We start from the raw sequence: 72,089 nt of genomic DNA, 5'->3' as shown, positions 1-72,089 counted from the left end.
TGTATAGGCTAAGTCACGTTTTATCATGAAATACGCTCTGATTTATTCCAAAGTGACTCAGGCATATATAATGCATTTAATGTTAAATAATCTAAATGTTGACTTTCAAAAGTAGGCGCGCCAAGAAGGCTAGTCTCTGTATTTTGGTTCATTTTTGGTGAGCGCCAGAAAGATCTAAAGAGACCGAGACGCGCTAAAGCAGCGCATCATGTTGTTTTATTTATTTTTCAATGGCATGATATTTTGTAGTCATTTTGAATGTACACAAATAAAAATATACATTTTACTGTTTCGGATGATGTCATATTATCTGTATGACTATAAATAACAGAGTATTAAGTTATTTCCCAGCAGTGGAACAAATCCAAGTGATGGCGCTCGCGCATCGCGCTCTCACACAGCATATAGTATCAGTTCTGGCGTTGCTTCATATCGCAGACTGTTCATTATCAAAATGAAACACAGTCAACCAAACATATAAAAAGTTATTCTGCATAATTTAATTGGTCTGTTGTACAATATGAAGGGCAAGCTGTGCCGCACACAGTCCTACTTGTTATTCCAAACATTTCCCTTGCTGTGCATGGCAATGTTTTATCTTTTGAAGATTTTGGTACAAAATTAAATTTTCAGTGCAATCGTAAACATTATGATATGGTTATACAAAGCATCCCTTCTGCCTTCCTTTTGATGGCAAAAAATGCACTACCTAATTTGCTCAACCCTCCTCTTCTCCCTTCATTGATGATTGCTGGTCACCAGTTCTGTAGTTGGACTTTGCAAAACAAATTAAGTGTTCCGTGATCTCTTTTACTCTGACTTTATACCCAATGCAATACAGCCGAAATGCGGCTTCTCTTATTTTCACTCATTCTTCTCTGAAGAAACTGCGCACAGATTTTTTAAAGTTACCTTTATCACCAAAAGCTAAAGAGCTTCACTTCAAAGTCATGAATGACATTTATCCTTCAAGAGAACTCCTCTCACGTAGATTTAACTTTGATCTGACCAACTGTATATTCTGTGATGAGGAAATAGAGACCACGGATCATTTGTTTTTCTTTTGCCCTTATAGTAACACTTTTTGGTGTGACATGTATGATTGGCTGGAGCCTTATCTCCAGGCTCTCTCCAGTTTCACCAGAGATAATATCACATTTGGAATTATATTGAAGGACAAAAACTATGAACTGCTTTTAAACACTTTAATTATCTCAGGTAAATTTTTCATCCACAAATGTAAATGGATAAAAACACAGCCTCTTTTTTCTGTCTTCAAAAGAGAATTTGCATTGCAAGTCCTTGTTGTTCATGAAGAAGAAAACAGCAAAAAAACTTCTTAATCTTATTGATGCCTTAAACTTAATTGAAGCCCCTTAACTGTTGTTTTATTTTATTTTATTTTGTCATTTTGTTTATTGCTTTTTGTATTTATTTTTTACTTTCGTTTAATTTCCTCTTCCTAAGTTGTATATTATTTTAGCAATGATATTTTTGTGTATTCTGACTAAGCTGAGTGTATTCTGTATTCTGTATTCGCGCCGCCGCCACTTCAGGGGATGAGGCAGAGGAGCTGGACGAGGACGCCGCCGCTGAAAGCTCCCCTCTGTTCGAGCCGCGCAAACGGCGCCACTCACAAGGGATATGTCAGAAAGCGGGCGGCCACGGGATAGCTTCCTTTACGTTACAAGAAAGCTACCCCGCGCCCCGTTCGCACGCGTCACTCTGGTAACATCAATATTGCAGTAAACGAGCCTGTTATAAATACATGCACGCCTGCAAACAAACGCCGTCACGACGAGCAATGTTCAGCACCCTGCATGCCTCACTCACCGGCAAAAGGAGAAAGAAAGAGTGTTCTGAGTCCCGCTGAGACCGGACCAACCTCCAATTCTCGCACATTTCTCAGTCCCCTCTAAGTTCAGGTTACTGGAAATACGAATATTGCAGTGAACGAGCCTGTTTTAATACACGCACGCCTGCAAAACGAACGCCGACACAAAACGTGACGCTCTTTATCCTCACGCTTACCGAAAGTTTATGTGTTCTCCCCCTGTGGCACAGTGGCAGAACCCTAGGCTTTCGCGCCAGAGACCCGTTTTCGAATCCAGGCCTTGGCAGCAGATAAAAATTATGCTGTTCGCTCCAAGCTCGCGGCCAGCTTTCTTACTTCAGAAAGCGAACCCGCCTCTAAAATGCCTCACTCACCGGCAAAAGGAGTAAGAGAGAGTGTTTTGAGGCCGGACCAACCTCCAATTCTCACACATTTCTCAGCCCCCTCTAAGTTCAGGTGGCTGGAAATACTAATATTGCAGTAAACGAGCCTGTTTTAATACACGCACGCCTGCAAACGATCGCCGACACAAAACGTGACGCTCTTTTATATGCTCACGCTTACTGAAAGCTTATGTGTTCTCCCCCTGTGGCACAGTGGCAGAACACTAGGCTTTCGCGCCAGAGACCCGTATTCGAATCCGGGCTCTAACAGCATATAAAAATTATGCTGTTCATTTCGAGCTCGCGGCCAGCTTTCTAACTTCAGAAAGCGAACCCGCCTCTAAAATGCCTCACTCACTGGAGGAAGAGAGAGTGTTTTGAGGCCGGACCAACCTCCAATTCTCACACATTTCTCAACCCCCTCTAAGTTCAGGTGGCTGGAAATACTAATATTGCAGTAAACGGGCCTGTTTTAACCTATGGTTTTAACACACGCACGTGGTAGAACACTAGGCTTTCGCGCCAGAGACCCGTGTTCGAATCCGGGCACTGACAGCAAATACAAATTATGTTTTTGTGAGCATATGAGCCGTCAAAGCGTTTCGCTCCGTCAGTCCCCTGAAAAGGCGACTGCAGATGTGTATTTTGCAGCCAACGAGTGCGTTGTACAACCCGCTCTCCTGCACCCAAACACCGTCTTCACGGCACCCCAGAGAAATCTCATAGGAGTACAATTCTGATGATCCGGCTCATGCTGCATGTGTTTCAAGTGTAGAAAATGTGCCCACGTTTCTGTGCTCACCCCTACACACAAGCACTATAAACTCCGTGTCTCTATCAGAGCCCACTCTCATAAAGCGGACAAAAGCCGCTCGAGTATTGAATGTAGGTCACGTGTCCACAGCCCCGTGCCCACACCTACCCATTGCCCGCTCTGTTACACGGCCCCTCACTACCGGTCACTCGCTGTGTGTACCCGCCCCTAGCGCTCACACATACTGACAAACACTGCACCCCCGGCGCCGCTTTCGCGCGCCGTCCCTCGCACAATATGTTCCCCGTCCAAAGCCACGGGGACAATGTGTGTAAAGAGCCGCCGTATTCAAGCACCAAGAGCGCCCGCGCCTCCGAATCAGGTTCCCGAGCCCGTGCATCACGGCTATCGGAACCCGGAGGTCATTCTGCCCTTAGCTGTACTAATATTGTAGTAAACGAGCCTGTTTTAACACATGCACGCCTGCAAAACGAACGCTGACACACAACAGGATGCTCTTTTATATGCTCGCGCTTACTGGATGCTTATGTGTTCTCCCCCTGTGGCACAGTGGCAGAACACTAGGGTTTTGCGCCAGAGACCCGTGTTCGAATCCGGGCTCTGACAGCAAATAAAAATAATGTTTTTATGAGAATATGAGCCGTCAAAGCATTTCGCTCTGTCAGTCCCCTAAAAAGGCGACTGCAGATGTGTATTTTGCACATCGCATGCCCTGAGAGGTCAGGGTATGCGAATTTTGAACTATCTGGACGATTGGCTGATTCTAGCACAGTCAGAGGAAGAACTGATCTCTCACAGAACTGTGCTTCTCAGCCACCTGGAAAGCTTGGGTCTCACGGTCAACTGGACCAAGAGCTCATTACTGCCCAGTCAGTCAACCCCTTTTCTGGGCTTGGAACTGGACTCTGTGGCAATGACGGCCCGGCTGTCGATATAGCGTGCGCGCCGTATCTAGTGCCTGGCCGCGTCTTTCCAGCTGGGCAGCGCCGCGCCCCTGAAAACGTTTCAGAGGATGCTGGGTTATATGGCGTCAGCTGCAGCAGTGCTTCAGCTGGGTCTATTACATATGCGCCCCCTACAACGCTGGTTGAACGCCCGTATGCCTCGCCGAGCCTGGGTGGCCGGCGGCATACGAATCAGAGTGACTCAGAGCTCCGTTTCAGCGCTGAGACCCTGGTTAGCGGCCGATTGGTACCAGCAGGGAGTGATAATGGGAGCCGTTTCACGCCGCAAAGTTATCTCGACGGATGCATCCAACTTAGGTTGGGGCGCTCTGTTCGAGGGCAAACCGGTCTTTGGCCTGTGGTCGGACCAGGAAAAATGCCTCCATATAAACTGTTTGGAGATGATAGCGGTCGAAAACGCGCTCAAGCTTTTTCCTCCCACATATACGGGATCCCCACGTACTAGTCCGTTCGGACAACATGTCTGTGGTGTCCTATGTGAACCGACAGGGCGGTGTCAGAATCCAGAATCTCTGCAATCTGACGAAGCGCCTTCTAGTGTGGGCTCACCACTCGTTGCGCTTGCTGAGAGCCGCGCACGTGCCTGGCCACCTGAATGTCGGTCCAGACAGACTGTCCAGGTACAACATTCCCCTGGGAGAATGGTCCCTGCACCCTCAGACAGTCCAGCTGCTGTGGCACCTGTTCGGCAGGGCGGAAGTCGACCTATTTGCGTCAAAGGACAACGCTCATTGCCCGAGGTTTTTCTCAAAAAGCGAGGATGCGTTGGCCCAAACCTGGCCCAGCCGCCCGCTGTATGCTTTCCCTCCGATCTCTCTGTTACCACAGGTAATAAAGAGGGTCAGGGAAAACACGCCACTCAGTGCTCCTCATAGCCCCGCGATGGGAGAACCAAATATGGTACCCAGAGCTAGTGAGGCTGTCGCACTCACCCCCCTGGCCGTTCCCGGTCAAGAGAGATCTCCTCTCTCAAGCCGGTGGATCGATTTGGCATGCCCAGAGTGCTGGTCTCTGCACACGTGGGTAATCAACGGATACCCGTTGAGCTGCCAGAAGGGGTCATAAACACAGTGTTCACTAAATGGAGCGCCATTAGGAGCCTGGATCCACGCACACGCGGGGTTTCGCGGGTGCTCTCCTTCCTACAAGAGCTGTTGGACAAGGGCAGGTCCCCCTCCACGCTCAAAGTATATGTTGCAGCTATCACAGCGTTCGCTGAGACGACGCGCAGCCATGCAATAGGAAGAAATGAGCTCATCATCCGCTTCCTCAGGGGAGCCAGGAGGATGAACCCCCCGCGGCCCCCCCTCGGTTCCTATCTGGGATCTTTCTTTGGTCTTGGAGGCCCTGAAAGCTTTTCCCTTTGAACCATTAGAATCGTGGATTTGAAATACCTTTCGCTTAAAACCGTTTTTCTGATAGCTCTGGCATCAGTAAAACGCGTGGGGGATTTACACGCGCTGTCTGTCAGCCCCGCGTGTCTCGAGTTCGGACCTTTTGACTCTAAAGTCATCCTCAAACCGAGACACGATTACGTCCCAAAAGCGACGCACTCCCTTTAGGGCGCAGATCATCTGCCTGTCGGCTTTTGGACGTGAGGGGAAAATGACCAAACGGCAGTATGTGACGAATAGGGGTGAGACCGTGTTGATCTGGAACCCTTTCAAAGAAGGGGGTGGAAATAGCAGAAGAAGTCCTACAGTTTGTATATGCCTCTTATTCAGTCAAATAGACTGTACAACAAGATAGACTGTAATAGTAAGAAACGTCCGCTCTGCATCCACCAGCACTGAGACCTTAGCTGGGGTCAGTTAAACCTTTTGGGAAATCCTGGTAAATATTATTACTTTATTATTTTAATGATTTATAATAAATAAATAAAATAAGAACCGTAGAACTAAAAGGACTATTATGAAGTGGGTGTTTGATATTGTAAACATAAAATGTAATAATTTTATGTCATCTATAATGCCAGTTGTGTTTATGGTTTTTACTGACTGATAAATACATGATTTAAGAAAACGAAATATATTATTGTAAATGAATAAAGATTCATTTAATTGTATTATGTGAAAAGGTATTATACTATAGTAACAAACAAATCTGGGGTTAGAAAAGATTATACCTTAGATTTAATTAAGGAGACGTTTAGGGTGAGAACTTCTGATAAGATGATTTAATTATTGGGTTAATTTTTGAGGATTTAAAATGTGTGTGGTGCCACCAAATACTGATGTAACAAAGTGTGAACCTTATTATAATGGGGATGTAAAGATAATTTATAGTAAGAACTTACTGAAAATAATGTTGTTGTTTTTGCTTTTGAAATATTTTTAAATCTTTATGAATTAAAGAATTCATTGGCTTCAGTGGACTTTGAATGTATATAATATATTAAGGAAATTAAAATATATGCTATGCTAATTGAAGAAGAAACTCTTGTGACCGTAGGGCATGTTAAAAGATGAACTTGTACATTTAATTTAAAATATAAAATGTTTAAAGATGGACATTATTAACTTAAGAGATTGTTTGCAAACTTTACAATGGGAACCATATGTTATAACAAGGAACAAATTGATTTATTGACTTATATAATTTATGTTTGAATATATAGTGTTCTCAGATATTAAGGGAAACATTAGAAGAATTACTCTGGATACAAAGGTTTAATTACTGGATTGTTCTGATTATAGTAAATGTATGAAATGTAACCATAATTAACCAGATAAATAATTGTAGGATGTGATATGTTTATGCAACAATTACTAAAAAAGGGTATTGTTATATTTGATGGTACAATAATGATATCTGAGAATCTGTTAATGCTTAAGAAATGATTACTGGATTTAGTGTAAGATATTTGAATGAGAAAATGAGTTGCATGACAATATTTGACCCAGAGGTTTGGAACGGGACGTTTCAAGCAATAATAAAAAAAGAAACCTTGTGCACTGTTTGAACATTGAATACATTTCAAGACTGGTACAAACCAAGGGGGATGTTTAAACTAGTAGTTTGGGCAAGAAAACCCATCATACCCCAGAGATATTAACTTTGTGCCCTAAAGACCCTAGGAGATGTCAGCGGCTCACGTTTCCACGTTTCACCTGGAAGCTGGGCTAGGGGAGGAGCCGCGCCTCTAAGGGGGGACCGGGTGCTTGAAGTACTGGATTTTTGTTGAGATCCAAATTGGCCTAATACATGATAAACAAGCAGAGCACAAAGTTTTATCCCTTAATAAATAAATCATTTTAATACAATTACAAAAGAATTATAATTGATTATTTCTGTTATGGGAACCAGAAAACAAAACTGGGTGAAATACTGCATGAACTGTAACAAACCAATCTATTTAAGAATGATGGACAAATGTCCATGTTATTGGTAAAGTTTGATGAAGTGAACAAAGTCTGTGCTACAATTATAAGAATGAAGGATAAAGAGTCAGGATAATTGCATGAAGGGGGTGTTGTATAATATCAAGAAAATGCAATTACCTGCCTCCTTATTTATTATAGATGCCTTTTTGTTACACATATTTAGCCAATGTATTGGATATAATGCGTTGCATTCAATGTTGTTATTTAATTTGTTTGTAAAAGATGGCTTATATTGTTTTGGCATAGATGTACAGTAAATGGTTATGTGTGAATATGTGACTGTGCTAACCCATGTTAAGAGAAGCAGAAAAGTGCGATTATGTGTGTGCGCTAGAGGACTCCTACAACTTTAAATGAACTCAGCCATTGTAGTTGAGTTTACTGGAGTTCAAGGACATGAAGAGGTGGACCGCTTGCACCTGACTGGAGAAGGATCTGGGAAACTTTGGAGGAGTGTCAACCTAACGCTTGTTGTAAACAAGGAGTATAAAAGACTGATGAACTGACTGCCTCTTGGGATACTGATACGCCAGAGCCCCCGACGCCTAGAAGCCCAGAGCAGAAGAGAAGAAGCCCAGAGCTTACTACACCTTTGTTTCAAAACATGACTATTGTATTTTATACTTAAACGATTAAGTTGTATTGGCCTTTTATATTTTCGTTTATTATAAAAAGAAAAGTAACCAATTAAAAGAAATGTAATTGATTACAAAATCTGCCTACTGAGATTTATGATGCTGGAAGACTTTTAATGAGAACATACCACAGAGGAGTCTTCTGACCAAATTGTAAGTACCTTTTGAATGCTTACGGTTTAGGTCAGATTTGACTTTCTTTACCTTACCTGAGAATAATAAATAAATAGGTAAAAGGTGTTAAGAGTAAAGTACACACCGTAAAACAATAGGTAAAAGGTGTTAAGAGTAAAGTACACACCGTAAAACAATAACAATGTTTGTTACTTCTGAAAATAGTTTTTATAGTTAATGCAATTGTGATAGCTGTGTAAACAATTACAAAAATTGCCTTTCCAGTGATGTGTGAATTATTAGGTTCAGATTGGCCTACTAGTTTGGGGTCAACTGAAATCATGAGCAATTGAGAATATGACAAACTTACAATCTGTTTAGGACAATTAAAGTGTTCAGATCACTTTGTTAATTGTTCTGAGAGCAGTGATCTGAGTTTGTGTCAAATCGATTAAGAAAAACTTTAACACATTTTCCTCAGTGATGAAGTGAGAAGCTCATGTGTAGTTTGTCAGATGTGGGCGTGTCTATTGTATGATGTGGGCGTGTCTATTGTATGGGGTGGGCGTGTCTATTGTACGGGGTGGGCGGGTCTTTCAGTGGCTCCTCCCTCTCAGAGATCTTAAGCTTGTTCGACTTGAACCGGCGCTGCACAGACCGATCGGTTTATGACATCAAAGTACCGCTAGAGCAATTCAAAAACATAAGGAGCCGTCTGCTCTCTATTCGCTCTCGCGGTATTTAGATGTCATTCACCGATCGGTCTGGGCAGCGCCGGTTCAAGTCAAACAAGCCTCTTGACTGTCTTAAAGTTTCTCTCTCTGATCATCTCAGCATTATTCTACAGCACTGCTCATCTTTACACGTCACACGGACCAAATTTCAAGATGATCATGATATTCTGTGCTTTTACTCTTCTGACCTGTACGTTTTCCTCATTTCTGATGTCAGATTGATTCTGTTGTCATTTAGCGCTTAAAAAAATTGCGATTATCTTCGAAACCGTAAGTCCGATCGAGACAAAAACACAGCAGAACATTTGAAAACATAGGTCAATAGCTAAACAATAACGCCCAAATGTCAAAATTATGATAGGAACTGAAAAAAAAATTAAATAATAATAATTCCAATCATTGTCACCCATGGATAATATTTATGCTCTCATAAATAGAAGTGTCTAAACTTCAATAAAAAAAATATATATTTACAACAAATTTGACAGACATGTATGGGCACCTTTTGAGGACACCTAATAAAAGTGGTGGAGATCAGGCAAGATGTGGTGCTATAACTGTCAAAAAAAAAAAAAAAAAAAAAACGTATCTAAGTAAATTGCCTGTATTGGCTGTAAATGGTATTTTCCATCAATGATCTTGGTTTATTAGTTTATTTGGATCCCCATTAGCCCCTACCTAGGCAGTGGATACTCTTCCTGGGGTCCCAACAAGTAAAAAAATACAAAAATACATTTAATCAACAACAATAAAAAGTCAAGTCAATGAAACATACTAACCCAACATTCATTCCAAATATCAAAATCAACAATTTACTATATATTGTTCCATTAAATGTTCCTTTAAATATTTTTTTAACAAATTTTTCTTGTAAAAATGTGTGATATCAATGGTAAATGATTTCATATTTTCATTCCTCTATACACGTTGTTTTCCAGTGGTTTTCGAAACAGGAAATAAAAAAAACATCCCTTTTATTCATGCCTGGTGTAAAAATTATGACTAGTACTACTATACAAAAGTTGAGAGTACAGGACATTAGGAACTTTAGACACAGAGATATTTATTATAAAATAAAGCAGAGAGACAATCGGTCAGACCAGAGCATTCTTAGTATATTAGCTCTTCTTTAACAGTTTAAATCGAGTCGTGTCGCTCTGTTCTGTACAAAATCATTTTTTTCAATTAGTTAATTTTTTTTCTTTACTTGATGCACTCGACTACACCACTGGGCAATAGCACGCAATTCATCCAATCACTGATTGTGCTGTAGTGATTGACACCCCTGAGAGCCAACAGTAGCGGCATATTCATAAGGCCCGCCCACAGGTCGCGCCTGCGCCGCCGTCAGCATGAGCAGAGAGAATCAGATGAGAACAGATCAGATGAGACAGCAGAACGGAGCATTTCTCCAGAAACTCCTTGTACTAAATGATAATCATAATCTATCGGGAACTGTGATTGTGTGCACTTGGAAACTTTGGATGCTTCAGCCTGGAGTGTTGTCGTCAGAGAGAGAAAGGTGAAGTGGAAATCGGAGTAAAGATTTAGTGGATCCCAGAGTGATAATCTTTATTGAATAATATTCTTTAATTGAATATGTGATGCAATCTCGTGTGGGTGAGTGACATTTTTTATCATATGTTATCTTATGACAGATATGTCAATTTCAGAAATGATTTGATATGAGATGAGTTGAGTAGGCCGCACTCACAGCGCGAGCTGAACTAACGTTAGTTAGCCGTGGGCTAAAGCTACCACGTGTAACAATGATCATTGTGTCATGAGCATAGACTGTAAAAAAAATATGGAGGTAGTGTCCGTGACGTCACCCGTAGGTTTGAGGTTTCTGAAGAGCATTTTTGAAGCCTAAAGTGGGCGGAGTCGGCCGTCGCCATCTTGGCCTCGCGTCACCTTGCGTCACTCTCGGATAACAGAAAATGGGCAAAGAGGCGGGGCGTGGGTGAAGCTGGAAGAGCCTGGCTATGATACTAGGCTTGTTTGAGATGAGCAAAACATTTTTTTATTTTTTGAAACTTAATTTTATTAACATTTTGTCAAAGTACAATTTTAACACGTATATGAAATTGAATCAATATACAGCTTCATATATCTGATCTTAACAAGGTGAACAAAATAAGAGACCGGAAAAGATCCGAAATAAAATAGAAATAAAATAACAAAACACATAGATACATAAATGAAAAAACTTAGGGGTCTGCTTATGCATTAAAGTTAAAATAATGAAATAATTTGATTGTTTTGTTTAATTTGTTGTTCTTTTTTTTTTCTTTTTTTTTTATGCTGTTCCAATATTTTTTAAGGTCTGTAATTTTGAAATTGTAAAGGGAGGGTTTGCTTCTTTGCCAAATCATTTTGTGCAGATAATATTTAGCTAAAATAATAATTAAGTTAATTACATATTTTTCATTGGCTGATAAATATGGCTCAGTGACTATAAGAAGTATTTCACATTTGCTTAGAGAAATATTCTTTTTTATCTTTTGGGAAATAAATCTTTGTAAATGGGACCAAAAGGAAGCTACAAGGGGACAATCAACAAAAACATGCTCAATGGTTTCTCCGTCACATCCACAGAATGTACAAATGTTACACACAGTTGGAAAAAAAGTACAGATGTTTGCTTTTGAAGGGTAATACCTGTGAACAATTTTGAATAAAACTTCTTTGATTTTATTTACAATAATATACTGATGAGGTAGCAGGAAGATCATGTTCCATAATTTCTTGTCCAGTAAAGTCCATCGGTGTTTACATATAGGAGTACTGGCAGGATCAAGTATGTTTCTAATAAAAGTATTGTTACATCTCTTATTTGTAAGTGGAATGCCAGAAATAGTAGGAGAACCGACTGTTACAGATAGAGAAGTATCTGTCTGTATGCTCTGCGCTAAAGAAACAAGACTAACAGGAATAGACTCAATCACCATTTCGAATTCTTCTTGAGATGTATCAATACCATATTTTTCCATGAAGTGCTCATAAGAATAAAATTAATTTTTTGTATTTAGCAGATTGTTTACTGTATGCAGATTACTTATAAACCAATTATTCAGAAAGAGTGTTTTGTTTTTGTGTAGTATATATGCATTGTTCCAAAGAATACAGTTGTGAGGGGAGAAATTGTGTTTAAAGATAAGATTCCAACATAACAAGGATTGTTTATGAAAATTGCTTAATTTCACGGGGAGTTTTCCAACCGAAAAAGGACATATCAATAGAAAGTTTAGACCACCAATAGTTTCAAATAAGCTGTTTGGAATAATATTCCACATACTATTTGGACACTTGAGGAATCTTTTAATCCAGTTGATTTTTATAATTTGGTTAAATGAAGTAAAAGTCAGTACATTCAGACCACCTTCAGCCAGAGGGTTTGAGAGAACAGACCTTTTAACCTTGTCAGGCTTATTCTTCCATATACATTTGAAGAGAATTTTATCAAATTGGGAACAAGTGGATTTTGGAACATCTAGAGATGAGAAAACATAAGCTGCTCTTGACATCCCTTCTGCCTTACTTAACAGAACTCTGCCATATATGGAAAGGTCTCTGGCAGACCAACAATTAAATTTGGTTTTGATGGTCTGAGTCACCGGGAGCATATTTAGGTCCAGAGTTTCTCTAGGATTTCTCGATATTTTAATACCAAGATAAGTTATAGTGTTTTTGAGCGGGATATTACATATTTCAGATTGGCTGCTGTCTTTTAGGGGCAGAATTTCACATTTTTTAACGTTTAGTTTTAATCCTGATACTTTTGAGAACTTAGATATTGTAGATAAAGCTAGGGGTACTTGTTCGATATTTTGCAAAAATAAAGTAGTATCGTCTGCAAGTTGTGAGATTTTGATTTCTTTGTCAAGTACTCCAATTCCCTTAAAAGGAGTTTGTAATATCAAGTAATTCAATATTTGGGCAACAAGCAAGAAGATATAAGGAGAGGCTGGGCATCCTTGGCGGACCCCTTTTTCTACATTAAATCTCGAGATGTTCCATACATGAGTTTAACTGAGCTATTGTAAGTGTTTTCATTGCTTTAAGGAAGAAATTGCCAAAATTTAAGAAGGATAGGGTGTCTAATATGAATTTATGACTAATTGTGTCGAATGCCTTCTGAAAATCTAGAAAAAGAATAATTGGGTCTCCAGAGAGCAGGTGACTGTAATTTACCAAGTCCAAAACTAATCTAATATTATTAGAAATGTGACGTCAAGGCATGAAGCCGCTTTGAGATTCGTGTATAATGTCGTTTATTCCATATTTTAATCGTTTGGCTAGTACCGACGCCAAGATTTTGTAATCATTGTTTAACAATGTAATACCACGCCAATTATCAATCAATAGAGTGTCTTTATTAGGTTTTGGGACTAACGTTATTAGGCCTTGCTTCATTGAGTGGGGTAATTCTTCATCACTCAAGGCTTCATTATATACTGCCAAAAGAAATTTGGATGTTTCTTCAAGAAATGCTTGGTAAAATTCACCTGTAAGGCCATCATTTCCTGGGCCCGTATTCATAAAGAATCTTAATGCAAAGAGTAGCTCCTAGTGACAAAATTCTAAGAAAATTCTTAGAAATGTGGGCGTTTACTCTTAAAATTAAAGAAAAAATCCTAGTAAAGAAAAAAGTAATTCAGAAAGCATCTTAACCCTTAAAAGAGGTCTTAAGGTCAAAATTGTTAGGAGCACGGACGAGGACTTTTAAGAGGCTTAAGAGTTTCTTTAGCAGAGGAGAAAATGTCAGAAAGACGAAGAGGGAGAAGAAATGTGTTGCAGACAATGAATAACAGTGAGTTAATAAGACGCTATAGATTAGATCGTGCAGGGATCATGTTTGTGACTGATCTTATTAGAGACACGCTAACATCTCCGAAACAGCACAGAAATGCCATAGCGCCAGAAATGAAAGTAATCACTACATTACGATATTTGGCAACTGGGAAAATTCCATGTTTGATACATTAAAACCAACATTCAAACCACCACTTAAATAGACATGCCAGCAATCAGTGTAATTGGAAAGAGAGGAACAATTATTATCATTCTAAGCCAATCGAATACCTTATTAACAGCATGGTAAAAAAAAAAAAAAAAAGGATTTATATACACATATATAATGTGTGTGTGTGTGTGTGTGTGTGTGTGTGTGTGTGAACGGTCAAATAGGAAAAATTACGCATGTAATTTCAAAGTGAAGGCTTAGAATAGACCCTATACTTAAAATCACATTTTTTTTTCCTTCTTGGACAACCAACCAATCACAGTCTTCAAAAGATTGTGTCATGCATAGCAACGGGGTCAACCCCGCCTCCTTACTAAGATGAAAGTTTTTGTCTTTTCCTTACTCAGAGTTGCTCTCAGATCGGTCCCGAATCGCTTTTAAGCTAAGACTCCTACGTAAAAGTCTTTAAGCTAAATTAAGAGTTTTCTTAGAGGATTCTTAGAATCTTTATGAATACGGGCCCTGGTGATTTGTTGAGTTTAAGATGTTTTATTCCCCATTTTATTTCCTCGATAGATAACAATTCATCACATTCCTCTCTGAAGGTTGTGCTTGCTTTCTTGATATCTACAAGTGAATTAAAAATAACAGATGACTCAGCACATATGTCCATCTTGTGAAGATTAGCATAATATACGGACACAGACTTGGATATAGTATTATAATCTTCTGTTATGGAACTTCTTACTTTTAGTTTAGTTAACGAACTTCTTTCCATATTTCTTTTTTCAATGCCAAAAAATATTTGCTGTTTTTCTCTCCTTCTTCAAACCATTTTAGTCTTGATCGTATGAATGCCCCTTTAGCTTTTTCCTTATAAATTTCATCCAATTCTGTTTGAAAGCAGTCTAACTGCAAAGATTGTTCATTATCTGTTGAATTTAAAATGATGTCTGAGATACCTTTGATTAAAAATTCTATTCTTGCTCTTTTTCTTTTAGTTAAGTTTTTGCTGAAACTAATGGCATATTTTCTGATTTCATATTTGAGCAATTCCCATTGTTTCCCGTATTCATCTACAGATACTGCTAGTTCCCAATGTTGTTTTATACGTTTTTTTTATAGATTCTGTAAAGTTTTAGTTATTTAACAAAGCATTGTTAAATTTCCAATAATTGAATTTATTTTATTTTGCTGTGACCAATTTAATTTGAGAAAAATTGTTCTATGATCTGTCATTATAGTAGGACAAATTTTATAGTAGGACATGTTTCTCCATGTCATTAGAGATCAGCCAAAAGTCGATTCGAGAGCAGCGTGATAGATCATTGTTGTTCCATGTATATTGCCTCTCTGTTGGATTGCGGTGTCTCCATATGTCTACTAAGTTTAATCTTGCACAAAATTTGGTAAGACTGTTTTCTCTATCTCTAGCTTTAGAAGGGTGTCTATCCAGGTCCTGAGACCATACCATATTAAAGTCCCCTCCCAAAATAACCTTGGCTGAAGGGTATTTGTAGGTGAGGGAATTAATAATATTTTCAACCTCTTCTAATAATTGATAGTTTATTAAGTCAGTGTTATATCCATAAATGTTCCCTAGTAAAACAAAATTCGTATGTATTTCCAAGACCAAAAATATATAGTGTCCTTTATCATCAATTCTTTTGTCCAAAACCTTTCCATTGAATTTGCAGACCTATTAGACCCATGAGAAAACCAACTTTCCTTCCCCCATTGCTTTTTCCAAAATGTTTCATCCTCTGAGCAAGAATGACTCTCTTGAAGAAAGACAAAATCTGCCTTTGCCTCCTTACAAAATAAGAAAAACGCTTTTCTTTTTACAATATTTCGCAGACCCCTAGGGCCCTATTTTACCGATCTGAAACGCAAGTGTCAAAGCGCAAGTAACTTTGTGGGCGGGTCTCGGCGCTGTTGCTATTTTCCCGGCGGGATAAATGACTCTTGCGCCAGGCGCAAATCTAAAATGGGTTGGTCTGAAGTAGCTTCATTATTCATAGGTGTGGTTTGGGCGTAACGTGAAATAAACCAATCAGAGCGTCATCTCACATTCCCTTTAAGAGCAGATGCGCTTTTTCCATAGCGGATTGCTATTGTAACGGCGGATTTGCCAGGCGCGCGCCAGGAGCGGTTCACAGCCCGAGGAGAGCAACGCTCTCGTCACGGCCGTAAAAGAGAGAAGTTACATTGAAATGGAGAAACCCACCCAAATTAACTTCGGTTAAACAGGCGTATGATAATTTGGGTAAATGTGTAAGCTAGATGTATGCTTTTATAATAAATTGTCTATCTATCTATCTATCTATCTATCTATCTATCTATCTATCTATCTATCTATCTATCTATCGTAATAATGTATGATTTGCAAAAATGAAAACTGCTGCTTCTGTGTAGATGAGAGAATCAAAGTGTATGCGCGTTGGTCACACGCTACATTGATTATGGCCAAGCATGCGCCCTTAAAATAGCATATGAATAACATGCGCAACGCGCCACTGACTTTAAACTATTTTTTCCTGGTTAGTGGCGCAATTGTTTTCTAAACCTGCAAAATAGCAAGAAGGAACGTTTGCGCCGGAACACGCCTCCTCTTTGCGCTGAACCGCCCCCGGGAGCGCAAGTGTATTTCCTAACTTACCGACGTGCTTCTGTGGAGGGAAAAGTCCGCTTTGCGCGGGTGCAAAATAGGAATGATACATGCGTCGGTGTACAAAGTCACTTGCGCTGGGTGCAAGATAGGGCCCCTAGTGTTAACAGATACCAAAATTAAATCCAGAAAAAAAACCTTATATATAAAACTATCACAATATTATCTCAAAGACGTCAACCCTATAAAATGACTCCTGTATTGAGTATGTATTTTACATTTGGACATAGCAAAATAATAACAATATAGTATATTGACAGTTTTGGAAAATTGTTCATCACATATTAACCGTATGAACAAAGTGTTAAGTAACATTTAGGACATTCATTACTAGCAAAGTGAACACAGTCTAAAATAACAATTAGAACATTGGTTTAGAACGAATTCTGCCAACTTGCATTTATATAGTTCTTTTATTCCCGAAAATCTCTTGTTAATCAGAGCGAATGAGATATGGGGTAAGAGAGCAAAAACATCATCATAAACGGCAGTTTGGGTTTAACTTTCAGACACATGGCGAATCTCCTTACCATCTATGTATCCTTTAACTCCCACAAAGTACGCCTTGCTCCCGTTCTTGCGTGCTCTTTCAATAATTGGCCACAGCGCAGCTCTCTTCTCCTTGTCTTCTTTAGTCAAGTCTTCCTCAAGACGTAGCTTTTTCTCACGTAGGAAATCGTTGTTTTTGGCGGCTCTCCAGATCTCATCTCTCACTGAGCGAAAAGTGAAGAGGATGATGACACCGCGGGTTTTGCCTTCCGCTCGTCTTCCCAGCCTGTGTGCGATGTCAATTCCCTCAGCTGCTCTGGCCCCCATTTCTGGTGTAATTTTCTGACAGATCTCTGCCACTCTCTGTTTGACGTGCTCATTATCTTACTCAGGTAATCCGTAAAGTCGCAGGCACCATCTTCGCTTGTAGCGTTCGGCATCAGTTACACGCTCTTTCAGTGACAATATCACCATCTGGTGCTTTTCACATTGCTTCTTAAGCGCAGCATTTTCTGATTTTATGTCGTTGATTTCTTCGTGTGCAAACTTGACAGAAACTTTGTGCTCTTTGATATCTGCTGCGTTGCTGCTTATCAGACGTGCCAGTTCATCGGCTCTATCGTTTACAGTCTTCAAGATAGTCATCTGTAACTCGTACATTGATGGCTCTGTTTGCCCGCTGTTAAGTTTCTTGGGTGCTGGGCTATTTAGCGGGGTATCAGGAAGAGAGACAAGTTTCACTTCTTCCTCTTCTGCACATCCCTGGTAGTTATGGTCGCCAAGCGATGTGTGGACAACTTTCTTTTCTTTTGGAGAGGACTCTTTTCTCTTTAGTTCAGGCTTTTGTAGTTGGTGACTCATTTTCTCTTTTGCAGGTTTTGTTTGAGGCATTTGCTAGCTTGCAACTCACCGAGCAGTTTTTCTCTGAAGTTCTTTCTTTCGCGGTGAATCAAATTGACACAGTTTTAAAGTATGTCGGGTCTTTAGTTGGTATTTTGCTGAGTTGGTTTAGTGTAGTTCAGGTTCTCTTAAGTGTTTGTTAAGGTTGGAGTCTGATTTTTATTAGGAGACGTCTAGTAAGTTTCCGCCATCACCGCCATCTTCCATTCGGATTCCTGAAATGAGCAAAATCTGCGCAGAACCGATCACCGGTGATCAGCGCGAGATGCATGCCGGTTAGAAATGTATGGCAGGCGGACGGGGACAAAAGTCTTTAAACGAAACGCGTGATTTTCGGCCGCGTCAACACGCACCGTTTGTCCACGTTAACACGACAACACGCACAGCAGCCAATGAAATTGCTGTATTTGAGACTATATTTGCATATGTGACGCGATGGTACGTTGGTATATACGTATACAAACATCAGACATCATGTTTATTCATGAACTATGTCGTAATGGTATACTGGTATGCACGTATGCAAACATCAGACGTTATATTTGTTCATGAGGGATAATACATTGGTACGTTGTGAGTGATGTCAGTCTTATGTCATGATTTGTCATGCCCTTTTAAGTTGTTCGTTTAACGTTCTTTCTCATGGTAGAAACGTCAACAGCTTAAACGATGGCTCTTTTATTTTAGCAAACTGCCAAAAAAAACTTTTCAGACTGTGTGCAGCTGAACTAAGAAAAGCTTAAGATTCCACAGCGCTGATAAGCTTGAATGGCAGAAGAAAAAGACTGCAATTAAAAAACAAAACAAGAGAAAATTATTTTAATGTAGGCAATAAAAAACTGCACACATCAGCTGTGGAATAAAATAATTGAAATGCACGTTTAACTAGATTAAGGCATACCCCTGTCTTAATTTAAACCCTGTCCACCACCCCCAAGTGTTTCACAAAGTTATTTTTGCCACTGTAACTTATGGCTTCCTAAAGACAGGTTTATGGGTAAATAAATGAATAATAATAAAAAAATATATATATATACCAGGGCTCAACATTAAGCCTTTTCATTTGTCCTTCGATCGGTCATTCACTTGTCTGAGTAAAAACATTTGTTTGAACAGGAAAAAAATGAGATTTTTTTTGTGTGTGTTGTAAATATAATTACGTAATATAATATTACGAATCAGTATTCTCATCACTGTTCAGTCAGCTCTAACATATATAAATAGGTACATTTATGATATTTTAATCTTTATAAAGGGCATTTTCCGTAATCGTTTTAAATATAGGCCTATGCTTCATCTTTCATTAGAATAATAAGATGATAAAGGGCTGTACCAATCAAATTAAACTGCATTAAATAATGTAATAAGATTATTTAAAATATTTTTTGAATATACAAATAAGAAATATTATTTGTACATAGAAATGATATTTATAAACCGCCAGTAGGAGGCGGCAGGCGACCGTCTTAATGAGTGAGTCATTTATTCAAACGATTCATTCAAACGGCTGATTCATTCAGGGATGAGGCAGTTGTAAATTAATAGGAATTCATTTAATCTTTGACTCAACTGATTCGTTCAAAACACTGAATCATTCGGTAATGAAACACAGTTAAGTTTTCCTTTGAGATATGCTGTGGAACTATTTTCGCTGCTGAAATAGAACATTTATTGTATCTAACATTCAACTGACTTAATATTAATTACTTGTTTATTGAACTGTAACTGTAGCCTATCATATGTTATAAATATAAAAACACATTTTGAATGTTTCATTTGTTTCCAAATTAGGCTCGCAGAAACTTGTTATCGTCAGAAGCCTATATATTATATTATTATATTATATGATAGTATTCACTACGATGATGTTTAGGCTACTGTAAAACACACAGAGACAGAACAGCACAAACAAACAAACTCATAGTCATAGCAGAACATTTCTCCATTCATATTTTGTTTCCATTTATGTTGATTTATAGAAAAGTGAACAGCACGAGTAAGATAGGATGCGCAATATATCGAGAGACATGGAAAGGTTGATTGAGACATGATTTTGACCACTTCATTAAGTTTTGTTCTGTAGAAAACCTTTCTTTAAAGTGAATTTCGTTTTGTATAAATTGTATATTAATTTTAATCAATTTTTCATCAACCAATTGCCTGGATTTAAAAAATAGGAAGCCAATATAACAGACAATATAATCATGGAGGCGCCCGCGCGGTCACTTGCATTTTACGTTAACTGGAGCGCATCTCATCCTAACTTAACGAAACTCAGTGTATGCCTCACACAGACATGAGAAATACATCAAATACACAAAGCTTGAAATGTCTTTAAACGAAATAATTCAAAACGAACAGAAAAGGGCTACTCTCTGATTATGTAATCCATTATGTGCATTTCTCTCTATAGGCGCGTTCACGAATATGGCGATCAACTTCATCTTTGCAGTCGACACTGTCAGAAAACACTCGTTTATTAATAAAAATCAATACACGCGTCACCGGATTTATGCACATGTTGCTTGTTGCACGCACACATATTATGTTGAAATAACGAGATATTATGTTGAAATAACATTATTATTAATAATACATCTTTTAGAATATTTGCTTGAATGCTGAATGTTGCGCTTGTTCAATTTAATACAATTAAAACTTTAATTGTGATCATTAAAATAATTGAAAATTAAATATTTAGTGGCCAAGTTTCTCATTTATTAATAGTAGGCTATATATATATATGTGATTGCGCAGCTCCCCCCAATGATCTCAGCACATGCGTTAAAAATTCTCTGGCTCAATTTCTGGCTCAATTTGTGTTTAAAACAGTTACAGTTTATAGACTTTAAAAACGTTTATCACCACTTGTGATTCACAAAGTGGAAATTAATTTTAAGAAGTTTGTATATCCAGTTGGTTATTGGCTTTTACCGATAAAACAGACACTTTAGGCTACTCTTGTTCTGAGGACATAGTTTAACCTGCTGTCTTATTTTATTTTTATTTTTATTTGTTTACACAACAGCTCTGACAAAAATATGATAATAAAAGGTTTTGGGTTGAACACCAAATTACAAAAACATTATTATGTTAAAGTGAATAAAGTTCTCTCTCTCTCTCTCTCTCTCTCTGTGTGTGTGTTCAGTTATAAATATAGCCTATGCTGTGTAAGTTATATACTTTTGAAAATGATAAGCCAATAACTTAAACATTTAATAACCCATATAAATAAATTATATTGTATAATATGGAATATATAGCATTTACTTAATTTACAATGTAACATGAATTAATTTACTCTAGCAGTTAAGATATCAGTTAAAAAAAAAAGGCCACAATTAACTAAAGGATTAAAATGTGGGTAAATCTAAAAGTAAGTCTGCTTTAAAACATATTACAAGTTCGAACATGGTGCGCATCTATAATGTGCGCATTGAGAAACATGTCCAAATTGGTCATCTTAACATGGTAAAACTGTGCGTCTTTACACGTACTAAAGTAACGCGACCATAACTGACGCCTTAACACGACCAGAATGGGCGTGTCTACACGTACAAAAGAAACGCGTAAAAAATCGCGGACAAACAGTGCGTGTTGACGCGGTCAAAAATCACGCGTTTCGTTTAAAGACTTTTGGCCCCGTTCGCCTTCCATAGAAATGTGTCCGAGTGCGGTCCGCCTTGCTCTGATGTCATGCTGACGTATGTCAAAAATCTCTCGAGAGCGCAAGGCGCGCGTGTCGGATTCTGCAGTCGAGCGCAGTTGCCGACTGCGCTGATCAAAAGCACGATGGGAAACGACTTGCTGACGACACAGCTTAATGCTCATTGGTTTAAACAACTGTGATGTATTGTTCTCTTTTAAAATGTTTGATTTTAAAACTCTAATATCATGTTTTATGTGTATATGTTATGTGTGAATATTCCCAAACTATATGGCAGTGCGATCTCTTTGGGTTATGCAATTTAATTTTTATAAAAAAAATAATAACATATGTCTGTATTAAAGAAAAAAAATATTGATAAACATGTATTTGGAATGGAATTAAATAACAAGTACTTTGGGTGTCTTGTTCATTTTATTTATTTGTATATAAAAGCAACAGAACTTGAATTACATCCAGTTTATTAGCAACACTGTGCACAAGCGTGAATCCCGCGGTATCCATTAGAGCCTGACCGATAAAGGATTTTTAAGGCCGATACCGATACAAATATTTGGTGATTTAAAAATCCGATATTCCGATATATCGGCCTATATATATATAAATATATATATATATATATATATATATATATATATATATATATATATATATATATATATATTTTATCCAGAAACGCGTAACAAAACATGAACAGATTTCCCTAACATTAGTTATTTGTCGTTATTTAAGAGTCCTCAGCCTTACTAAAATATGATAATGTAGTTTAAAAATAAACTTGTTTGTTTTATTGTCACAACAGAACAGAATATATTAAAGTTCTGATAAATATAATGTATAAAAATACAAACTTAAGATATGAAACTTAAAGTCCTTTGAACAAAAAAAAGTAAACTATTATTATTAATATAATAATGCTAATAGCACCGGGCCTGCGTTTCCACTGTCGGGCCAGAAGCTCCACAGCGCTTCACTAAAACACGCCCGTAACACGCCTCTCTGGAACAACGTCACACTAACCCATCATTTCACCAACAAATGGAAGTTTTATCAGAAAACTAATCAGAAATCACTGGAAACAGCCTTGAAAACAAACATGATAAAAGCGGCCGTTTGCTGGAATTTTTGTTGTTTACTTGAATATTTAAAACCCAAGCATCGATGTTTTACCACAGGTTTACAATAAAAAGTGATACTTTGATCATAATGAATTAATTTGTCAAAATTGCACATTAGTCACTCAGAAATAAATTACCGTTAGGTCTAACTTTATTTCACAAAAGAAAGGACACACTTACTACTTCAGTCGCGTCTGTTACTGTTTATCTGGTAGTTACAGGACATATTTACATCACATTTAGAAAGAATGATAATTTCTACAAATATATGCCACCAAAAATACGACCTGAGGAGCTTTAGCAGCACTCTCTCGACTCCCATACAGATATTTTCCGTCAGAGAAACAGAGGAAGCTCCCGAAAAAAAAGATGCTTTATTTTATGATAGTCCGGTATAAAGAGACGAGACGTAGGCTACTGACAGATAAAATAAAAACATAACTGTTATAGCCTTTATGATTGGTCTGATTTCTTCAAGCGTTCACTATGTTTTTACACTATGCGTATCTTCAAGCGTTTACTATGTTTACTATGGTAATGGTTAGCGCGCATAGTCTTTTGCATCACAAACACAAGGCATTCAAACATGAACGCGAGTTAAATTATTTTAAAAGTCTTTAATGCTGACAGAATCATCCCGACTCAGGTGAACTCTGGACTCTGTTCGTAACCACTCCTGTAGCCCGAGCGATCTTCCTTGTATAGTGCCCTCTGGTGGACAAACTATGCAGCGCCAACACTCATAACATGGTTGAAGGGTGTTTCGTCCGCTTTTATTTTATTTTTTAAATATTCATTTATCGGCCATTATAAATGCCGATACCGATAGTTTGAAAAATGCCTAATATCGGCCCGCCGATATATCGGTCGGGCTCTAGTATCCATCTTTGATCTCGCAGGTGTCAGATCCACTACGAGAAGAGAGATCTGTCCGGCTTGCCTGCGCTTTTTTCACTCCTCCTCTCACTGCAGCCGCCTACTCTCGCATACATTTCAGGCGAGGCAAGGCGCATCTCAAACAAGCCTACTGACACGATAGTAAAAGGTCGGAAGACCAGTTTCACGTGGAGCATTTGGAATTTTTTTCTCTTGAATTACCGCGGGGTGTGAATTGTACTAAAGAAACGTTGCCTTATCTTCTCTAAAAAGCGTGCCGCCCATTCAGCTGACATAAACCACAATTTCAGTAAACGAAAAAACCTATTCAGTGATGAAACAAATCTTGTGCGATGTCCTGTCCTAAACTGCCGAGATAATCACACAATGCCTGCCATAGGCTACACGTCTGCTAATGACATGTCCGATACGCATAATGACTCATTTGAACCATTCACTTTAATGAAGGGTTAAAACAACTGATCTGTCCAACACTGAATTGGTGTATAATAAATAAATAAAAATCGGTAACACTTTACAATAATCTTCCATTTATTAAACTCTAGTTATACATTAGTTAACATACTATTAATAAAGAGGAGAGGAAGATCAAGGGAAAAGTAGAGATCTGAGAACTCTAATCATGTGTTTCTATAATGGAAAATTCTTAACTAGCGAGTTAGAGTAAGTGTTTCGTCAGCAGATCTTCACTGTGACTGAGTGTGAAGCTGCTGAAGTCTCACTGGCTTCAATCAAAGCAGCATCTGTCTAACATTTACAATTTAGGAGTTACAAACTTAGTCTATATGGAGATATCACTTATCTCTCCTTATATCTTTTATATCGATTACTCTCAATCATGTAATACTTTGCGCAGTAACTTACTAGCCTGGTAATACCAGACTCTGCTACTTCACTTTGCTTCGTAGACAGAGTCTGGAATGGCATAATAGAGAAGTGTTTTCTCTCTCGCGGGGGGGCGCTTGTCTGAAGTTTAAAATCATTGGTTACCCGTAAGCCAATCACATAATGTTTGGTTATGGCGTGTGTTATGCGCATGCTCAGCCGCATCTAACTTCCACTGTAAACGCATGTATGATGCAAAAACTAAACCATCGAGCGAAATACCGGAGTGAACATGGCTGTGAATGACTTTTGCAGATTATGTGAAGTAAATCTACGCATCCACGGTACAATCAGCGTCTACGTCACGGCTCTCAGCCCGCCCTCTGTTCGTTGATTGGCCCGGCTGTTTTCAGGCCGGTGGAAAACTGAAAGATAGGCTGCTATCTCAGACTGACTACAGGAGCGAAATGAAATTAGCGGAAGTAGGAAGTCTGACGTAGTCAGGCTAGTAACTTACATCATTAGAACTAAAAAATCTGTCACATTCGTGTTCATGAATTAGCCTATATATATATAAACATCAACAGATTCTAGTCTCTTGAGTTTGTATCACAACACTGTTAATTTTTTTTTTATAGCCTAGGATTTTTCCAGGTTAATAATTGCATTTCTTTCACAGTATTTTCACAGTAAGACTTCTCATGTATCTGCTGCACTCTGCTGTAACATTTCACAATTACACTACATATATATATATTAGAGGTGGGCATAGATTAATTTTTTTAATCTAGATTAATCTAGATTAATTTTGAAATTAATCTAGATTAATCTAGATTAAAATGGCTCATTTGAATTCTGCCGAAGGCATTCAGAATATGTGTGCTACCCAAATAATGACTATAAAAGTAAGTCTTTGAGAACGGGTTTCTCAAGCCAGGTGGCGCATTAGACCAGGGGCTCATCTCCTGTTTCCAAAATGCATCACAAACTGCTTGAGAAAGCTGTTCTACTCATAGACTGTAAAAGGTTACTACTGTACTGTTACCGTCCATAGGCAACATTAGGTAAGCCTATGTTATTATCAACTACTATAGGCTATCAATTAGGGATGGGCGATATGGCCTAAAATCTATATTGTGATATACATTGCAGCCTCTTGCAATAACGATATAGTATATTATAATAAAACTATTTCAGAACAGATTACACAGACCCATGCTAAACAACTGCTAAATGTTTTTTTTTTTTTTTTAAAGGGTGTATGTAGTTTTGAGAACATATATTGTGCAAAACTGTAAGTATACAACATAATTTTGCAGATAAATAAAATTTAAGTACACTAGCTGCAGAGACTTAAGTAGGTCTAATGTTTATTATGGCTTGGAGCTTATGAAACCCCAAATTTAAAATTAGAATATTGTCTAACTGATGTCTTTTCAGTTAAAAAGAAACACAACAACGATTCTTAAAATCGAGATTATGTGCTACACACCACTATGATATATTGGAATGGGAATAATACGCGCGCGCTGGTATTCAGTGATATCATGTTTCGTTTTGAATTTGAGGTGGTCGAACGGATTAGTCGTGTGTTAACTTACCGAACTGTTACCCCACACACTCTGTATATAGTTTTCTGCTGCTCGTCTGACGGCTTAAACCCGAACCAAGTCCAAATAATGGATGTTGCACCGATCTTTTTCACCAGCTTTCACTTTCAGCCGTGTTTACTTAAGATGACGACGAATATGCGTTGCAGCCGGGTTTACCTCGCGGCCGCGGGTAGATTGCGTCATCATAGCTTGTGTAGTATAGAGACAGCTCCCAACCCAACTTGGAGAATAGATTAACGGCGATATTTTTTTTATCGCGCGATAAGAGTCTCGCGTTAACGCAGCACGTTAACGCCGATAACGGCCCACCACTAATATATATACACTACATTTAAAAAAATACAGTAAAATCTGTAATAAAGTGAAATATTATTACAATTTGAAATAAGTGTTTTCTTTTTGAATATATTGTAAAATGTAATTTGTTCCTTTGAACAAATGTAAATGATGTGTTTTCAGCATAATTACTCTCTGAAATTCAATAAATTTCTTACGAAAACACGTAAATTTGATCATGTCACACCCATCCTGCGAGCTTTACATTGGCTACCTGTCCAATATAGGATTGATTATAAAATTCTCCTACTCGTGTTCAAATGCCTGCACCATCTTGCTCCAAGTTATCTATCAGAACTTATACACTTATACAGCCCGTCCCGTGTCTTAAGATCTAGTAATCTTAATATACTTGCTGTTCCCTGCACAAGGTTGAAGCGTAGAGGAGATAGAGCCTTTTCAGTAGTGGGACCCAGATTATGGAACAACCTGCCAATACAAATTAGAACAGCTCACTCGCTATCAGTTTTTAAATCCCTACTGAAAACTCATCTATTCTCCTTAGCTTTTAATACCATCTAAGTGTCCTCTCTTCTGTAGCTTATATATTTTAATTTGATGTTGAATATATGTCTATAGTTTAAATTGTTTAATACTATACTGTAACCTCTCAGCTGTTGTGTATTTTAACCGTATGCTATGTTCTATTTAATGATTGTACAGCACTTTGGTCAGTCCTGTGACTGTTGAAATGTGCTTTATAAATAAACAAACTAAACAAACTAAACTACTCTCTTCAGTGAGTCACATGATCATTGACTCCACATGACAGTCTTCAGTGTCACATGATCCTTCAGAAATCATTCTAATATGAACATTTGATGCTCAAGAAACATTTATTATTATTATCAATGTTGGGGGGCACAACGAGGGACACAGTCGAATGCCTTCTCCAAATCCATAAAGCACATGTGGATTGGTTTGGCAAACTCCCATGAACACTCCAGGTACCCTGGAGAGCGTATAGAGCTGGTCCAGTGTTCCACGACCGGGACGAAAACCACACAGTTCCTCCTGAATCCAGGGTTCGACTATCGGCCGAATTCTCCTCTCCAGTACCCTGGAATAGACTTTCACGAGGAGGCTGAGAAGTGTGATCCCCCTGTAGTTGGAACACACCCTTCGGTTCCCTTTCTTGAAAAGAGGGACAACCACCCCGGTCTGCCAGTCCAGAGGTTCTGTCCCCGACCGCCATGTGATGCTGCATGCCCACAACATCCAGAGACTTGAGGTACCCAGGGCGGATCTCATCCACCCCCGGTGCCTTGCCAACAAGGAGCTTCTTACAGTTTTTTACAATCGCGCTATGACAATTTTTTTCAATACTTTTAACAAATTTCCTAAACTCTTAACGCACCAACACACCTACAACACACAATTGGCAAAACAGTTCATTTCATGCTCAAAAGCACACATTGTAAACTAAACTCCAACACTAATTTTCAAAATACAATAATACACTAGCAACAATACACTATGTCTGCCAAAACACTGCAAACATGTCTCAAAATCAAATAATTTTTCAAAACACTAACATACGTTCTCGTCCAACAGGAAGATTTAGTCAATCATAGCACAATGTCATAAAAACACTAACATCAGATGGAATTACAGAAACTGCATTATTTTATATGTGTCAGGTATGCCCTTATATATTGTATTGATCATAGATTGTGTTTTGCACTGCAGTTTCTTTTTAAGTCTCTCTACATTTTAGTTTTGTTGGGTTTAGGTCTTTTGCTGCAGAAATTCAATAAAAAAGACCCATCTCAGAGTGCTTTACAGAATGTACGGTTACTGTAATGAAAAAACGAAGACAGAGACAGAATTGCTGCAATAAAGACTTTATTTGCAAAAGGACATTACTGCAAGATAACAAAAATATGCAATATAGATGCCATTTATTATGTGAAAATAAAAAATATACGAACAGAAAAAGCACCAGAAGAAAAAAGAAAAAAAAGAGTCACCTTCTAATCTGCCTGGTCTTCTGCATTTGGCCACATGTATTGCCACATAATTTTGCATAATTCAATCAGCTGTTTCTCAGTAGCAATGGAATAAAATACAGGGGATATATTTGTGTTTCAATTCACAATATAAGCAGCTGTTTACCTTGACTTTAGCCTGTAAGGTTAGGTTTAGAACACGGTGTTATCTGTTCTGACATACAGTGTTAAAGCATTGGTAAATTTGGCAGTAAAAATCCATTGTTTTGGTCTTGTTTGAGCCTGTGTGTAAAAGAAGTTCAAGCATTTTAAATTTGTGTTAATTGTATGCATTTTGTGTTAAAGCAACAAGAAATGTGTTAATAGTATAGCTTACACAGACGGATGTAGTGCTAACTGTGTTAAGAGTTTTGGAAAATTGTTAAAAGAATTGAAAAATCTGTCATAGCAATCGTAAAAAACTGTGACTTCAGCTTGGGTGATGGACGAGTCCCCCTCGGAGGGGTGTGTGTCGGATGTATCGGTCAGATTGAAGAGATCTTCAGAGTATTCCTTCCACCGTCCGACGATATCCCTAGATGAGGTCAACAGCTTCCCCCTCCTGAGGCGCCGGACGGTTTGCCAGAATCTCTCCGAGGCCAACCGATAGTCCTTTTCCATGGCCTCACTGAACTCCTCACAGGCCTGATTTTTTGCCTCCACGACCACCTGGGCTGCAGTCCGCTTGGCCTGCCGGTACCCGTCAGCTGCCTCAGGAGTCCCACAAGCCATCCAGGCCTGATAGGACTCCTTCAGCTTGACGGCATCCCTTACTTCCGGTGTCCACCACCGGGTTCGGGGATTGCAGCATCGGGCGACGCCTCGGTCCTTGATAGATTGTGTCTCATGGGCTTCTGAACCGCTCTTAGTCTGACCCGTCACCTGGCCCTGTTTGCCTTGGGAGACCCTACCAGGGGCATATAGGCCCCCGGACAACTTAGCTCCTAGGATCATCCGGGTACTCAAACCCCTCCACCAAGATAAGGGAGCAGTTCAAGGAGGAGTGTAAGAAAATGTTTTAAAGTTAAATTCCAACCTGGTCTCATGGGAAAGAGTGACATTTACAAAAAAAAAATTATTCCTTTTACAAAGAAGAAACAGCACTGCATTGAGTGCATTAACAAATAAAAAAATAAAAAATAAAACAATAATAATAAAACAATTAATTAAACATTTAAACAATCAATGAAAAGTTGAAATCACAGCTAAAGAGTGACATTGTTTATTCTTATAGCAGTTTGTGACGTCACGAAATATAAACTATTGATTCGTGTTCTTGAACACAAATTTCCCATTTTTTTCCTGTCACTCAGCACGACTTTCGATCTACTGTAGCTATTTCAATAAGCTATATTTTGTGTCTGCACCACGTTTTTCTTTTTGCCACTCGGGAACATTTTTTTTTTTTTTTTTTTCTCATTTGTCATTATTATTATTTTTTACTTTAAGCGCTACATTTCTCAACATTTAATCAGAGATTTTTTTGTCATTGTTTTTATTGATTTATTCTGTAGGCTTCTCATCGTCAGTGATTCATTCCAGTAAAAATATAGTTAATATATTCTACCCGTTAATTAACGAGACTGCAGAGTTATGCTACGGCTATTGCTTCTAAAAGTTGCTGTTTATTTTTTGAGAAATACCGTTTTTCTATCGGTTTGGTGTGTCAAACCTAACAGTAATCTGCAGAACCCATGAGCCTTATCGACCGTTATGACCATCAGTTTTAATTGTTTCTCCTTCGATTGTGAGAACGGGGATTTGTTTTGGATAGTAATTTAATTAAAATAAATGTAATGCATTTAATTTAATTTAATTAATTAGTGGATGCCAGCATTACCCGTGATCCTAAGCATCCGTTGCTATGGAGACGTACCCAGTCCGCTTTGGGATTGGGTGATTTCTTTAGTGATTTCATTTCTCATTGCGCTCTGCCAGGTAAGTTACGAGGTTCATAATAAGTAATGATCACGTTTTGCTTAAATATTATAATTGATGCATTTCTTTGTCATTAGACTCATGATGTGTCAATAATAACAATATAACTTGGCCTAACGTTACTGCATAAATCTGGAATGAGAAACCCCAGACAAATGTCACGCGCCTTTTAACAGTCATACAGGAAATAGGAAAAACATGACTTTACATGTGCTTGCCACTCTGCTGCTGTTGCTGTTTTATCAGTCAGTGGTTAGATCAGCGTAGCAGACAATAAACGGGACAAGGGACGTCACGTATGGGACAAATCAATTAGGCCCAATATACAGACGTCCCGGCTAATAGGTGACACGTGACAGTTGGCATTGGCAAGTGGCTAGGTTAGCCAGTAGTACTAACCCCCTTTATAGTAACAACCTAGTTTAAGGAATTCTAACGTTACAATTGTGCCTCTTGTTACTGGATCTCATGTTCCAAAAACAAGTTGTATTAAGGCTTTAATGTAATTTTTTACTTCATTTTAGAGATGCCAGGAAGTTCAAAGAAAATGTGCCCAGGGTGCAACACCCTAATAAGTGTTGCATACAAGGCTTGCCCGCTTTGCAAACAACTGCAGCCATACAAAGCAAAAGTTGCAGCGAAGAGATGCAACTTTCAAAATAAAAAAAATGAATGGAAGGAGTCAGTCAAGAAAAACAACAACAGGACAGTTGTTCTCAATAGCAGCCATGTGTTGGTAAGGTTAGGTCAAAGTTCAGGATTCTAATAGGAATTTATGAAGTTAAGTCAATTAACACAGTAAAGTTTAACAGTCAATAGCCATGTTTCCATGTAATTGTCAAGCGAACTTTTGAAATGTTTCGAAAAAGTATAAAATATCAATCAGGTATATTTCTATCAACTGGGTTGGAGGGAATTAATTAAGATCCCGCTAGGGGATCCTCCCACACTGAAGCTGTCCCTAACCCGCCCCATTTCCCACCAGCTTTGGGCTGCAAACAACCCAACCCTTAGGAGATGGGACCTCGGCACTATGGGGGCCGTTACCGGAGAAAGACTCAGGGTCCCGAGCAACACCGCCCAAGTGGTTTCCCATACACCACATTTTTGAAAAAGACAAAAACCACCTCAAGCGACCGTAAAATGTTTTTGCTAAATTGAGGACGTTTTTTCCCCAAATTTTGATGGAAACATGGCTGGTGAAACATGTAGTAGTAATGAATTCCTTGATATGAGTTGTACATTTAATATGACCAATAAACAGTTGTCATGAAATTAATATTTAAATTAAATTATTGTATTCGGTGCATGTTTTTTTTTATTTAATAATGTTTTTATTTCAGCTTGACAAACTTGCTGCCCTTGATTTATTTATTTTTTCCCCATACTACTTTTGGGGAAGAAGTGCAAAGGAAGCTTGGTGGCCGATGTCATCCTAGGAGGGGATTATATTTTGGATCCTGATTTGCTTCAGAGGGTTAAACATATTTATGAAGCTGTGCTAAAGAGTAAGTCTTTTTTTTACAAATATGAAGCTCTGGATTAATCTGAAAACACTGGTAACCCTAAGGAACCCAAAGCAATGTGAACCCACAAGTATCATTATCTTTATTTTTCTATTGATGCAAAGTATGAGCATTACTTTCAGCCATAATAGGATAAAGCAGCATGTGATCACCCAATTGTTTTCTTTAGCAGTTAAGCCAAGTCAACAAGCTAGATAAAAAGTAGGCAGAAAATCTAGAATGCTCTGATCAGACATTAAGAGACAGCATTACCTTGACTAGGAACTCGATGACTATATTTGTTGATATAGACTGTAGATAATTAATTTTACTTTTTAATCATAGCATAACACACCTGTAATGTACAAATCAATCTTATTATATATACTAGCCTGTTATCATCACTCGCCCGCAGGTCCTCTTCCTTGTGGTTCAATAATTAGTCATAGGCTATATGGAATAAAGGGGCACTGAGATTAAGGCAAACCGTAAAATTTTTCTTGTGTGTGATGTTTGTCTTGTCTGCAAGTTCATTTTCAAAGACAGAAGAAGGCCACAAGTAGCACAGAAACTACAGCACCTCCAGAAGCCACTGAGACCAACGGCACTCCAGAAGCTACTGCCACTGAGACCACAGGCTCATCAAAAGCCACAAGACCCTGGGGCCAGAAAGCAAAAAAAAGACAAAGTGAAGTATATTTCCTTATTAGTCAGTAATGTTTTATTAGAACTGTGTTAATAAGTATGTTATCACAGAACTATGTTTTTTTAATATAGTACCAGTCAAAAGTTTGAACCCACCTACCCATCCAAGAGAATGGGAAAGCGTGTCCAAACTTTTGACCGATACTGTATATTCTAAATTAGTAATTTAGACTAGTAAATTAGTAAACTTACTGTATTTAAATATTAAGCATAGCGTCAGTTCTGGCAGGTCACATTAGTCAAGCTCGAATCAGCTGATCCACGTCTACCTATAGGAATACGACGCCTATATACAGTAACGCCTATTACTGTATACATGTATAAGCTCCTTCAGTATTATCAGCAGCTATCGCGTTTCTCAGGAGCCAATTACCCTCCTCCATCCCCAGCTCCACCTCTCGTCAGTCATTATAGCATTCTGATTACCCCTGAATCAGACTTAAATTCTCTTAATTATATTGTACATTCAAATGAATTAATGATATCTGCAATACTTTTATGTCTGCTCTTATGATTCTATGCTAGGCTGCATGGATGCGCTGGGAGTTCTTGCCCAGAACAGAACCATACCACCAATCCAAACTATATGCTAACTGTCAATCATATTTGACGATACAGGTCTTGACAGAAATAGTGTTTAATAAAATGTGGTATCTTGTATGTTTTTTATACAGATCCAGTCCAACAGAGGGTAGCCAGCAAGATGAAGCAAAAAAAAAAGTGTTAAGTACTCTATTTACATTTTCTCTATTTAAAATGATATGATGTATCAACTACACATTGATTCTGCCGTCACAGTTAGGTATTGTCTATACTGGTATATTGGTATACTTATTTCAATGTTATATTGACTGTCTTTCAGATGAGTGTCCAGAATGCTGTAGGAGAGTGAGGCAAAACAACTTTGACTACTCCAAGGTTTTGAAAAGAAGAGTGAGAGAGGTTTGTCTTTCTAAAGCCTTTTCAACTGTCTTGCTTTATATCAATGTACTTGCATTCACTCATTATTAATATTTAAATCCTTTTTGATTCTACAATGAATAAGGCCCTGTGTCCACGAAAGCGTTTTTTCACGCGACTGGCATATTTTTCCAATAGTTTTCAGTGGGAGCGCCGCTGAGTGTCTTTTTCACGCTGATGCACTGAGCATTCGTCGTTTTTTACCGGTCGCCAAGAGTTGAAGAATGTTCAACTTTGGGTAAAATGCAGCGCTCATCACTGTCACTTTTTACCCAGCTGTCCAATCACAGTGGAGGAGGGGCGGGACTATCTTGAAAATACATTCGCCAAAGAGGGACATACCTGGAAATTCAAGCTTCGCCTTTTGCGTTTTACACTCAGTGACACTTTACCGGTCGCCAAGAGTTGAAGAATGTTCAACTTTGGGTAAAATGCAGTGCTCATCACTGTCACTTTTTACTCAGCCGTCCAATCACAGTGGAGGAGGGGCGGGACTAATAACACACAACCGCCACACTCTGCTCGTACAAAGTAAACAGATGACAACAACAAGCATAATAATTAAACAAAATAGTTTTAAACTAGAGCCAGAGCAAATACTTTATAATCTATCGACATTTTTATATAGAAACAACACAGAAACAAACAATCTGTGAAATGAGATACTAGTAACACTTTCGCGAATATTCCGTATAATAACAACAAGCAAAGCATCTCTACTGAAAAAAAAAAAGCCAAACGCTCTCAAGCACTCACAGCTAGGCGTTATCAGCTGGCTAAAAACGGTTTGGTGGACACACAGCCTTAGCCTGACTACGTCAGACTTCGTACTTCCGCTCAATTTCAGTTCGCTTCTGTACTCAGTCTGAGATAGCGACCGTTTTCCCTGTTTTCCTCCGGCCTCAAAACAGCCGGCCAATCAACGAACAGAGGGCGGGCTGAGAGCCGTGACGTAGACGCTGATTGTACCGTGGATGCGTAGATTTACTTCACATAATCTGCAAAAGTCGTTCACAGCCATGTTCACTCCGGTATTTCGCTCGATGGTTTTGTTTTCGCATCATACATGTGTTTGCAACACGGTCTCACCCCTATTCGTCACATACTGCCGTTTGGTCATTTTCCCCTCACGTACCAAAGGCCGACGTTGAGGGTACCCCCTATTCGTCGCTTGACAACGGAGAGGGTCATCCGATAGATTTGAGTGCAAATCCCTCATCTTTGAATTTTGAAGAAATGGGGTTACCCATCCAGCGGTTTGCCTGCGCTGGAAAGTATGGTTTTAGGCGACTGATTTTATGCTGCAAATGTGTATTTTGCAGTAGCGTGCGGCGCATATTGTTACAATCATTCATTGGTGCGGTGAGCATACATTTTCGTGGGGCAGAAACCCTTGTCTGAATCGGTATAACGACTTTTCCTTTCTCTTTTTTATATAATTTTGGGTTACATTAAAATTACATAATTACAGGACTTTATATTTGCTGTATGCTTAACACATGCCTTAATTTAGGTGGGATATTTTATAATTGTAGATCACATAGTTTGATCATTTCCCCCTCACGTCCATAAGCCGACGTTGAGGGTAGCTACCCCCATTCGTCGCTTGACAACGGAGAGGGTCGTCCGATATTTGAATGCAAATCCCTCATCTTTGGATTTTGACGAAATGGGGGTTATCCATCCAGCTGGAAAGTATGGTTTCAGGCGATTAATTATGCTGCAAATGTGCATTTTACAGTAGCGTGCGGCGCATATACTGTTACAATCATTGGCGCGGTGACCATACATTTTCGTAGGGCAGAAACCCTTGACTAAATCGGTATCACGACTTTTTTCTCTCTCTCTCTTTTTTTTTTTTTTATATATAATTTTGGCCTACATTAAAACGACATAATTGCAGGACTGCATATTTGCTGTAGGCTTAAAACATGCCTTAATTTAGGTGGGATATTTTGCCGATGGTATTTCAATTTGCAATTGCTTATACTATAGTGAGCCTACAACTTTGCTTTTTTTTTTGCGACAAAAAAATAAAATAAACAATATTCGCCTACTTTTATAGAACTTTCATCTCAATACTGATTATGATGTTGTAATAAATTAAATAGCCTACTGCAGAAATGTTTATATTGCTTAATATGGACATATCCTTTGGCAAAGTGATGGATGCATTCTGGGAAGTGGTGTGTTTAAATGTAATGGCTACATATACCCGTGTTTCCTTCACTTAGACATTTATGCTGACCCTTTAAAATTATATTAAAAAATATTATAAAAAAATATTAAGACTGTACTTTTTAATTATGATTGATATTTTGGCGCAATTTTGTGCAACACGTCACTGTGTGCGACCATCGCAGAAACCATTGCCCAGCGCGATTCCACCACGGTAAGTCGCTTACAACAGTCTCATAAGAAAGAGAAATGAATAAGCATTTATACGTCCAAAAGTAATACAATTACGAGTTTATAAAAAAAAAAAACATGTTGTAGGCCTATATATATATCAGGGTACCGTCGTCGGTGTATGAATGAGTGAATGAATGGGTGAATGTGAGGCAATCTGTAAAGCGCTTTGGTGGCAATGAGTCTGTTGCAAGCGCCTATATAGTCCATTTTGTGTGGAAATAAACTCATAATTTTATTTTGGACGTGTAAATGCTTATTGAGGGATTATTGGGGATATATATATATATATATATATATATATATATATATATAGTTTAAGTCTGGCAAGGCAAAGTTTATACAAGTATCCTGATCATGTTATTCCTGTTTGTTTATCCAAACACAAGGATGTGTTCAAAATATCATGAACCCTAAAGCTCACACAAAAACTTATTTTTAAAGCCATTTATTTTTTATGATATTGTGATTGCATGAATGAACAAGAGCACCATTTACTTAACTTCTTAGCCTAGTAGTTATTCATATTGTAATATGTAGTTTGGTGATCTATTCTTTTTTGATTTGTTCTTCTCTTTCTCTGCAGGTTCCTTAATCCCTGTCCTTTTAAAAAAAAACATCACCTCATTACATCGAAAAAAAGGCACTTTTAAGAGCCACATTTGTCTTGTATTTTGTTACTCTCTCTACTGTTGTATTGTGTTCTCTCTCTCAGATCATCCCGGAAACAAGCAGGTAAGATTTTTTCTACATTAATGTTTATTAAAATGTAGACTCCAGATCTAGTTTTGTATCTTGGAAAGGTATACAACATAATCACAAGTCATGGGTCTGAATTAGAATATATCTGAGGTTATTATTACGTACCTGTGCCTAGCATCAGGTAAAGTTTGTGTCATTGAGTGTAAAAAGCAACAGCTTTTTTGCTACAGCAGGTCCCAGTCACAGCCAGAGTCGAAAGACTGGTGTCTCTCATGTCAGGACTCCGGAAACCAGTGCGGAAATGACCATTGACTTTCCTTCCGTTACTGCAGGTGTGTTATTTATTTTGACTTCACTGGTTCAAAACAGTATGTTCATTTATTATAAAATCACCATTGTTCAATGCTACTGTTTTTAAATATTGTGCATTGTTTTAACAGAGTCCTTCCTTCAAGAGCTTAAACGCTCACTGGGTGAGGACATACATGAAGATGAAATGGCACTTCAAGCCTCAGCAGACTGGTCGACTCGAAAGAGCCTCATATCAGGGTGGTGGGAGAAAGAGAGACCCCGACTGGTCAACACCATGGTGGCTCGACAACATGCGGCAACTCGGATCTGCCAACATTGTGGAAATGGTCCAGCCGTTATCCGTTGTTGTGACTGCCGACCACACCCATTCCTCTGTGGCCAGTGTGATGTCAGGGTCCACCAAGGTCAAGTGTTCCACAACAGGGATTCGATGACACTTGCATTTTTTCATCCATTGCCTCCCACAACTTGTGTTGTGGAGAGGGTTCTAACCCAGTGTGGTAAGTTGTAGTTTTTAAGTCACATTCTTAGACTTGACTGAAAAACGAAATGCTGTTTTCTGATAGGTCGATGAAGCCGTCAAGTGCATCTTGTTTAAAATAGTTTCCAGTAAATAAATGTTATTGTTTAATTCTCATCCATGTGTTTTTTTGTTTGTTTTAAGAGCGTCTTGTTCCTTTGGAGATGCCAGAGACAATATGCGGTTGTCTACAAGTATCATCCAGTGTCATCGCAGGACAGTCCATAGTTGTGGTTACAATGAATGGTAAGAAGAACTTTATGGGTTTGGGTGGGGGTCACTTCTGTAGAATTTTCTTTTTGATTTTCTCTGATTTTCTTTATCATGGATGGAAATCCAGAGGTGTCAATAGGTTGTGTGTTGATTAGATTGGCTGGGCCCACCTATGTGGAGGAAAACAATTAACCTTTGTTTGAATGGGGATAGTTAATTTGCCTGACAAAATGTTTGTAGAAGTGTCCTCCTGATCCATCCTTAGTCAAATGTTCCCATATCAGTTGTCAGAATGACACAGTTTGGTCTGTCAGAATTAACTTTGTGTATATATTTCCTTCTTTTTCCAGGGCGATATGATCTCAGATTGCCTCAGATTATATGCAAAGCATGTGAAGCCACTTGGAGTCCTGGAGTGGATGACCTGATCCGTAATGACTACTGGCCTGCCACTTCTCACTATTCAACTGTGTACGCAACAGATGTCCTTTTTTCTTTTGAAGAGCTGAAGATGGCTGCACCAGGGATGTCTAGCCAAGCATTTCTTAGAATGCTGGATCAACGCACTGTTCGCTTTGGCCGTGTAAGTATTTGTGGTAATAATTGCGTAACTCCATATATAATACTATGAGGGCATGATGATGATGATGATAGTACACATGAACAGAGCCATTAGACCCTTTATAGACAACCATAAACTCATGTTCTCAAGGCCGGACTTACCATTGGGCTTGACTGGGCTCAAGCCCATGGGCCCCGCCCAATAGGGGGCCCCGCCCGTTTACGTTTGATTTTTTCAATAATATGTCAGTCATTTAATTTTTCATTTAAAGTTTGTTGATTGGTCTAGCATTGTTACCTGGCCCTGCCCTGCCATGAAAAATGTAATTTAATTAGCTAAATTAAATGTCAGTCATCTTGAGGTTTGCTGATTGGTTATTGGCAGTTACGTAGTGCCTCGTTTACTGCCGAACCGTTGAAAAAACCTGTCCGCATTAGACAGTAGCCGCGTTTCCATTACCCTTCAAATTGCGCAAATTGAAATTGCGAATTGAAAATAAGCACAATGGAAACACGTCAATTTCGCAAAAACTCCCGTTTATCGCAAAAAAGTTTTTACACTCTCATGAGGAGGTTTTTCAGGCAATTCGAAAAAGGAATATTTCGCAAAACTGCTATGGAAACCGTTTTTGCGCATTTACAGTCACCTGACTTAGAAGACGCGGTGTGTTTGAGGTCCATGTACAGCTACGCAAATAATAATAATTTTATATTATTTTATTATAACATTTAATAGGCTATATTTAGAAGAGGCTTTTATGCAAAAAAGGAACAAAGCTGAGTGTGGAGCGCGCACTGCATGACACGGAGGCGCGAGCGCGAACACTTGCATTTTCCTATCAACAGTGGAAACAACTTAAAATAGCCTAGGCTACTCTATCATTTCTTGTCATACAGAAAATAATAATACATTATTCCCATCTACTTTTATTTGTGTAAACTCACAATAACAAGAAAATGTTGTGCTTTTGTAAAATAAAATAAAACAATCAGACGCTTTCATGATCTCCGTAAACTGGAGCGCGAGAACTGAAACAAAATATAGCTTATGTAGGCTAAAGCTTGAAATGTCCACTTTAAATCGAACAAATTCGAATCGAAAGCTAATACCTTCTGATTAATCTGTATGAAAGGTGCATTTCTCTCCAAAAGCGCATCTGCTTAACAGCGGAGATGGAGATGTGATTTTAGCCAAAACAATAGTTTATTAATAATATTAATGGCTCTTCTCATTCAGCACTGCGGGAAAAACATCAATTCCATGTTCTAATTTGGCCTTAGAAAACCAGTCAAATCGACATGTTTTCCATATTAATTTGTGAATATTTTAAATGTTTAATAAAGGGGCAAAAAGTCATAAACAAAAATCTGAAAATTCGTCGATATTTACTTTTTTGCGCAGCAGTTTGTGTAGCCAGTTCAAATTAAAATTTTGGTGTTCAACTTTGCGTTTTAAAAAGACAACAACCGTTCATTTTTCGTTTTTCAATTACGGGTTAAAAAAGGAAAAACGAATGGACACAAAAGTAGCCTACATGGATCGTTTGGACAGAATACGAGACAGAGTTCTTTATTAAATTCATAAAAGAAACAATAATTAGCCTATAGGAATACTGGATTCTAAATCTCAAAGAAATGCCACAATCAAAACATATGTTTTCCAGGTAAATAAGTGTTTTATTCTCATTCTGACCAAGACATTTGTGCATTGCAATAAACTTATGATCACTTTGAACTTTTTTAATCATTATTTATTTATTGGAAAAAACTTTTTCAAGCTTCAATCAGTGGTCATATAAATAAATTATTACGTTTTTTTAACATGTAACACTGTCTACGGTACCAGTCACCTTTTGAAAGTAGCTTTGCACTTCAAATAACGATTGGATCGATTATATTGTTACGCCACCAGATGGCGACAAATGACTTTTAAAAAAACATTTGTCATTGAATCGTTCATTCAGGAGATTCGTTAAAAAATGCTGATTCATCTATGAAGCAAGTGTATTTGATTGAGGAATTGAATCATTCATTCAAACCAAAGTTGTTTTTGTTTTTTTTTATAATTCAGATTAATTAAACATTTTTAATAGACTTCAGCAATTAACATAAATTATGTTATTTTGTTTAGTTGTTTGTTCAGAATCGTGATCTCTATTTTTATTCTCAGTTTATCCAGAATTGTGTAGCTCTAATACATAGCTTGTGTATGTATCATTTGTGTTCTATTTAAAGTAATGTATAGCCTAGAAGGTAGGGCCCGAAAGTGACTCAAGCCCAGGGGCCTCCACCAACCTAAGTCCTGCCCTGCATGTTCTCTCATCAGCAGTTTGCACTGAGACATTTATGGAAAAACAGGTCATTCTGAAGATCTCAAATTCAACTCCAATGGCTACCGACTTTGACATCTTCTCCCCAATATCATTTCCTGATCCCAGAAGTGTTCCCTTGGATTAATGGGCTAAACATTGCACAGGCTTAATTCTAAACAGTATGGAAGCCGTTGTAGCCCTCTTTGCGTATAGATTTAGACTGAATGTCAAACAATATCCTGTATGTTTAATGGCCAGGTCCCCCAAATACACCAGTGTATAGTGTATGAGTGAAGTTTACACATTGTTTATTTCCTTTGATATGTATTCTAAGGAGTGGTAACAAAGTTTGTACAAACATCCCAAAATGTATCCATTTAGAACATTTTACTTCAGTGTAGTATATTGTTTAATTTGATCCGTTTTACTGTTCTCTTTTGTTCTCTTTTACTGAACTCTTCTTTGAAACAGAGCGGAAACATCACAGCAGACAGCTTCCGGAAAAGCTTCTTGGAGTGGGAAGCTGTCCGATTCGAAGTGGACAAATTATGCCAGGAGGACCACTTTGACTGCCCAGCGTGCAACCCAGACATGCTTGCAGTATCCGTTGATGGAAACCGTAAGCACTACAGATTCAAGAGTGCAGCAAGGTACTGTGTGTGCATTGACGGTCCATTACTTTGAAAGTAACTGCTGTGAATTCAAAATCATATGAATATTTAAAGTTAAAGGTACTGTAAGCGATGCCGGGAGTCGTAACTTCTTGTTGACATTCGAATTGTTGTCAAACAAAACGGAGGCTAGCTAGACCCTCCCTTCTCCTCATCCCGTCTCCTCCCTCCTCCCCTCCCTTCCGGCATAAAGGAAAGTCAAAGTAGTCATTACAAACAAAGTTAAGTTTTACTGATACTTCATTCAATGTGTAATAGGGGTGGGCAAAAAAATCGATTCACATATGAATCGCGATTCAAACGTTACCGATTTAAAATCGATTCATAGAATTCCAAAAATCGATTCTTGTTTTTTTATTTTTTTTTTTATTTTTTTTTAAATATAAATTTTTGGGTATTGTCCTGAAATGAGTTTAGCTTGCCATTCCCATAGATGGCGCTGCATCGAATTCACACTTACGCCTGCACACTCTTGTCATAGCCAAAAGAAGAAGTGCAGCAGAAGCGAAGCGGAGCAGAAGGAAGGCTGGCTGGCTGGCTGGCTTTGTGGCGTGTCTGTTTTTATTTCGGCTCCCATGTTAACAGGTTAGAGCTTGCACACAGCCTGCGTGACACGCGCGTCTCTGGTGTGGCCCGAGTCGTGCGGAAAACGTGTACATGCTAGAAATAGAACCAACGCCTATTTTTCTCGCGACACGCAAGCGTGTTGGAAGCGTTTCCAGGCAAAATAGAATGTTTATATGTCATTTTGACATGAATATTCATATTAATAAATGACATTTTGATGTTTGAAAGTCTAGGTTTTGACATAAATGCAGATATAATGTAGGCTTATTGTATTTTTTTTTTTTTTTTTTTTTTTAAATTGCACCTGTCAATACAGAACGAAATATTCTGTAGCCTATTTTGCCGTCAATAGCCTACTCCTTAAACTACATTTAGCAGTGTTGTTTGTTTAATCTGACTACAGCACTTTAAAGCTAAATGTAAAAAAAAAAATAAAAAAAAAATAAAAATTTAAGTTTTAATTTAAACTTGAATTAAATGTATTCGAAAGCTGGCCAAAGCTTGGCACTTTGCACTGTTTAGTTGCAAAAGTTTTTATGAAGACAAAGTAATATCAAACTTCATTTAATTTGTTATTTATTTTCTTTTAAATTGTATGTCTACTGCAATCACACAGGAAAAAGTCAACTACATTTACATACTGTGAATCGTTTTTTGAATCGAGAATCGTTTTTGAATCGAAAATCGATTTTGAATCGAATCTTGAGACTAAAAATCGGTATCGAATCGAATCGTGAAATTTTCTGAATCGTGCACCCCTAATGTGTAATGTCGCCAAGTTAGATAAAGGGTTTTATATATTGCAGAACAGAATGCAGAAAAAGAGAAACATTATTTTAAAATCGTTTTGCCACCTGAAGCTATAACTATAGCTCCCATACAAGGACGCAATAATAGCAAGATAACGTAGCTTCGCGTTTCCCAGTGAGCATAAACAACGGCGGCGGCGTAAACAAATTTAGTCAAAGTTGTCAACAGCCTATAAATGAACATTCAAATTCATAACAAACAGTGGATGAAAACAATCATTCACACAAATTGTCGCCCTACTGTGAATTTGCTTGATCATTTACAATAGAGATTGAGCTCTGCTAGAAACATATATGTTGTATTCACCAAAGTTAACGCTGACTGCATAGTTCTAGCTAATTACATCCTTGTGTTGGTTTGGCGAACATTAACGTCAATTTAGAAAGAAATATGGATTTACCTGTTCTGCAAAAACAGAGCAACTGAATGTGGATCGGAAGCCCTTCTGCCCGGCGGAGTTCTCCCACCTTTAAAAGGTTTTTCCGATGTAAATTCGGGACTTCACGTGTTCCTTATCCTTGTCCCTCTTCTTTGCAATTTGTTCATCGGAATGTCGTGTTTCGGCCATAATTCAAACTTCCCTCTTCATGCTTCTCTCTCCTCCACACACCCACTTCATGTGCACGCGCACTAACCCCCTAAACCCCACCCTCAAATACTTCTTGTCGGTGATTGGCTGGAGCACTGTTTGTTGTGTTTCGTGGTGCGGGTGAGCCCAGTTTCTTTTTGTTGCCGTTTGTGGAGCCTGTGGTGTCTACAGAGACCGTGTTTTTTTACAGTGTGTTCAGGGGACAGGCAGCTAGCGGATAGTGAGGAGATGTTTGCTGTATGTGACAAAAAAATGTTTGGCCTAAAAAACGCGTGGCATCGCTTACAGCACCTTTAATATGTATCTCTTTTATTTAGATCGGAGGAAAAAGCCATCTTTGATGGCGTGTTCATCGCGAATGATGATGACGTTGCAAAATTCGTGGACTATGTCCATACCTCGACCAGTCATGTAAACTTGCACAACTTCACTATATTTACCTATAAAACACCACGTCCTACAGAGTACTTTGTTTGAACAAGTTTGGACTGTTCATCTTCCATGTTTTAGGTCTCTGGAAGAGGTGTCTGTGGAGGGCAATGGTCATCGGCGCATGAAACGTCTCAGAAGTCCTCAGGAAAAACAGACGAGGAGGGCCTGGAACTCGCTGTATGTCGTCATGGGGTTCTCCTTCGTGCCCTCAATATGTTCAGGGGGGAGATTTTTGCCTACCCCCTGTACCTACAAAAGCAAATGGCCTGTAAGCCAGTTACATTTTTTGCAATGGATGTGGCATGCAAATACTGGCCTTACCTCCAGAGAGTGACAGAGAAATGCCCTGAGCTTCAGGATCTCCTCACCATGAGGCCATTTCTTTCTGTTTTTCATGCCAAAGCTCATGATTTCAAATGTGAGGTAAGAAAAAATGATTGTCCATGACATTTTCTTTCCCTGAAATCCTGCATAAGATTGTTGCCACTTAGGTTTTCTTTTTTTGTTTTCTTTTCTAAAGGTAAAATGGAGTGGAGCATATCAGGAGGGGGCTGGTTCGACTCTTGGGGAAGAGGTGGAGCAGTGCAACGCCTTCCTCTCGAGGATTGCTGTTACGACAAAGCACATGTCAAAAGCAGGTAAGGTAACCAGTCAATTTTGATCCTGATGACAATGGTGAGCCACTTTGAGCTCATGCATATATGCTGACTCTGAAAATATAAAGCTCAGATTATTCAACATAAATGGATGGATCGATTACAATACCATCATCCTATTTTATTTGATGTGAGGATAATAAGGAAGGGCAGTGCAATATTAAAAAATACACATCGATTCTTTAGAATCGCGTGGAAAGACAGTATGTCACATTATAAAAAGGCCCTAAAAGCGGCCAGGGCTGAGCACCTCCGCAAACTAATAGAAAACAAGCAAAACAATCCAAGGTTTTTATTTAACACCGTGGCTAGACTAACAAATAAACAGACGTCACCCGAACAAAATATCCCGTTACAGTTCAGTAGTAATGATTTCATGAACTTCTTCACTGAGAAAATAGAAAGCATCAGAACCACAATTGTAAACGTTCAATCTTCAATCGCGCCTTATAATTCAGCTTCAATTATCACCCCGCAAGAACAATTACAGTGCTTTACTACTATAGAACAAAAAGAGTTAAATAAACTTATCACTTCATCTAAAACAACAACATGTTTATTAGATCCTATACCAACTAAACTACTGAAAGAAGTGTTACCTGTAGTGGAAGAGCCTCTCCTCAATATTATTAACTCGTCTTTATCTTTAGGTCATGTTCCAAGAACATTTAAACTGGCAGTTATAAAACCTCTCATTAAGAAACCACAATTAGATCATAATAATCTAGCAAATTATAGACCCATTTCAAATCTTCCATTTATGTCTAAAATATTAGAAACTGGGCTCTTTCTTGCAACAAAATGATATCTATGAAAAGTTTCAGTCTGGATTCAGACCGCATCATAGCACTGAAACTGCGCTCGTTAAAATCACAAATGATTTACTTTTAGCTTCTGACCAAGGCTGTATCTCAATACTAGTTTTACATGATCTTAGTGCTGCGTTCGATACTATAGATCACACAATACTCTTAGATCGACTACAAAATTATACTGGTGTTCAAGGACAAGCACTAAGCTGGTTCAAATCATACCTATCTGACCGCTACCATTTTGTCTATTTAAATGGAGAAAAATCGATCATAACTCCAGTAAACTATGGAGTGCCGCAGGGATCTGTGTTAGGCCCTCTGTTATTCTCAATATATATGATGCCACTTGGAAATATTATAAGGAAACATGGAATTAGTTTCCATTGTTATGCTGATGACACTCAAATATATATTTCATCACGGCCGGATGAAAACGCAAAATTTTCCAAATTGACAGAGTGTGTTAAAGATATAAAAGATTGGATGACGCGTAATTTTCTTTTATTAAATCCAGACAAGACAGAGGTAATACTTATCGGTTCAAAAAACCGCCCACAAAACCTCGCACAATACAACTTTAACATCATAGGATGTCCTGTTACATTATCCTCTACAGTAAAAGACCTGGGTGTTATACTCGATTGCAACCTGTCTTTTGAAAATCATATTTCATATGTTACAAAAACAGCCTTTTTCCACCTTAGAAACATTGCTAAGCTACGTAATATGCTATCAGTTTCTGATGCAGAAAAGTTAGTTCATGCATTCATGACCTCGAGACTGGATTACTGTAATGCTTTATTAGCTGGTTGTCCTGCATCCTCAATAAACAAGCTACAGTTAGTCCAAAATGCCGCCGCTAGAGTTCTTACGAGATCAAGAAAATATGATCATATAACACCGATTTTATCATCACTGCATTGGTTACTTATAAAGTTCCGTATTAATTATAAGATATTGCTACTGACTTATAAAGCCCTAAACGGCTTAGCTCCAGTCTATTTAACGGATCTTCTATCACCCTATAATCCATCGCGCTCTTTAAGATCACTAAATTCAAGGCTTTTGGTCATACCTAGGATATCCAGAACCACCAAAGGAGGGAGAGCATTTTCACATTTGGCTCCAAAACTCTGGAATAGTCTTCCTGATACTGTTCGTTGCTCAGACTCGCTCTCCCAAATTAAAACTAGATTAAAGTCACATCTCTTCAGCCAGGCATTCATATAATCCCACAGTTCAAACTACAATCCGGCCTCTAGCTCATAAATGCCAGAGGAGAACTGGCCCCCGACTGAGCCTGGGTTCTCCCAAGGTTTTTTTTTTTCTCCATTAGGTCACCTGATGGAGTTTTAGGACACCATTTGGTCACTTGATGGAGTTTTTCGGTTCCTTGCCACTGTTGCCTTTGGCTTGCTCAGTTGGGGATATTTTGGGGATATTTAATTTAATTTTATCAATCAATAAATTCCTCTTGAAACAAACTTTGTTGTATTATTTTAATTTAATACTGCGAAGCTGCTTTGATACAATCTGTATTGTGAAAAGCGCTATACAAATAAACTTGACTTGACTTGACTTGACTATTTCTTCACTATCCTGTGCTATTTACCTAACCCTTTCATGGGACAGTAATCAAATGGCACAAGACAGCAGATTAATAGTTCCATAGTACTGTAAGTTATTATCTCTGAAAAGTTTGTGATTCAAGTCTGCACAGTTTCTTCTCCTACTGCTACTGGAAAGAAAGGTGATAATCTCATATTTTTTATTTTTGCAGGACGCATAGACATGCGCTGGAACCAACAAAAGTTTGACAACTTGGCTTCTACCCTTGCCCGCCGATATCGGAAGGTAAAGACACCAGTTTTCCCTTATGCAAAAATGCATAGCGATATTGTAAAATAAAATATTAAATGTTCATACCATATATATTGATAGTCCACGTATATACGAATATACTGTATATTTAATTAGTGTTGTATGTGGTTTTCTAATAGTGAAGGTACTTCACAATCCTTATCAACAATTGTCAAAGTTGTAGGCGTTTCCCTCATTGTCATTTATGTTTGAAGGCCAAAATAGCCCTGCAATGCCAGTTGCATAACCTGGAGGCCATGAAAACGGTAATGGACATCTCAGACAGTCAACTGGAGAGGTGGATCTTTGATGTCAATGAGTGGGCAGAAGGTAGGATATACTGTTTTATACTGTTTGATATGGTGCTTGATGTATCACTTCTGACTAAGCTTGGCTGCAATTCCAAAGAGGCTCATTGTAATCGTAGTCAAAGAGCACATACTCTGATTGCTGATGACGTGTGGACAAGATTATCCCCATGGGGACAATAAAGAACCTAACTATACTCAAATTTAGCTACAAGTGTAGCCTCTCAGTTACAGAGAAATATGAAAAGATTGTTGAGGCTTTATTTTGCTCATACACCAAAAATATTTTTTCATGGAATCAAGAAGCATATTTCTTATCTCTTCATTTCTTCCTCTCAGCAACAACATCCCCAAATGATGCTGATGTTGCCACTGTTGCCAGCCCAATAGAGGAGCTGGTGGCAAGTGTTAAGAGGAGGTCCCAGCGTCTTTATAAGGACAGTGACGGATGCAAAGGACGTGCCCGAATCCGCCGAAAGATCAGGGAGGAAAAAAAAATCTTAAATTCTGTAGTGGAGAAGTATAACACCTTGGTTCCTAATGCAGAAAAACTGACATTGGACACCATTCTATCTGACGAGATTGTTTGGCCATGGCAGCTTACACACGGTGGTATGTACACAATTCCGTTGACTTTGTGAAATAGTCACATAGTAGGACAAAATCTGTCATGCCTCGATTGTAACCCCAGAAAATATTGAAATACTAATCTTAATTACAACCGACTTATGTTTCATCTATGTATTTCAGACTCTGTAGATCTAAGGACAAAGAGGAAGGCGTTCGACATTGTGATGGCAGTAAGGAGACTTGAGCAGGAGAAGAGGATTCTTATTGCAGAGATGAACAAGCATTGGAAGTCTCTTTGCACCCGTGCAGACACCCTGAAGCAGATGTCATCCCAGCTTTCTAATGTGACATCAGGTATGTATTTGTCATACTTGGCATACATTACAATGTTTCTGAATGTTTCTGATTAATAAAGGCTCAATGTGTTTTAACATGTAAGGTGAGACGTGGGGCCTGCTTCAAGATGGTATCCGAGGTCTACAGAGCTTGACGATGAAGAACAAGGAAGCAAGCAACAGCCTGGCAAAGCATGCAAAGAAATGTTATGTTCAAGTTCTGACTGAAACCGAAATTAACTTCGATAGTGATTCTGAGGAGTACCATACCAGCAGTGACTCTGAGCAAGACTAAACATGGCCAGAGTCCTTTTTTATGCGGTTGTGTGCTGGGGAGGCAGCATTAAGAAGAGGGCCGCTGGGACAGGTTGGTAAGGAAAGCTGGCTCTGTGTTTGGCATGGAGCTGAGGTTAATCATTTAACAAACTGAGGATAATTTGCAGTAGCAGTCTTCTGTCATGCTCAAAAACGAGGAGGTCATTTGTCCCCAGGGCAAACCAGCAACTCAATGTCACAGAAAAGGTTAGGGGAGAAATGGACTTTTCAGCATGAGTCTCACCCTGCGCCAACCATCACATCACTTTGTCTATTGTCTAGTATCCACTATCCATTTCACTGTCTTACAGGCTACATTAGCCCCTCTACACATTCTGGGCTGTGGTCCCAACATTTACCCCTGTTGGCTTGTATAATCTTTTTTTTTTTTTTTTATAAATATATTTAAGTTTCTGTTGTTCTATTTATTTGATCTTCTTTGTATTGTTTTTGTTAAGCAATACTATTACACTCTTTTTTTCCATAGTCATATTAAACATGCACAGCTTTGCACTGATTAAATCCCTGCAATGTTTACTTTTGCACTACCACCACTGCAAATCACTCCATAGCGGCCCATCATGTATCACAGGGTCAGTCCCTACCAGGCCTTTGTAATCACTCGACATGCTCTTCACTTTTTGCATTTGTGATTTTTGTTATGTGTCTGAGCTATGTGTGTTGTTTTTGTATAAGCTAATAAATGCCTAAAATGTGGTGTGTCGTCTTAAGTACAGTGTTTATACTAGGGGGAAGAAGACATTTCATCATGACAGTTTCCTCCATCTCCTAGATACATCTTACATGGATACACAGATAACATTTATTCATGAGATCATATGGTTTATATGTATTTCTTTAATGTTATTATTTCTGTCTTATTGCCAGGGAAGCTGGATTGCTTTGTTTATTGATATTTTTAGAACTATAATGCTACATCTATCAACATTTATTTAGATGTTATCATGGTATTCATTACATTATTTTAATTATGTCATTTCAGTATTATTATTGGTGAAACATTACAGTATGCAGTCAGACAGAACACTACAATGTGGGCTGAGCGGGTCACATATGAATCCCATATCCCTCAATGCAGGTCAGGGGGTCTTTAACGCCAGTATAGCTTCAATGTACATATTTAATCAGTGGTTTTGTCACCAGCAACAACACTTTGCTCAGTTTTGAACTTTTCGAGTGTAGTTGAAGCCCATTCACAGCAGACAGCAGAAAAACAGAGTCGTCGAACAAGTCCACCCACCCAGCCCGGAAGAACTACAAGTAACACTAGCTTTGTAACTGTGTTCTGTGGGTGTCTCTAGTTGAAGTTGTAGTTTCAAAATATATTGGTATATTTCTCATAAGTAGAAGTTGGCAGTGTAGAATTTTGGATATACCCTGTTTTTGGGGGGGATGGGGAACACACTGGTCTCATCAGATTTTAAAAATTGAATCGTTAAATAAGTCAAAATAGCTTATTACCACATTTGACAGTGGTTAAACATTGGAGACCATATCTGCATGACAGCTAAGGTCCAGAGCTTTCTATAAGAGCTGGTCCTATGTGTGTAGCACATTCTGTTGCTAAATGACAAGCCTGTACAAACATGTACTGGGTTCAAGGTTCAGAGCAGAGGTCAATAATTCAAACCAGGAGTATTGTATCCTCTTCAGACTGACATATGTTACTGTTGAGGTTTGAGACCTTTCCAATGATGTGCTTGCTATAGTCCTACGACAACGTTTACATTTTTACATATAATCATGAAGCCCATTTTGCAGGCGATAGCCTCCTTTATTGTCCCCAGAGGGATATTTGCCTTGAGTTCAAATACTTCACACATAAAACTTAACATATTATTTTATCATACATCCGACATATACTTACAATAAAAAACAACATAAACAAATGTTAACATAAACATAACATTTCTTTGCATGCTTTGCAAGGCTGTTGCTTGCTTCCTTGTTCTTCATCGTCAAGCTCTGTAGACCTCGGATACCATCTTGAAGCAGGCCCCACGTCTCACCTTACATGTTAAAACACATTGAGCCTTTATTAATCAGAAACATTCAGAAACATTGTAATGTATGCCAAGTATAACAAATACATACCTGATGTCACATTAGAAAGCTGGGATGACATCTGCTTCAGGGTGTCTGCACGGGTGCAAAGAGACTTCCAATGCTTGTTCATCTCTGCAATAAGAATCCTCTTCTCCTGCTCAAGTCTCCTTACTGCCATCACAATGTCGAACGCCTTCCTCTTTGTCCTTAGATCTACAGAGTCTGAAATACATAGATGAAACATAAGTCGGTTGTAATTAAGATTAGTATTTCAATATTTTCTGGGGTTACAATCGAGGCATGACAGATTTTGTCCTACTATGTGACTATTTCACAAAGTCAACGGAATTGTGTACATACCACCGTGTGTAAGCTGCCATGGCCAAACAATCTCGTCAGATAGAATGGTGTCCAATGTCAGTTTTTCTGCATTAGGAACCAAGGTGTTATACTTCTCCACTACAGAATTTAAGATTTTTTTTTCCTCCCTGATCTTTCGGCGGATTTTTGCATCCATCACTGTCCTTATAAAGACGCTGGGACCTCCTCTTAACACTTGCCACCAGCTCCTCTATTCGGCTGGCAACATCAGCATCATTTGGGGATGTTGTTGCTGAGAGGAAGAAATGAAGAGATAAGAAATATGCTTCTTGATTCCATGAAAAAATATTTTTGGTGTATGAGCAAAATAAAGCCTCAACAATCTTTTCATATTTCTCTGTAACTGAGAGGCTACACTTGTAGCTAAATTTGAGTATAGTTAGGTTCTTTATTGTCCCCATGGGGATAATCTTGTCCACACGTCATCAGCAATCAGAGTATGTGCTCTTTGACTACGATTACAATGAGCCTCTTTGGAATTGCAGCCAAGCTTAGTCAGAAGTGATACATCAAGCACCATATCAAACAGTATAAAACAGTATATCCTACCTTCTGCCCACTCATTGACATCAAAGATCCACCTCTCCAGTTGACTGTCTGAGATGTCCATTACCGTTTTCATGGCCTCCAGGTTATGCAACTGGCATTGCAGGGCTATTTTGGCCTTCAAACATAAATGACAATGAGGGAAACGCCTACAACTTTGACAATTGTTGATAAGGATTGTGAAGTACCTTCACTATTAGAAAACCACATACAACACTAATTAAATATACAGTATATTCGTATATACGTGGACTATCAATATATATGGTATGAACATTTAATATTTTATTTTACAATATCGCTATGCATTTTTGCATAAGGGAAAACTGGTGTCTTTACCTTCCGATATCGGCGGGCAAGGGTAGAAGCCAAGTTGTCAAACTTTTGTTGGTTCCAGCGCATGTCTATGCGTCCTGCAAAAATAAAAAATATGAGATTATCACCTTTCTTTCCAGTAGCAGTAGGAGAAGAAACTGTGCAGACTTGAATCACAAACTTTTCAGAGATAATAACTTACAGTACTATGGAACTATTAATCTGCTGTCTTGTGCCATTTGATTACTGTCCCATGAAAGGGTTAGGTAAATAGCACAGGATAGTGAAGAAATAGTCAAGTCAAGTCAAGTCAAGTTTATTTGTATAGCGCTTTTCACAATACAGATTGTATCAAAGCAGCTTCACAGTATTAAATTAAAATAATACAACAAAGTTTGTTTCAAGAGGAATTTATTGATTGATAAAATTAAATTAAATATCCCCAAAATATCCCCAACTGAGCAAGCCAAAGGCAACAGTAGCAAGGAACCGAAAAACTCCATCAAGTGACCTAATGGTGTCCTAAAACTCCATCAGGTGACCTAATGGAGAAAAAAAAAAACCTTGGGAGAACCCAGGCTCAGTCGGGGGCCAGTTCTCCTCTGGCATTTATGAGCTAGAGGCCGGATTGTAGTTTGAACTGTGGGATTATATGAATGCCTGGCTGAAGAGATGCGACTTTAATCTAGTTTTAAACTGGGAGAGCGAGTCTGAGCAACGAACAGTATCAGGAAGACTATTCCAGAGTTTTGGAGCCAAATGTGAAAATGCTCTCCCTCCTTTGGTGGTTCTGGATATCCTAGGTATGACCAAAAGCCTTGAATTTAGTGATCTTAAAGAGCGCGATGGATTATAGGGTGATAGAAGATCCGTTAAATAGACTGGAGCTAAGCCGTTTAGGGCTTTATAAGTCAGTAGCAATATCTTATAATTAATACGGAGCTTTATAGGTAACCAATGCAGTGATGATAAAATCGGTGTTATATGATCATATTTTCTTGATCTCGTAAGAACTCTAGCGGCGGCATTTTGGACTAACTGTAGCTTGTTTATAGAGGATGCAGGACAACCAGCTAATAAAGCATTACAGTAATCCAGTCTCGAGGTCATGAATGCATGAACTAACTTTTCTGCATCAGAAACTGATAGCATATTACGTAGCTTAGCAATGTTTCTAAGGTGGAAAAAGGCTGTTTTTGTAACATATGAAATATGATTTTCAAAAGACAGGTTGCAATCGAGTATAACACCCAGGTCTTTTACTGTAGAGGATAAAGTAACAGGACATCCTATGATGTTAAAGTTGTATTGTGCGAGGTTTTGAGGGCGGTTTTTTGAACCGATAAGTATTACCTCTGTCTTGTCTGGATTTAATAAAAGAAAATTATGCGTCATCCAATCTTTTATATCTTTAACACACTCTGTCAATTTGGAAAATTTAGCGTTTTCATCCGGCCGTGATGAAATATATATTTGAGTGTCATCAGCATAACAATGGAAACTAATTCCATGTTTCCTTATAATATTTCCAAGTGGCATCATATATATTGAGAATAACAGAGGGCCTAACACAGATCCCTGCGGCACTCCATAGTTTACTGGAGTTATGATCGATTTTTCTCCATTTAAATAGACAAAATGGTAGCGGTCAGATAGGTATGATTTGAACCAGCTTAGTGCTTGTCCTTGAACACCAGTATAATTTTGTAGTCGATCTAAGAGTAATGTATGATCTATAGTATCGAACGCAGCACTAAGATCAAGTAAAACTAGTATTGAGATACAGCCTTGGTCAGAAGCTAAAAGTAAATCATTTGTGATTTTAACGAGCGCAGTTTCAGTGCTATGATGCGGTCTGAATCCAGACTGAAACTTTTCATAGATATCATTTTGTTGCAAGAAAGAGCCCAGTTGAGCGGACACCACTTTTTCTAATATTTTAGACATAAATGGAAGATTTGAAATGGGTCTATAATTTGCTAGATTATTATGATCTAATTGTGGTTTCTTAATGAGAGGTTTTATAACTGCCAGTTTAAATGTTCTTGGAACATGACCTAAAGATAAAGACGAGTTAATAATATTGAGGAGAGGCTCTTCCACTACAGGTAACACTTCTTTCAGTAGTTTAGTTGGTATAGGATCTAATAAACATGTTGTTGTTTTAGATGAAGTGATAAGTTTATTTAACTCTTTTTGTTCTATAGTTGTAAAGCACTGTAATTGTTCTTGCGGGGTGATAATTGAAGCTGAATTATAAGGCGCGATTGAAGATTGAACGTTTACAATTGTGGTTCTGATGCTTTCTATTTTCTCAGTGAAGAAGTTCATGAAATCATTACTACTGAACTGTAACGGGATATTTTGTTCGGGTGACGTCTGTTTATTTGTTAGTCTAGCCACGGTGTTAAATAAAAACCTTGGATTGTTTTGCTTGTTTTCTATTAGTTTGCGGAGGTGCTCAGCCCTGGCCGCTTTTAGGGCCTTTTTATAACGTGACATACTGTCTTTCCACGCGATTCTAAAGAATCGATGTGTATTTTTTAATATTGCACTGCCCTTCCTTATTATCCTCACATCAAATAAAATAGGATGATGGTATTGTAATCGATCCATCCATTTATGTTGAATATTCTGAGCTTTATATTTTCAGAGTCAGCATATATGCATGAGCTCAAAGTGGCTCACCATTGTCATCAGGATCAAAATTTACTGGTATGCTCCACTCCATTTTACCTTTAGAAAAGAAAACAAAAAAAGAAAACCTAAGTGGCAACAATCTTATGCAGGATTTCAGGGAAAGAAAATGTCATGGACAATCATTTTTTCTTACCTCACATTTGAAATCATGAGCTTTGGCATGAAAAACAGAAAGAAATGGCCTCATTTACCCCTTTTCCACCAAGGCAGAGCTGGTGCTGGTTCGGAGCCAGAGCCTAGTTTCAAATCGGTTCTTTGTTTTTCCACCGCCAAAGCACCAGCTCCGAACCAGTAAAACTGGTTCTTAAGTAGCACCAAATCATTGCAGGGTCTAGAACGGAGCCAAGAAAGAACCGCTTGCGTCAGAGGCTGGGGGCGGGGTTACCGTGGCCAACAAGACTGAAGAGAAACTTGTGACCGCCATTTTTAAATAGCAGCTAGTCGAGCTAATAGCAGCTCGATTATAATATCCGTCTATGTAAGTTACGGCGAGCTGCACGAACGCGTTGGATTCGCCGTGTTTGGATGCCGATTTATTTTCGCAAACCCATGAGCATCCATAGTAACGCAACGTCTATTATTGTTGATGCCTTGTTCGAGATGCATCGGAGCAGCGTGGACCGATCAGAGCTGCGGGAGTGTTTGGAGATCATACGACTCCTTGTGCTTTTTGATCGCTTTCGCAGTGCTTTGATTTCATGTGCTGATCGTTCTGCGAGAAGCCGATGCATCTCGAACAAGTCTGGTGTGTTTGTGTTTGGCGCTGCCGCGCTAGCGTTGCTGGGCAACATGATACGTATGCAGTGACGTAAGATATAGCTCTGTTGTGGCTCTCTGGCCGGTGGATACGCAAACCGGTTCGTCAGTCGAACCAACTCCGAACTGGCAATAGCTCTAGCTCTGAACCAGCACCCGGTTCTTGTTGGTGGAAAAGGGGTAATGGTGAGGAGATCCTGAAGCTCAGGGCATTTCTCTGTCACTCTCTGGAGGTAAGGCCAGTATTTGCATGCCACATCCATTGCAAAAAATGTAACTGGCTTACAGGCCATTTGCTTTTGTAGGTACAGGGGGTAGGCAAAAATCTCCCCCCTGAACATATTGAGGGCACGAAGGAGAACCCCATGACGACATACAGCGAGTTCCAGGCCCTCCTCGTCTGTTTTTCCTGAGGACTTCTGAGACGTTTCACGCGCCGCTGACCATTGCCCTCCACAGACACCTCTTCCAGAGACCTAAAACATGGAAGATGAACAGTCCAAACTTGTTCAAACAAAGTACTCTGTAGGACGTGGTGTTTTATAGGTAAATATAGTGAAGTTGTGCAAGTTTACATGACTGGTCGAGGTATGGACATAGTCCACGAATTTTGCAACGTCATCATCATTCGCGATGAACACGCCATCAAAGATGGCTTTTTCCTCCGATCTAAATAAAAGAGATACATATTAACTTTAAATATTCATATGATTTTGAATTCACAGCAGTTACTTTCAAAGTAATGGACCGTCAATGCACACACAGTACCTTGCTGCACTCTTGAATCTGTAGTGCTTACGGTTTCCATCAACGGATACTGCAAGCATGTCTGGGTTGCACGCTGGGCAGTCAAAGTGGTCCTCCTGGCATAATTTGTCCACTTCGAATCGGACAGCTCCCCACTCCAAGAAGCTTTTCCGGAAGCTGTCTGCTGTGATGTTTCCGCTCTGTTTCAAAGAAGAGTTCAGTAAAAGAGAACAAAAGAGAACAGTAAAACGGATCAAATTAAACAATATACTACACTGAAGTAAAATGTTCTAAATGGATATATTTTGGGATGTTTGTACAAACTTTGTTACCACTCCTTAGAATACATATCAAAGGAAATAAACAATGGCAAGGCAAGGCAAGGCAAGTTTATTTATATAGCACATTTCATACACAATGGCAATTCAAAGTGCTTTACATAGAAGAAATTAAAATAATGAAAAGAAATAAGAATAATTAAAACAGTTTAGAAAAAATAAAATAAAATACAGTACTTTTAAAAAATAAAAAAGAATATTTATTATAGATCTTTCTTTCAAAGGATTCCCTTAAGACTTAAATCTTTCAACCTTCTTTTAACCTTCAATCTTCTTACGACTTCCATCTATCAACTTTCCTTTAACTTTCTTTTCTCCCTCATTTACTCACACGTTCTTTTCACTTTCTTTAGCACTTTAGCACTGCGTTCACATTTTTTCTCAGACGAAAACTTTAATATCGTCATTTAAATACTGTTCTACTTTCAAACCCACATTAATCACTTTCACATTATCACCTTCTGAGTGGGCATTTACAGTTTCGGGCTAAATGCCCTGCTGACATAGGAGAAATTAAAATAATTAAAAGAAATAAGAATAATTAAAACAGTTTAGAAAAATAGAGTAAAATACAGTACAGTACAAACAGTCGGACGAACAGCGGCACAGTGCTCATTCAGTAAATGCACAGCTAAACAGATGTGTTTTGAGTCTGGATTTGAATGTGACTACAGTAGGAGCACATCTGATCTCTTCTGGAAGCTGGTTCCAGCTGCGGCTGGCATAATAGCTAAAAGCAGACTCACCATGTTTAGAATGAACCCTTGGTATTTCTAGCTGATATGATCCTAATGATCTGAGTGATCTGTTGGGTTTATATTCAGTGAGCATATCTGCAATGTATTGAGGTCCTAGGCCATTGAATGATTTATATACCAGTAATAATACTTTAAAATCAATCCTAAATCTAACTGGGAGCCAGTGTAAAGACCTGAGGACTGGTGTGATATGTTCATATTTTCTGGTTCTGCTCAGAATCCTGGCGGCAGCGTTCTGTATGAGCTGCAACTGTCTTATGGTCTTTTTGGGAAGGCCAGTGAGGAGTCCATTACAATAATCCACCCTGCTGGTGATGAAAGCATGCACAAGTTTCTCTAAGTCTTGTCTGGAAACAAAGCATCTGATTCTTGCAATATTTTTCAGATGATAGTATGCTGATTTAGTTATTGCTTTGACATGACTACTGAAACTAAGGTCTGACTCTAGTGTCACACCAAGATTCCTGACTTGATGTTTAGTTGTTTTACCCCTAGAGTGAAGGTATGCGTTCACCTTGAGAACTTCATCTTTGTTTCCAAACGCAATAACTTCAGTTTTGTCTTTGTTTAATTGAAGAAAGTTTTGACACATCCAACTGTTGACTTCGTCAATGCATCGGCACAGGGAGTCAATGGGGCTGTAATCGTTAGGCGATAGGGCTAAGTACAGCTGTGTGTCGTCTGCATAGCTGTGGTAAGCAATTTGGTTATTTCTCATTATTTGGCTCATTGGGAGCATATACAGGTTGAACAGGAGTGGCGCAAGAATTGAGCCTTGAGGGACTCCGCATGTCATGGATGTCCACTCAGACTTATGGTCTCCTATACTCACATAATAACCTCTCTCATCTAAGTATGACCTGAACCATTTTAGGACTATCCCAGAAAGCCCCACCCAGTTTTCCAGCCTGTCAAGAAGTATGTTGTGATCAACAGTGTCAAATGCAGCACTGAGGTCGAGTAGTACCAGCACTGATAATTTTCCTGAATCAGTATTTAAGCGAATATCGTTTATTATCTTTATGAGCGCTGTCTCTGTGCTGTGGTGCGGTCGGAAACCAGATTGAAAATTGTCAAAGTATCCATTCGAGCTTAAGAATTTGTTCAGCTGATTGAAGACAACTTTTTCAATGATCTTGCCTATGAAAGGAAGATTTGAGATCGGTCTATAGTTGCTTAATATGGTCTTATCCAGATTGCTCTTTTTCAGGAGGGGCTTGACAACTGCAGTTTTCAGGGAGTTTGGAAAACTCCCAGAGAGAAGTGAGGCATTTACCACTTCTAGAAGATCTGCTTCTAAACTGTTTAGCACAATTTTGAAGAAAGATGTGGGAAGTGTGTCAAGAGCGCATGTTGATGTTTTAAGGTGTTGTACGGTTTCTTCCAAAATTTTGCCATCAATTTCTTTGAAGTCAGACATAGTAACTACTTTCTCAGGTGGTCTGATCTGTCTGACCCCAGTGCAACTCAAGGATGTGCTGATCACCTTTCTGATATTATTGATTTTCTCAGAGAAGAAAGAAGCAAACTCACTGCACTTGCTGTTTGAGAGCATTTCACTGGGAATCTGGCTTGGGGAGTTTGTCAGTCTCTCTACAGTAGCAAAAAGAGTGCGTGTGTTGTTTAAATTGCTGTTTATAATATTTGAGAAGAAAGTCTGTCTAGCTTTGCCTAGTTCCATATTGAAAGCATGCAGGCTGTCTTTGTATATGTTATAATGGACTACAAGTTTTGTCTTCCGCCACATGCGCTCTGCTTTTCTGCATTGTCTTTTCATATGTTGCACTGCTGTTGAGTTTCTCCAAGGTGCTTTTTGTCTGCCACTCTTCTTCCTGACTTTAACAGGAGCAATATCATCAATTATATTTTTAACTTTTGAGTTAAAAGAATCAAGGAGAAAATCAACAGAGTCAGCAGATATGCTTGGTGTTAAGGATATAGCCTTCATAAATAGTACACTAGTGTTCTCATTTAAGCATCTCTTCTTGACAGACACAGATCCAGCTTCAGTGGCAGGAGAGATCAATATATCAAAGAAAATACAGAAATGATCAGACAGTGCCACATCCTTAATAACAATCGATGAGATGTTTAGACCCTTACTGATAAGTAAATCTAGAGTGTGTCCATGATTGTGTGTGGGTCCATGTACATGCTGAGTCAGATCAAAAGTTTTTAAAACAGTTTTGATTTCTTTTGTCATATTGTTTTCTGCATTATCTATGTGAATGTTAAAATCTCCAGCAATGGCAAAACAGTCAAACTCTGAGGTAATTGTTGATAACAGTTCTGTAAAGTCCTCAGCAAAGGCTGGAGAATATTTTGGAGGCCTGTAAATAATGATAAGTAAAATGCGAGGAGCACCTTTTAACACAGTACCCAGATATTCGAAAGACGGGTAATTCCCAAATGATATTTGCTTACATTGATAGATATCTTTAAAAAGAGCAGCTAGACCCCCACCTCTCTTTACAGCTCTGCAGACACTCATAAAAGTAAAGTTAGGAGGGGCTGTTTCATTGAGGATTGTTGCACTGCAGCTGTCTTCTAGCCAGGTTTCATTTAGAAGCATAAAATCCAGGTTGTTTGTGGTTATTAAGTCGTTGACTAGAAGTGATTTATTTTTAAGTGAGCGAATGTTTAAAAGTGCTAACTTAACAGTCTTACTTTTTGTCCCCACAGCAATCTTAGTTTGACATGTAGTAGGCACCAGATTAGTTGGGTTTGCTGTACGGCTATTGAAGGCCTTAGACTTTCTATCTTGTAATAGAACAGCAATAGAGAAAGATACAGGCACACTGGGTTCCCGCTTGTTCTGTAAACATTTGAGAAAGTTACTGTTATCATAACAGGAACCCAAAACACATCACTGAGAGCTGGTATCAGTTGTTTTTGGTTCACCTCGAGCAGATGGAGGAGGGTGTGGGCCCTGGCGTTTTGGCCGAAGAGGCCGAAGAGCTCTCACAGGAGGAGGGGGCGGGCGAGCTCGGCGCGCAGGCTTCGGTGTTTGAGGTGCCTGACGATTTTTGGTTGGTATCTGGGGGCTTGCAGCAAAAGAGTGGGATAGTCTGGTTCCAGCATGCACTAATTCTTCCATTTTCTGTGAGAAGCACAGGAGTGGAGTCGCTGGCGAGAGTGAGAAAGTATCTGGTGAAAGGGGCTGTTGCTCAGGTGTTATAGGAGGCTGTGATATGCTGTCCTGGCTTCCCTGGCTGTTTTCCAGGAAGTCGTCCTTGGGTGCTGAATCTTGGAGCAGTTCTAATATGTCTGTCTGTGGTGAGCTCTGTGGGCAGGGCTCAGCTGAGATTGTGTCCGTGAGCAGAGGTTGTTGTGGCTCAGTGGTGTTATCATTGTCCTTGTGTGATATGTCAACCGCATGTCCATCTTGTTGCTGAAGTGAAGTCCCGTGTTCATTCATACTGTTTCCAGGTGTGTGTGTGTCGTTCAGATTGACACACACTGCAGAAGGATGATTGAGGGAGAAGTCGATATTGTCCTTTAACACTCTTGAACCAAGTTTGTTTGGGTGATGGCCATCCCGATGAAATAGTTGTCTCTGACTCCAGAAAAGATTGAAGTTGTCAATGAAGTTTACTCCTTTTATATTGCAGGTTTTTTGCAGCCATGTATTAATCCCAAGCAGCCGAGAAAACCTGTTTGTTCCTCTTGCTGGGAGTGGTCCACTGATGAATGTTTGAACTTTCAGTCTTTTAAGTGTTTCAAAAAGTTCATTGAAATCCTTCTTAAGGAGTTCTGACTGCTCTTTATGAATATCATTCTTCCCCACATGAATTATGAGTCGATTTGCAGTCTTATGTTTCATCAGAATGTTCTGAAGTTCCCTGTTTATATCAGAAGTTGTTGCTTGTGAAAGGCAGCATGTAGTTGTATCCCTGCTGCTAATGTTTCTGATTATGGAGTCTCCCACTATCAGAGTCCTGGGCTCGGCTGTGCTCTGAGCTGAGTGCCGCTGTCTGCTCGACCTTGAGCGCCAGTTAGCATCAGTGTTAGCTACTGGCTGATACAGTCTGTGTTCGATCACATTCATCACGTTTGGGGATTCCTCATTTACATTCATTAGTACTTCAAATCTGTTCTCAAGATGTATAGGTGTTGGTGGGAGACCAGTGTTTGCCATCCTTGTCAGAGCTGTATCTGGGGTAGAGGATGCTACTGCGGCAATATGTGGGGCTCGTGACAATCTGATGTCTCGAGTGCCTTTGGGTCTCGCTCCCTGTTTGTGCCATCGATTTGTAAGTCGATCGGCTTGTTTCTCTACCTGTCGAGGAGCACTAGTTTCATGGGACTCACCGGCTATATGCTGAGGGTGTCCATGACGAAGCTCTATTGTGTGTTCCGTCTGGTTTGGTGGTCCCGTAAATAACTTTGTTTCAAGAACTGCAATCCTTTGTAAAAGTCTGTGGCAGTTAGTGCAGCAAGTAGATTCCAGAAGAGGCATTTTCTCTCTTATCCTTGTAGGCAGTTGTGTTTTCCTTTCCCCGGAATGTAAGCTGGTCGGGTAGAAGAATTCTGCGTTTTTGTGGTAATCCAAACTTTGTCGTTTGAGCACTGTGCTGATTTGCTGAAGTTAAAATTAGGTGATAAAAGGAGCTAAACTATAAAAATATAGAAGATAAAATATAAAAGCGATAGAGCAAAGCGCGGAGCAGTAAGCAAGAGCGTCCGAACGGTAGCTGAGTAAACTTGTGTAAACTTCACTCATACACTATACACTGGTGTATTTGGGGGACCTGGCCATTAAACATACCGGATATTGTTTGACATTCAGTCTAAATCTATACGCAAAGAGGGCTACAACGGCTTCCATACTGTTTAGAATTAAGCCTGTGCAATGTTTAGCCCATTAATCCAAGGGAACACTTCTGGGATCAGGAAATGATATTGGGGAAAAGATGTCAAAGTCGGTAGCCATTGGAGTTGAATTTGAGATCTTCAGAATGACCTGTTTTTTCATAAATGTCGCAGTGCAAACTGCTGATGAGAGAACATGCAGGGCAGGACTTAGGTTGGTGGAGGCCCCTGGGCTTGAGTCACTTTCGGGCCCTGCCTTCTAGGCTATACATTACTTTAAATAGAACACAAATGATACATACACAAGCTATGTATTAGAGCTACACAATTCTGGATAAACTGAGAATAAAAAGTAGAGATCACGATTCTGAACAAACAACTAAACAAAATAACATAATTTATGTTAATTGCTGAAGTCTATTAAAAATGTTTAATTAATCTGAATTAAAAAAAAAAAAAAAAAAACTTTGGTTTGAATGAATGATTCAATTCCTCAATCAAATACACTTGCTTCATAGATGAATCAGCATTTTTTAACGAATCTCCTGAATGAACGATTCAATGACAAATGTTTTTTTAAAAGTCATTTGTCGCCATCTGGTGGCGTAACAATATAATCGATCCAATCGTTATTTGAAGTGCAAAGCTACTTTCAAAAGGTGACTGGTACCGTAGACAGTGTTACATGTTAAAAAAACGTAATAATTTATTTATATGACCACTGATTGAAGCTTGAAAAAGTTTTTTCCAATAAATACATAATGATTAAAAAAGTTCAAAGTGATCATAAGTTTATTGCAATGCACAAATGTCTTGGTCAGAATGAGAATAAAACACTTATTTACCTGGAAAACATATGTTTTGATTGTGGCATTTCTTTGAGATTTAGAATCCAGTATAGGCTAATTATTGTATAGGCTAATTATTGTTTCTTTTATGAATTTAATAAAGAACTCTGTCTCGTATTCTGTCCAAACGATCCATGTAGGCTACTTTTGTGTCCATTCGTTTTTCCTTTTTTAACCCGTAATTGAAAAACGAAAAATGAACGGTTGTTGTCTTTTTAAAACGCAAAGTTGAACACCAAAATTTTAATTTGAACTGGCTACACAAACTGCTGCGCAAAAAAGTAAATATCGACGAATTTTCAGATTTTTGCCCCTTTATTAAACATTTAAAATATTCACAAATTAATATGGAAAACATGTCGATTTGACTGGTTTTCTAAGGCCAAATTAGAACATGGAATTGATGTTTTTCCCGCAGTGCTGAATGAGAAGAGCCATTAATATTATTAATAAACTATTGTTTTGGCTAAAATCACATCTCCATCTCCGCTGTTAAGCAGATGCGCTTTTGGAGAGAAATGCACCTTTCATACGGATTAATCAGAAGGTATTAGCTTTCGATTCGAATTTGTTCGATTTAAAGTGGACATTTCAAGCTTTAGCCTACATAAGCTATATTTTGTTTCAGTTCTCGCGCTCCAGTTTACGGAGATCATGAAAGCGTCTGATTGTTTTATTTTATTTTACAAAAGCACAACATTTTCTTGTTATTGTGAGTTTACACAAATAAAAGTAGATGGGAATAATGTATTATTATTTTCTGTATGACAAGAAATTATAGAGTAGCCTAGGCTATTTTAAGTTGTTTCCACTGTTGATAGGAAAATGCAAGTGTTCGCGCTCGCGCCTCCGTGTCATGCAGTGCGCGCTCCACACTCAGCTTTGTTCCTTTTTTGCATAAAAGCCTCTTCTAAATATAGCCTATTAAATGTTATAATAAAATAATATAAAATTATTATTATTTGCGTAGCTGTACATGGACCTCAAACACACCGCGTCTTCTAAGTCAGGTGACTGTAAATGCGCAAAAACGGTTTCCATTGCAGTTTTGCGAAATATTCCTTTTTCGAATTGCCTGAAAAACCTCCTCATGAGAGTGTAAAAACTTTTTTGCGATAAACGGGAGTTTTTGCGAAATTGACGTGTTTCCATTGTGCTTATTTTCAATTCGCAATTTCAATTTGCGCAATTTGAAGGGTAATGGAAACGCGGCTACTGTCTAATGCGGACAGGTTTTTTCAACGGTTCGGCAGTAAACGAGGCACTACGTAACTGCCAATAACCAATCAGCAAACCTCAAGATGACTGACATTTAATTTAGCTAATTAAATTACATTTTTCATGGCAGGGCAGGGCCAGGTAACAATGCTAGACCAATCAACAAACTTTAAATGAAAAATTAAATGACTGACATATTATTGAAAAAATCAAACGTAAACGGGCGGGGCCCCCTATTGGGCGGGGCCCATGGGCTTGAGCCCAGTCAAGCCCAATGGTAAGTCCGGCCTTGAGAACATGAGTTTATGGTTGTCTATAAAGGGTCTAATGGCTCTGTTCATGTGTACTATCATCATCATCATCATGCCCTCATAGTATTATATATGGAGTTACGCAATTATTACCACAAATACTTACACGGCCAAAGCGAACAGTGCGTTGATCCAGCATTCTAAGAAATGCTTGGCTAGACATCCCTGGTGCAGCCATCTTCAGCTCTTCAAAAGAAAAAAGGACATCTGTTGCGTACACAGTTGAATAGTGAGAAGTGGCAGGCCAGTAGTCATTACGGATCAGGTCATCCACTCCAGGACTCCAAGTGGCTTCACATGCTTTGCATATAATCTGAGGCAATCTGAGATCATATCGCCCTGGAAAAAGAAGGAAATATATACACAAAGTTAATTCTGACAGACCAAACTGTGTCATTCTGACAACTGATATGGGAACATTTGACTAAGGATGGATCAGGAGGACACTTCTACAAACATTTTGACAGGCAAATTAACTATCCCCATTCAAACAAAGGTTAATTGTTTTCCTCCACATAGGTGGGCCCAGCCAATCTAATCAACACACAACCTATTGACACCTCTGGATTTCCATCCATGATAAAGAAAATCAGAGAAAATCAAAAAGAAAATTCTACAGAAGTGACCCCCACCCAAACCCATAAAGTTCTTCTTACCATTCATTGTAACCACAACTATGGACTGTCCTGCGATGACACTGGATGATACTTGTAGACAACCGCATATTGTCTCTGGCATCTCCAAAGGAACAAGACGCTCTTAAAAACAAACAAAAAAACACATGGATGAGAATTAAACAATAACATTTATTTACTGGAAACTATTTTAAACAAGATGCACTTGACGGCTTCATCGACCTATCAGAAAACAGCATTTCGTTTTTCAGTCAAGTCTAAGAATGTGACTTAAAAACTACAACTTACCACACTGGGTTAGAACCCTCTCCACAACACAAGTTGTGGGAGGCAATGGATGAAAAAATGCAAGTGTCATCGAATCCCTGTTGTGGAACACTTGACCTTGGTGGACCCTGACATCACACTGGCCACAGAGGAATGGGTGTGGTCGGCAGTCACAACAACGGATAACGGCTGGACCATTTCCACAATGTTGGCAGATCCGAGTTGCCGCATGTTGTCGAGCCACCATGGTGTTGACCAGTCGGGGTCTCTCTTTCTCCCACCACCCTGATATGAGGCTCTTTCGAGTCGACCAGTCTGCTGAGGCTTGAAGTGCCATTTCATCTTCATGTATGTCCTCACCCAGTGAGCGTTTAAGCTCTTGAAGGAAGGACTCTGTTAAAACAATGCACAATATTTAAAAACAGTAGCATTGAACAATGGCGATTTTATAATAAATGAACATACTGTTTTGAACCAGTGAAGTCAAAATAAATAACACACCTGCAGTAACGGAAGGAAAGTCAATGGTCATTTCCGCACTGGTTTCCGGAGCCCTGACATGAGAGACACCAGTCTTTCGACTCTGGCTGTGACTGGGACCTGCTGTAGCAAAAAAGCTGTTGCTTTTTACACTCAATGACACAAACTTTACCTGATGCTAGGCACAGGTACGTAATAATAACCTCAGATATATTCTAATTCAGACCCATGACTTGTGATTATGTTGTATACCTTTCCAAGATACAAAACTAGATCTGGAGTCTACATTTTAATAAACATTAATGTAGAAAAAATCTTACCTGCTTGTTTCCGGGATGATCTGAGAGAGAGAACACAATACAACAGTAGAGAGAGTAACAAAATACAAGACAAATGTGGCTCTTAAAAGTGCCTTTTTTTCGATGTAATGAGGTGATGTTTTTTTTAAAAAAGGACAGGGATTAAGGAACCTGCAGAGAAAGAGAAGAACAAATCAAAAAAGAATAGATCACCAAACTACATAATACAATATGAATAACTACTAGGCTAAGAAGTTAAGTAAATGGTGCTCTTGTTCATTAATGCAATCACAATATCATAAAAAATAAATGGCTTTAAAAATAAGTTTTTGTGTGAGCTAGGGTTCATGATATTTTGAACACATCCTTGTGTTTGGATAAACAAACAGGAATAACATGATCAGGATACTTGTATAAACTTTGCCTTGCCAGACTTAAACTATATATATATATATATATATATATATATCCCCAATAATCCCTCAATAAGCATTTACACGTCCAAAATAAAATTATGAGTTTATTTCCACACAAAATGGACTATATAGGCGCTTGCAACAGACTCATTGCCACCAAAGCGCTTTACAGATTGCCTCACATTCACCCATTCATTCACTCATTCATACACCGACGACGGTACCCTGATATATATATATATATATATAGGCCTACAACATGTTTTTTTTTTTTATAAACTCGTAATTGTATTACTTTTGGACGTATAAATGCTTATTCATTTCTCTTTCTTATGAGACTGTTGTAAGCGACTTACCGTGGTGGAATCGCGCTGGGCAATGGTTTCTGCGATGGTCGCACACAGTGACGTGTTGCACAAAATTGCGCCAAAATATCAATCATAATTAAAAAGTACAGTCTTAATATTTTTTTATAATATTTTTTTATATAATTTTAAAGGGTCAGCATAAATGTCTAAGTGAAGGAAACACGGGTATATGTAGCCATTACATTTAAACACACCACTTCCCAGAATGCATCCATCACTTTGCCAAAGGATATGTCCATATTAAGCAATATAAACATTTCTGCAGTAGGCTATTTAATTTATTACAACATCATAATCAGTATTGAGATGAAAGTTCTATAAAAGTAGGCGAATATTGTTTATTTTATTTTTTTGTCGCAAAAAAAAAAGCAAAGTTGTAGGCTCACTATAGTATAAGCAATTGCAAATTGAAATACCATCGGCAAAATATCCCACCTAAATTAAGGCATGTTTTAAGCCTACAGCAAATATGCAGTCCTGCAATTATGTCGTTTTAATGTAGGCCAAAATTATATATAAAAAAAAAAAAAAGAGAGAGAGAGAAAAAAGTCGTGATACCGATTTAGTCAAGGGTTTCTGCCCTACGAAAATGTATGGTCACCGCGCCAATGATTGTAACAGTATATGCGCCGCACGCTACTGTAAAATGCACATTTGCAGCATAATTAATCGCCTGAAACCATACTTTCCAGCTGGATGGATAACCCCCATTTCGTCAAAATCCAAAGATGAGGGATTTGCATTCAAATATCGGACGACCCTCTCCGTTGTCAAGCGACGAATGGGGGTAGCTACCCTCAACGTCGGCTTATGGACGTGAGGGGGAAATGATCAAACTATGTGATCTACAATTATAAAATATCCCACCTAAATTAAGGCATGTGTTAAGCATACAGCAAATATAAAGTCCTGTAATTATGTAATTTTAATGTAACCCAAAATTATATAAAAAAGAGAAAGGAAAAGTCGTTATACCGATTCAGACAAGGGTTTCTGCCCCACGAAAATGTATGCTCACCGCACCAATGAATGATTGTAACAATATGCGCCGCACGCTACTGCAAAATACACATTTGCAGCATAAAATCAGTCGCCTAAAACCATACTTTCCAGCGCAGGCAAACCGCTGGATGGGTAACCCCATTTCTTCAAAATTCAAAGATGAGGGATTTGCACTCAAATCTATCGGATGACCCTCTCCGTTGTCAAGCGACGAATAGGGGGTACCCTCAACGTCGGCCTTTGGTACGTGAGGGGAAAATGACCAAACGGCAGTATGTGACGAATAGGGGTGAGACCGTGTTGCAAACACATGTATGATGCGAAAACAAAACCATCGAGCGAAATACCGGAGTGAACATGGCTGTGAACGACTTTTGCAGATTATGTGAAGTAAATCTACGCATCCACGGTACAATCAGCGTCTACGTCACGGCTCTCAGCCCGCCCTCTGTTCGTTGATTGGCCGGCTGTTTTGAGGCCGGAGGAAAACAGGGAAAACGGTCGCTATCTCAGACTGAGTACAGAAGCGAACTGAAATTGAGCGGAAGTACGAAGTCTGACGTAGTCAGGCTAAGGCTGTGTGTCCACCAAACCGTTTTTAGCCAGCTGATAACGCCTAGCTGTGAGTGCTTGAGAGCGTTTGGCTTTTTTTTTTTCAGTAGAGATGCTTTGCTTGTTGTTATTATACGGAATATTCGCGAAAGTGTTACTAGTATCTCATTTCACAGATTGTTTGTTTCTGTGTTGTTTCTATATAAAAATGTCGATAGATTATAAAGTATTTGCTCTGGCTCTAGTTTAAAACTATTTTGTTTAATTATTATGCTTGTTGTTGTCATCTGTTTACTTTGTACGAGCAGAGTGTGGCGGTTGTGTGTTATTAGTCCCGCCCCTCCTCCACTGTGATTGGACGGCTGAGTAAAAAGTGACAGTGATGAGCACTGCATTTTACCCAAAGTTGAACATTCTTCAACTCTTGGCGACCGGTAAAGTGTCACTGAGTGTAAAACGCAAAAGGCGAAGCTTGAATTTCCAGGTATGTCCCTCTTTGGCGAATGTATTTTCAAGATAGTCCCGCCCCTCCTCCACTGTGATTGGACAGCTGGGTAAAAAGTGACAGTGATGAGCGCTGCATTTTACCCAAAGTTGAACATTCTTCAACTCTTGGCGACCGGTAAAAAACGACGAATGCTCAGTGCATCAGCGTGAAAAAGACACTCAGCGGCGCTCCCACTGAAAACTATTGGAAAAATATGCCAGTCGCGTGAAAAAACGCTTTCGTGGACACAGGGCCTTATTCATTGTAGAATCAAAAAGGATTTAAATATTAATAATGAGTGAATGCAAGTACATTGATATAAAGCAAGACAGTTGAAAAGGCTTTAGAAAGACAAACCTCTCTCACTCTTCTTTTCAAAACCTTGGAGTAGTCAAAGTTGTTTTGCCTCACTCTCCTACAGCATTCTGGACACTCATCTGAAAGACAGTCAATATAACATTGAAATAAGTATACCAATATACCAGTATAGACAATACCTAACTGTGACGGCAGAATCAATGTGTAGTTGATACATCATATCATTTTAAATAGAGAAAATGTAAATAGAGTACTTAACACTTTTTTTTTTGCTTCATCTTGCTGGCTACCCTCTGTTGGACTGGATCTGTATAAAAAACATACAAGATACCACATTTTATTAAACACTATTTCTGTCAAGACCTGTATCGTCAAATATGATTGACAGTTAGCATATAGTTTGGATTGGTGGTATGGTTCTGTTCTGGGCAAGAACTCCCAGCGCATCCATGCAGCCTAGCATAGAATCATAAGAGCAGACATAAAAGTATTGCAGATATCATTAATTCATTTGAATGTACAATATAATTAAGAGAATTTAAGTCTGATTCAGGGGTAATCAGAATGCTATAATGACTGACGAGAGGTGGAGCTGGGGATGGAGGAGGGTAATTGGCTCCTGAGAAACGCGATAGCTGCTGATAATACTGAAGGAGCTTATACATGTATACAGTAATAGGCGTTACTGTATATAGGCGTCGTATTCCTATAGGTAGATGTGGATCAGCTGATTCGAGCTTGACTAATGTGACCTGCCAGAACTGACGCTATGCTTAATATTTAAATACAGTAAGTTTACTAATTTACTAGTCTAAATTACTAATTTAGAATATACAGTATCGGTCAAAAGTTTGGACACGCTTTCCCATTCTCTTGGATGGGTAGGTGGGTTCAAACTTTTGACTGGTACTATATTAAAAAAACATAGTTCTGTGATAACATACTTATTAACACAGTTCTAATAAAACATTACTGACTAATAAGGAAATATACTTCACTTTGTCTTTTTTTTGCTTTCTGGCCCCAGGGTCTTGTGGCTTTTGATGAGCCTGTGGTCTCAGTGGCAGTAGCTTCTGGAGTGCCGTTGGTCTCAGTGGCTTCTGGAGGTGCTGTAGTTTCTGTGCTACTTGTGGCCTTCTTCTGTCTTTGAAAATGAACTTGCAGACAAGACAAACATCACACACAAGAAAAATTTTACGGTTTGCCTTAATCTCAGTGCCCCTTTATTCCATATAGCCTATGACTAATTATTGAACCACAAGGAAGAGGACCTGCGGGCGAGTGATGATAACAGGCTAGTATATATAATAAGATTGATTTGTACATTACAGGTGTGTTATGCTATGATTAAAAAGTAAAATTAATTATCTACAGTCTATATCAACAAATATAGTCATCGAGTTCCTAGTCAAGGTAATGCTGTCTCTTAATGTCTGATCAGAGCATTCTAGATTTTCTGCCTACTTTTTATCTAGCTTGTTGACTTGGCTTAACTGCTAAAGAAAACAATTGGGTGATCACATGCTGCTTTATCCTATTATGGCTGAAAGTAATGCTCATACTTTGCATCAATAGAAAAATAAAGATAATGATACTTGTGGGTTCACATTGCTTTGGGTTCCTTAGGGTTACCAGTGTTTTCAGATTAATCCAGAGCTTCATATTTGTAAAAAAAAGACTTACTCTTTAGCACAGCTTCATAAATATGTTTAACCCTCTGAAGCAAATCAGGATCCAAAATATAATCCCCTCCTAGGATGACATCGGCCACCAAGCTTCCTTTGCACTTCTTCCCCAAAAGTAGTATGGGGAAAAAATAAATAAATCAAGGGCAGCAAGTTTGTCAAGCTGAAATAAAAACATTATTAAATAAAAAAAAACATGCACCGAATACAATAATTTAATTTAAATATTAATTTCATGACAACTGTTTATTGGTCATATTAAATGTACAACTCATATCAAGGAATTCATTACTACTACATGTTTCACCAGCCATGTTTCCATCAAAATTTGGGGAAAAAACGTCCTCAATTTAGCAAAAACATTTTACGGTCGCTTGAGGTGGTTTTTGTCTTTTTCAAAAATGTGGTGTATGGGAAACCACTTGGGCGGTGTTGCTCGGGACCCTGAGTCTTTCTCCGGTAACGGCCCCCATAGTGCCGAGGTCCCATCTCCTAAGGGTTGGGTTGTTTGCAGCCCAAAGCTGGTGGGAAATGGGGCGGGTTAGGGACAGCTTCAGTGTGGGAGGATCCCCTAGCGGGATCTTAATTAATTCCCTCCAACCCAGTTGATAGAAATATACCTGATTGATATTTTATACTTTTTCGAAACATTTCAAAAGTTCGCTTGACAATTACATGGAAACATGGCTATTGACTGTTAAACTTTACTGTGTTAATTGACTTAACTTCATAAATTCCTATTAGAATCCTGAACTTTGACCTAACCTTACCAACACATGGCTGCTATTGAGAACAACTGTCCTGTTGTTGTTTTTCTTGACTGACTCCTTCCATTCATTTTTTTTATTTTGAAAGTTGCATCTCTTCGCTGCAACTTTTGCTTTGTATGGCTGCAGTTGTTTGCAAAGCGGGCAAGCCTTGTATGCAACACTTATTAGGGTGTTGCACCCTGGGCACATTTTCTTTGAACTTCCTGGCATCTCTAAAATGAAGTAAAAAATTACATTAAAGCCTTAATACAACTTGTTTTTGGAACATGAGATCCAGTAACAAGAGGCACAATTGTAACGTTAGAATTCCTTAAACTAGGTTGTTACTATAAAGGGGGTTAGTACTACTGGCTAACCTAGCCACTTGCCAATGCCAACTGTCACGTGTCACCTATTAGCCGGGACGTCTGTATATTGGGCCTAATTGATTTGTCCCATACGTGACGTCCCTTGTCCCGTTTATTGTCTGCTACGCTGATCTAACCACTGACTGATAAAACAGCAACAGCAGCAGAGTGGCAAGCACATGTAAAGTCATGTTTTTCCTATTTCCTGTATGACTGTTAAAAGGCGCGTGACATTTGTCTGGGGTTTCTCATTCCAGATTTATGCAGTAACGTTAGGCCAAGTTATATTGTTATTATTGACACATCATGAGTCT

The 72,089-nt window shown here is 38.7% G+C and overlaps 3 protein-coding genes and 3 long non-coding RNA genes across 6 annotated transcripts; 3 read left to right on the top strand and 3 right to left on the bottom strand.

Annotated features, from left to right (window-relative positions):
- Positions 1-32,233: 32,233 nt before the first annotated feature.
- Positions 32,234-34,089, top strand: LOC309508927. Its single transcript, XR_014209740.1, has 3 exons — positions 32,234-32,421; positions 33,113-33,160; positions 33,301-34,089. It is a non-coding gene; the product is annotated as an uncharacterized lncRNA (long non-coding RNA).
- Positions 34,090-36,784: 2,695 nt separating this feature from the next.
- Positions 36,785-43,556, top strand: LOC309481127 (uncharacterized protein). Its single transcript, XM_082145956.1, has 6 exons — positions 36,785-36,841; positions 36,950-37,321; positions 37,486-37,587; positions 37,905-38,137; positions 40,899-41,077; positions 43,382-43,556. The coding sequence occupies exons 1-6, from the start codon at positions 36,811-36,813 to the stop codon at positions 43,539-43,541; spliced, it is 1,077 nt and encodes a 358-aa protein (XP_082002082.1). The 5' UTR covers positions 36,785-36,810; the 3' UTR covers positions 43,542-43,556.
- Positions 43,557-47,949: 4,393 nt separating this feature from the next.
- LOC309508855 lies at positions 47,950-49,069 on the top strand. Its single transcript, XR_014209729.1, has 2 exons — positions 47,950-48,056; positions 48,142-49,069. It is a non-coding gene; the product is annotated as an uncharacterized lncRNA (long non-coding RNA).
- Positions 49,070-50,580: 1,511 nt separating this feature from the next.
- On the bottom strand, positions 50,581-51,749 carry LOC309482164 (uncharacterized protein). Its single transcript, XM_082147361.1, has 4 exons — positions 51,686-51,749; positions 51,350-51,464; positions 50,780-51,032; positions 50,581-50,641 (listed from the first exon to the last, which is right to left on the bottom strand). Exons 1-3 carry the CDS (start codon positions 51,746-51,748, stop codon positions 50,866-50,868), a joined length of 345 nt encoding a protein of 114 aa, XP_082003487.1. The 5' UTR covers position 51,749; the 3' UTR covers positions 50,581-50,641; positions 50,780-50,865.
- Positions 51,750-55,414: 3,665 nt separating this feature from the next.
- LOC309482029 (uncharacterized protein) lies at positions 55,415-65,810 on the bottom strand. Its single transcript, XM_082147219.1, has 6 exons — positions 65,553-65,810; positions 65,073-65,444; positions 64,806-64,907; positions 64,256-64,488; positions 55,886-56,064; positions 55,415-55,786 (listed from the first exon to the last, which is right to left on the bottom strand). Exons 1-6 carry the CDS (start codon positions 65,581-65,583, stop codon positions 55,627-55,629), a joined length of 1,077 nt encoding a protein of 358 aa, XP_082003345.1. The 5' UTR covers positions 65,584-65,810; the 3' UTR covers positions 55,415-55,626.
- A 2,515-nt stretch (positions 65,811-68,325) lies between these two features.
- LOC309505476 lies at positions 68,326-70,848 on the bottom strand. The gene is made up of 3 exons (XR_014208455.1): positions 69,972-70,848; positions 69,233-69,280; positions 68,326-69,092 (listed from the first exon to the last, which is right to left on the bottom strand). It is a non-coding gene; the product is annotated as an uncharacterized lncRNA (long non-coding RNA).
- Between the last annotated feature and the right edge of the window lie 1,241 nt (positions 70,849-72,089).

This window comes from Leuciscus leuciscus (genome assembly GCF_965113295.1).
Source record: "Leuciscus leuciscus genome assembly, chromosome: 1".
In the NCBI taxonomy this organism is placed as follows: Eukaryota; Metazoa; Chordata; class Actinopteri; order Cypriniformes; family Leuciscidae; genus Leuciscus; species Leuciscus leuciscus.
Note: the sequence above shows the minus strand (reverse complement) of the source record. Positions and strands in the feature narration are given on the sequence as shown.

Coding starts and splice junctions, on each gene's coding strand:
- LOC309482029 (XM_082147219.1), bottom strand. CDS start 65,583: ATGACCATTGACTTTCCTTCCGTTACTGCAG. Junction 65,445..65,552: donor CTTTCCTTCCGTTACTGCAG/GTGTGTTATTTA, acceptor TTGTTTTAACAG/AGTCCTTCCTTCAAGAGCTT. Junction 64,489..64,805: donor AGTTGTGGTTACAATGAATG/GTAAGAAGAACT, acceptor TTCTTTTTCCAG/GGCGATATGATCTCAGATTG.
- LOC309481127 (XM_082145956.1), top strand. CDS start 36,811: ATGACCATTGACTTTCCTTCCGTTACTGCAG. Junction 37,322..37,485: donor GAGGGTTCTAACCCAGTGTG/GTAAGTTGTAGT, acceptor GTTTGTTTTAAG/AGCGTCTTGTTCCTTTGGAG. Junction 41,078..43,381: donor AGATTCAAGAGTGCAGCAAG/GTACTGTGTGTG, acceptor TCTTTTATTTAG/ATCGGAGGAAAAAGCCATCT.
- LOC309482164 (XM_082147361.1), bottom strand. CDS start 51,748: ATGCGCTGGAACCAACAAAAGTTTGACAACTTGGCTTCTACCCTTGCC. Junction 51,465..51,685: donor TTGCCCGCCGATATCGGAAG/GTAAAGACACCA, acceptor TTATGTTTGAAG/GCCAAAATAGCCCTGCAATG. Junction 51,033..51,349: donor TGTCAATGAGTGGGCAGAAG/GTAGGATATACT, acceptor TCTTCCTCTCAG/CAACAACATCCCCAAATGAT.